Here is a 72,089-nt window from a genome sequence, read left to right on the forward strand (position 1 = left end):
GGCCAGTGCCTGCGGGCAAAGTATGGCTCCTCCGGCCCATATCCAAGCCGGGGAGCGGGTTACCGGTGGGAACCCATCGCAACCATCATCACTGTGGGTGCAGGAAAAAGGGACCGTCACCGTCACCTACTGGGGAAAGCAAGTGCAGCCGTCCGTGGGAACCGTCTTTCCAGCCGTGTGTTTTACCGAGAACTGTGTCATCGTCTCAGGCTGAGTGAGTACCACAGTGCCGCAAGGCACGGAGCTGCCCCCGCGTCCCTGTGTCGCGGGCGGAGGAGGGAATGCCGCGCTCTCCCTACTGCTGCTCGGGTCCGGCTGGCACCGTGGCTGCTGCTGCCGCTGCTCGGTGGCTCGAGCGATGGGCCGGATCCCGGGGACTCGAGCGGCGCTCCTCGCCCGTGAGTGAAAAGGGGATTGGGTGTTGGGATAGTTTATTGTCCGTGACGCCACCCACGGTTGTGGTGATTTGTTGACACCACCGCTGCTCTGTATGGGAATCCCGGGAGTGGTGGTATGGAGCAGCCAGATGTTAATCCTCCCCTCCGTGGGTAGGGGGTTGGTTGTCCCGGGGTCCAATGATGAGGTGGGTGATGCAGGGTTAGGTGGGGTGCAGGTGTGACGCCCTGGGCAAGCCAGGGGTCACAGGTCACACCACCACCACACCCTACACCCCAGTTAGGAACATCTAAGCTAACCCAAAATCCTTGTTGCCTTCCTCCAGGGGCTGATGTTCACACCAGGGGGTGGGCCAGGCGGTTGGCTCCGCCCACCGAGGAGTTCACAGCCCTGGAGGCGGGAAGAACCAGGCAGTTGAGAAGAGTAGAGACAGAGTTTGGAAGTAGAAGTCTAGCTGAGGGCTAGAAGAACAGAGTTCAAGCTAGGGAGTGGAGGAGTAAACAGTCAAGTCTAGTGAGGGAAGTGAAAGTATAAGGAGGAAGACAGTGAAGTGGTAGAGGAGTGAAGCTGAAGTCAAGTAAAGTGAAAGAAGCAGTAGTAAAGCCTGAAGTTGGTCCGTGGCAGTGTGCCTGGACAGTGTCAGCAAGGTCAGCAGACGGCGGTGACAGTCTGGAGTGGGACTGCTCGGAGGTTGCTGGAAGGACTGCGGACGGGTAGTGGCCCGGCGGTCTGGAGCAGTATACAAAGGACAGTCAGCACCAGGGCAGGGGCCTCTCGGATCCCGGCAAGGCTAGGAGTCGCCATAATTTGCCAAATCCGTCAGTGAAGGGGACGTCTGTCTCCTAACAATCAAGTCCCGATTGAAGGCAACAGTCCAACCATTGAGGAGAGACACCGCCACCGCCAAGGCACCAGTTTCTCAGGGCCAGCGCCTGCGGGCAAAGTAGGGCTCCTCCGGCCCATATCCAAGCCGGGGAGCGGGTTACCGGTGGGAACCCATCGCAACCAATATCAACAGAGGTGCAAGACAGAGGGACCGTCACCGTCACCTACTGGGGAAAGCAAGTGCAGCCGTCCGTGGGAACAGTCTTCCCAGCCGTGTGTTTTACCGAGAACTGTGTCATCGTCTCAGGCTGAGTGAGTACCACAGTGCCGCAAGGCACAGCGCTGCCCCCGCATCCCTGCGCCCACCAAGCCCTGCATCACCCACTTCATCACTGGGCCCCGGGATCACCAACCCCTACCCACGGAGGGGCAACATAACAACTGGCTGCTCCATACCATCCTGCCAGGGATCCCCATACAGAGCAGCGGTGGTGTTAATAAATCACCACAACCGTGGGTGGCGTCACGGACAATAAACTCAACCCAACAATCCCAAAACCAATCCCCTTTTCACTCACGGGCGAGGAGCGCCGCTCGAGTCCCCGGGATCCGGCCCATCGCTCGAGCCACCGAGCAGCGGCAGCAGCCACAGTGCCAGCCGGACCCGAGCAGCAGTAGGGAGAGCGCGGCGTCCCCTCCTCCGCCCGCGACACAGGGACGCGGGGGCAGCTCCGTGCCTTGCGGCACTGTGGTACTCACTCAGCCTGAGACGATGACACAGTTCTCGGTAAAACACACGGCTGGAAAGACTGTTCCCACGGACGGCTGCACTTGCTTTCCCCAGTAGGTGACGGTGACGGTCCCTTTTTCCTGCACCTACAGTGATGATGTTTGCGATGGGTTCCCACCGGTAACCCGCTCTCCGGCTTGGATATGGGCCGGAGGAGCCCTACTTTGCCCGCAGGCGCTGGCCCTGAGAAACTGGTGCCCTGGCGGTGGCGGTGTCTCTCTATTACGGTTGGACTGTTGCCTTCAATCGGGACTTGGTTGTTAAGAGACAGACGTCCCCTTCACTGACGGATTTGGCAAATTATGGCGACTCCTAGCCTTGCCGGGATCTGAAAGGCCCCTGCCCTGGTGCTGACTGTTCTTCGTATACTGCTCCGGTACCACCGGGTCACCACCCGTCCGCGGTCCTTCCAGCAACCTCCGAGCAGTCCCCCTGCAGACTATCACCGCCGTCTGCTGACCTTGCTGTCACTATACGGGGCACGCACCCAGACTAACTTCAGGCTTTACTACTCTCACTTTTTCTGTCACTTCAGCTTTTCTCCTTAGCTCCACTACTACTTCCTTCTACTTCACTCCCTTCTTAACTTGACTCCTCTAGCTCTCAGCTAGACTTCAACTTCCACTCCTTCCACTTCCTCCTCCAAACTCTAACTGCCTGGTTCTCCCGCCTCCAGGGCTGTGAACTCCTCGGTGGGCGGAGCCAGCCGCCTGGCCCACCCCCTGGTGTGAACATCAGCCCCTGGAGGAAGGCAACAAGGATTTTGGTAGCCTAGGTGTTCCTAACTGGGGTGTAGGGTGTGGTGGTGTTGTGAACTGTGACCCCTGGCTTGCCCAGGGCGTCACAGATGCGCTGGTAACTATGCTACCATGGTTACCAGCGTATCCCGTCCCCCGCTCGCACGGGAGCCCACACCAGCATACGGCGGCAACCCCAGCAATGCGAGTGTATGTGTCGGCTGGGTTGGCGGCGTACGCTGATGTGGGCTCCCGGGGGTACAGTACTCACCTGGGAGTCGTGGCTCCGTGTCGGTCGGTTCGGGGAATGCGTGCGGGGGGCGGGGCCAGAGCGAGCGTGCATTGCGTGAGGGGGGCGGGGCGTGGGCGAGTTGCCAATGCCTGCAGGGTGCCGGGGCGAGAGGCCAATCCGTGTGGGGGCGGAGCCTAGGCGAGCGGCAGGCCAATCCGTGTGGGGGCGGAGCCCGGGCGAGCGGCCAATCCGTGCGGGGGGCTGGGCCATGGCGAGCCCAGCGGCCAATCAGCTTTGTGTCACCGTAAGGACACAATTTTGGAGCAAGACAGACAGACAGACAGACAGAAAAAGGCAATTATATATATAGATAGATTGATAGAACAGATAAAATAGAGGGATATAAAGAAATAAAATAAGAAACACCATATAAAATAGACAGAACAGATAGAATAGCTGAGTTGATATATAGATAGCTAGCTTTTCCAGCTGTTTTGCAGCATTTTTACTTTTTTAATTTAAAAAAAAAATAAAAAATGATGTGGGGTCCCCCCCCAATTCCCTCAATTTTCATATCCTGCATAGGAACAGCAGCAGCTGCATGCTGTATCCCTCGGCTGTCTGCTGTACCTTGGCTGGTTATTAAAAATCCCACATCCCATACTTATTGTTTAAATTTTTTGATTTCCAAAAAAAAAAAAATTACTTGGGGTCCCCCTATTTTACAAAAAACAGCCAAGGTACAGCTGACAAGAAAGCCTGCGGAGACACCATCACATGTTTCTCAACGCTGGCAGAAAAGTAGCCAGGTCTTTCACCGGGAAGGAACAACCACGGGAAGGGCAGTCTCCAGTCAAAGAGACCACCTATGCCAAACATAGTATTCATCCACAGACAGCTGTTTCGAGGTATTTGCCCCTCATCAATGTGGAGTAGGAAACTGGCTAATGGGAGCAATGCCTAGTAGAAGACTACATAAGCAAGGATGGTTGACCTTAGGGAGATCAACATCCAACACCATGGTGTCTCCGCGGTGCTGGATGTTGATCTCCCTAAGGTCAACCATCCTTGCTTAAGGTACAGCTGACAACTGGGGGCTGATAATATTAGGGTGGAAACGTCCATGGTTATTTGGCCCTTTCCAGCCTAACAATAGCAGCCCGCAGCCGCCCAGAAGTGGCGCATCCATTAGATGTGCCAATTCTGGTGCTGTACCTGGCTGTTACCATTGCCCTGGTGCGGTGGCAAACGGGGTAATATTTGTGGGGTTGATGCCAGCTCCAGCTGACATCAAGCCCTGGTATTAGTAATGGGTGGCGTCTTAGACCGCCATTACTAATCCAGTAGTTGAAAGGAGAATAAAAAAGTTTATTTGAACAAAAAACACCCAGACTCCAGCCCTTATTCACTAGTTTATTTGTGGTTTTTTTTTTTTTTTTTAATACAAAAAGTCCGTTATAATGCATTGTGAGGTCCCCTGACGTTCCCCAAAAAGGAACCTGAAAAGACAAAGAGAAAATGATTAAAAAAATAAAGACAAGAGACACCCTCTTTTCCAATTTATTTCCCTGTCAAAGCCCCATACGTTGCTTTTTTATTGTTTTTTTTCCATGAGTTTTCTGCAAATTAAAATCTGCTTTTTACAGAACCAGCAAAGGCTGAGATTCCAGAAATCTCCTGCACACATTTGCTTTTTTTTTCCTGACTGATATGGAAAACTGTTGCATTTTTCAAAGAAACAGCGTGTCAATTATTTTAGCAATTTTTTTTTTTTAGTTTTTTTTTCATCAAATTTTGCTGCATATTTTACTGGGTTTTTGCTTTTGTGGTGAATGAAACTATCTTTATCTAAACACGTACTATAAACAAATGACACACCAAAAACACAGAAAAAAAACGCAGCAAAAAAAGCAAACCAAAAACACAGTTAAAAAAACCCAGAAAAAAAACCGAACCAAAAACACAGCAAAAAAGAGCAAAACAAAAAAATGGCTAAAAAAACGCAGCAAAAAAAGCAAAACAAGCAGCGAAAAAAAGCAAAACAAAAACGGCTAAAAAATGCAGCAAGAAAACCACACCTAAAAAAACAACAAAAAAAGCAAAACAAAAAAGCAGCAAAAAAAAAGGCAAAACAAAAAAATGGCTAAACAAATGCAGCAAAAAAAGTAAAAAAAGGAAGCACAGCTAAAATACGCAGCAAAAATAGCAAAACAAAAACACAGCTAAAAAAAAGCAACAAAAAAGCAAAACAGAAAACAGCAAAAAAAATGCAAAACAAAAAGAGGCTAAAAAAATGCAGCAAAAAAAGTGAAATAAAAGCCCAGCTAAAAAAAGCAGCAAAAATAGGAAAGCAAACAAAAGCAAAAAAAAACAGCTAAAAAGATGCAGAAAAAAAGGAAAACAAAAACACAGCTAAAAAAAAGCAGCAAAAAAAGCAAAACAAAAAGCAGCAAAAAAAAAAAAAAAAGCAAAAAAATGGCTAAAAAAATGCAGCAAAAAAAGTGAAACAAAAGCACAGCTAAAAAAGCAGCAAAAATAGCACAGCAAACAAAGGCAAAAAAAAAAAAAACAGCTAAAAAGACCCAGCAAAAAAGCAAAACAAAAACACAGCTAAAAAACGCAACAAAAAAAACAAAACAAAAATGCAGCTAAAAACAGCAAAACAAAGCGCAGCAAGAAAAAATGCAAAGCAAAAACACAGCTAAAAAAAGCAACAAAAAAGCAAAACAAAAACAGCTAAAAAAAATACAGCAGTAAAAGCAAACCAAAAACACAGCAAAAAAAGCCTGCTACAAATTCACAGCAAAAAAATGCAGCAAAACTAGTTTTTTGGAAGCAGCTTTTTTTTTACTGCCAAGAGAGCAAGTTATGTTGCAGAAAAAAAAAGCAACATGTGAACACAGCCAAAGAGTTGCCATGTTGCTTCTTTAAAAAATGCAGCAGTTTTCCATTTTAGTTAGAGGGGCGAAAAGCAAATGTATGCATAAGTCCAGGAAAGGCTTGTGGCCATTTTTGCTAGAATTCACATGAATGAAGTCACAAAAAATCATGGGAAGTCAACATTTTCCAGCAAATTTGTAATAAATTATTTTTGTCCCCTCCCTTTGTTTGAGTAATGCAGCAACTAAAGAGTTAATGGCTGCAGATCTTCCATCGCCTCACGCGGACGGCTGTGCTGAGGCGTATCCTTTTTTTTCCCGGTGCTTATCACTGATGACTTGGTTCCAACACCTTAATTGTAGGGGGGGATCTTGGGAAGGGGCTAATGTGACTTTACCGTACTGCCCCCTAGTGGTGGGAATATGTGCTGCAGTCATTTATATGATAGTTGTTTTCTTTCATGCCTGACATGGTAGAAAAAAAAGCGAAATATAAAATATCACTGTGACTAAATCTTCATCATAACATTTTTCTTCGGGAATTTTTTCTACAGAAAATCAGATTATTTATAATAACATCTATGAAAACAAAGGTCAAAAGAGACAATTTTGCAGATGAAAACCTCATGCTATGTTACCAAGATGAGTATTTGATGAGTTTTTAATGTTGCTGATTTTCTGCACCAATTAGCTTACTAAGTTACTTGGGTTTTGTATTTATGTTTTTGAGATCATTTTGTTATATGCGTTTTTATCCTGTTTTTTCATTGCGCTGTTAAAACAATTAAAAAGGCTTTGTGTAACTATATTGCAAAACTCATAGCGTTTTTATTTTTTGGACACTTTTATTGATACCAGTGCGGGGTACATACGACATTGTAATATTTTTTATGGCATGTTTTTTTATGGATATGTAGTGACCACATGGGGTACAAGTAGGCACAAGCAACACACTTCAGACAGAGCCTTCCTGGGCACAGCCTGGGACAAGACCCAGCACTGATAACTGGAGTTGTTTCTCTTTCTTCGTGGTCCCGTGGCTTGGAACAGGAGTCTCATCTCAGGTTTCGGATAGCAACCGAGGGACACTTCACTAACAGACTTTCACGGGCACCGGCGGTGACCGCTGATGGATCTGGGATCGTCTGGAGCAAAACATGGCAGAGACCAGTACTCTGGGGCTGCGCCTGAACAACCTCTAAGTAAAAAGACTTGGAACCGCAGCCCCTGTCTCTGCCTCTCCTTTAACCAGCACCGAGGCGCCAATCGGGGCTACCACCACCCCCGTCCTCCATCATCCTCCCCGGGGTAATCCCGCTCCACCTGTGGGAAGCGACACCATCCCAGCTGCACCCCAACCAAGCTGCACACCAACATCTGCCCTGGTGAGAGACCCTGCAGTTGCAGCCGCATACCTGGCCGCGTACCACAGGTGGCGTCACGATCATCCTAATAGACTTTCCTAACCGTCACCCCCATCCTCCACCTCCGACTACCACGCTCATTTTCCATTCCTGCCTCCCGTCCGCCACCATTTTTCCCTTCCTGTACAACTCAGGGCAGCAGAACTGGGCCAAGCCACCCCGTGATGAAGCAGAGGATCTGCATCCCCGGCCCGGCTACGAGTAGGGTAAAACTGTCGCGGGCGGAGGAGGGGACGCTGCACTCTCCCACTGCTCGGGTCCGGCTGCCACTGCGGCCGCTGCTGCTCGGTGGCTCGAGCAATGGGCCGGATCCCGGGGACTCGAGCGGCGCTCCTCGCCCGTGAGTGAAAAGGGGGATTGGTTTTGGGGATTTATTGTCCGTGACGCCACCCACGGTTGTGGTGATTGTGTGGACACCACCGCTGCTCTGTATGGGGATCCCGGGAGCGGTGACAGGGAGCAGCAGAGTTGTTAGTTCTCCCCTCCGTGGGTAGGGGTTGATTGTCCCGGGGCCCAGTGATGGGGTGGAGGATGAGGGATGGCAGGCTAGGTCCGGGGCCTGGTGAGGTGCAGGGTCGCGGGGGCAGCGCTGTGCCTCACGGCACGGTGGTACTCACTCAGCCTGAGACGGTGACACAGTTCTCGGTAAAACACACGGCTGGAAAGACGGTTCCCACGGACGGCTGCTGTTGCTTTTCCCCGGTAGTTAACGGTGACTGTCTCTTTCTCTGCACCTTGTGAAATGTTGGTAGCGATGGGTTCCCACCGGTTACCCACTCCCCGACTTGGATATGGGCCGGAGGAGCCCCTCTTTGCCCGCAGGCGCTGGCCCTGAGAAACTGGTGCCTTGGCGGTGGCGGTGTCTCTCTCCTACGGTTCGACCGTTGCGTTCAATCGGGACTTAGTTGTTTGGAGACCCGGAGGTTCCCTTCACTGACGGATTTGGCAAATTTACGGCGACTCCTAGCCTTGCCGGGATCCGAAAGGCCCCTGCCAATGGTGCTGGCTTCTCCTTGTGTACCGGTCCGGTACCGCCGGGTCACCACCCGTCCACGGTCCTCACGGCAACTCCGATAGGCCACTCCTGCAGACGGTCACCGCCGTCTGCTAACCTTGCTGTCTCTGTCCGGGGCACACACCCGGACCAACTTCAGGCTCTTAAGCTGTCACTTTACTCTTTTCACTTGCTCCTCTACCACTCAACTCCTCTCACTTCCTCCTCCAAACTCTAACTCTCCTCTCACTTCCCTAGCTTCACTCTCACTGCCTGTGTTTTCCCTCCTCCAGGACTGTGAACTCCTTGGTGGGTGGAGACCCAACCGCCTGGCTCCACCCCCTGGTGTGGACATCAGCCCCTGGGGAAGGCAACAAGGATTTCAGGTCTAGCTTAGGTGTACCTAACCGGGGTGTAGGGTGTGGTGATGTCATTACCTGTGACCACTGGCTTGTCCAGGGCGTCACAAAACCACCTACCTCATGGGGGCTACATCAGTCTCTGTCTCGCTCTCTGTCTCTCGCACTCTGTCTCTCTCTGTCTGTCTCTCTCTCTCTGTCTGTCACTGTTGTGTCCCATGAATGGGAACAACCTGTTGTATGTAATTTTTGCATTGCATATTTTTCCTCCTATCAAGAAATTCCTTTATTGTTACTAGGTAGATTAGACTGTATGAAGTTTGTTCCTATGTACCTCCCTTAGTTGGCTTCTGTATAGAATGCTCCTCCCTTCTCCTTCAGTTTAGTCTAGAGAAACCATTGCTGAAGAGACATGTCTGCAACCCTGTACAGATTATTCCTTTTCACCTGCATTTACTTTGTACTTAATACAAGATTCTAGAAGAAAACTACAGCGTTTCTCCTTGTCTTCCTACAAGTCATCGTTGTGCTGAGTTGAGCTATCTGTGGAAGCCGGTAGAGTGAGTAAACCATACAGTTATCTAAGGGACTGATAATTAGAGCGGTTGGATTCATTGCTACAAGGAAGAGTCAGAATAGTGAAAAGGATTAGCTGTGACCGGGATTAGTATACATATATAAGTAAATAACCTGTTTCCAGGAGTGCTATACTGCATACAATCCAGAGAAAGGATTACCCCCAAGGGGCTGATAACAAGCCACAGCATAAAACTTTATAGCAGCTTCAGACAGAAAGTGCCCTGTAAAGTATTATCCTGTTATCAGAACTGTGTGCAGCTATAAACCTAGAATCCCCCATAAGCTAATTGTAAATTGCAGCCAGAGACTCAGTAAATACATCCTGCAAAACACAGACTGCAGAGATTGCAACATTGTATTGTTTCCCTGACAACCAGTGCAGAGCAGCATTCACCCTTCCTGATGGAGGTAAAGAGAGCTCTCTCACTACCTGCTTTAAAGCAACAAGAGGAAGACATGGTCTCACACTCAAATTACAGTGAAAGATCTAAGCGGTTGACCAAACCAACATGGAAGGTTAAAGAGAACCTAGAAACAGACAGAAGTGAACTGTTTACCCACACAGCATTATTGTGGCAAAGAGTGCAAAAACAAGTGACTGTTTTATCTGCGCCCGGTGCTCATGAGCTACCACAAGAGGGAGCCCTGGAACAACTGTACTCAGCATACCAGTCCTACAAAGAGATTTGTAAAAAATATTCCTCTACCCTGCTGAGAGCAAATACGTCTGAGTCTGAAAAAGAACTACAGGACTTCCAACAGCTTAATGCTGAACGAGACCGCACCGTGCGCGACATTGTGAGCGAGACTGAAGCAAAAATTGCGCATATGTCAGGAGCGGCATCTTAGAAATCCAGGTCCATTAAGAGCTCAAGGCACTCACTCAAATCAGGCTCATCAAGGTACTCAACCCTCAGCGACCAGCTCATAAAGGCGCGCGCCGAAGCAGAAACAACGAAAGTACAAGCCATCTTCGCCCAGAGAGAAGCAGAGATGAAAGCAGAATCTGCACGCAGAGAAGCAGAGATGAAAGCAGAATCTGCACGCAAGGAAGCAGAAATTGAAGCCCTTCAGAAGGAATGTGAACATGTGGCGGCCATGGCAAGGCTAAAAGTCTTTGAGCAAGCTCTGGGTGGGAGCCAAGAAGGCAGCGCCAGTTTGTGTGATCTCGACACAGAAGACTCACTTAAGCGTACAAGAGATTACGTGCTGAGCCAAGCCGACGAACCGCCAACTACCATCAACATTCCCGTCAGTGCTAACACTTCTCCAGAGCCTCAAGACACTGATCCACCTACAGCTTCCAGCCTTCCAGGTCAGTCCAATGCACCTCAGACTTTTAAGCCTGAACCAGCTTCATATTCCAATGCACAGCCACACCCTGCGCATCAGCAACCTCCGTATGCCCATGTCTACATGCAACCTAACATGCCGGCAAGGCGCTACACTCCCAACAACTGTGTAGTTCCAGACCCGCATACAACAGAGACTGTACACACCAAACCGGCGGTCACTGGTCTAAACGCCTACGCCACTCCGTACTTTCCCATGTTCCCGAACCACGAAGCTACGAACCACGCAACCAGCATCACGCAGTCAGCAAATGTGCCCCAACTATCGGAAAGATCAGACATGTCAGACTTTGCGAGGTACATGATCCGCCGAGAACTCACCAACACCGGTCTCACAAAGTATGACGACCAGCCTGAAAACTACAGAGGGTGGAAGTGTGCCTTCAAAACCGCAACGCGTGACCTCGGCATTACAGCAGCTGAAGAGCTGGACTTGCTAATCAGGTGGCTAGGGCCATGGTCTACTGAGAGAATCAAGAGACTCAGATCCGTCTACATCAGCGACCCAACAACTGGTCTCGCAACCGCATGGGACAGGCTAGAGAAAGGCTTCGGCAGTCCTGAAGCAATTGAAGATGCATTGCTGAAACAACTATACGACCTTCCCAAAATATCTAGCAAGGATGCTTCAAAGTACCAGGAACTCAGCGACCTGCTGTCCGAGCTCCAGCTGGCCAAAACAGACACACACCTACCTGGCCTCAGCTACCTGGACACCGCTCGTGGGGTGAAACCCATAGTCGCCAAGCTACCTTACAACGTGCAGGAAAGGTGGACTACGGTAGGAACAAACTATAAAAAAGAGCACCGTCTCCTTCCCTCCATTCTCCTACTTCTGTGAGTTCATCAATGGCATCGCGGAACGTAAGGCAGACCCCAGCTTCACCTGTGGAGAACCAACCGGCTCCACTTCACCAGCTCCCGGATATGAGAGCCCTCATCAAAATGACAGAAAACGTAGGGGCCCAGTATCAGTCAAGAAGACCGACGTTCTACCACCTACACCATCAGCACCAGACAATGGCACTGAAGGCGGGAAGGCGGAAAATCCGAACCGCCAATGTCCTATTCACAAACTGCCACACCCCCTGAAGAAGTGCATTGGCTTCAGGAAGAAACCCCTTCAAGAACGAAAGGAACTCTTGAAAAGGTTTGGGGTATGTTTCAGGTGTTGTGCCTCTACAGAACACCTTGCCAAGGACTGTAATGTTACAATTAAGTGTATGGAGTGTGACAGCACAGATCACGTACAAGCGCTGCACCCATCTCAGCCTGATCCTGCACCTACAACTTCTCCTACCACAAGTCATGTCGGGGAGAGTACAGGCCAAGCTGCAAACCACCTCACAGTATCCTCCTCGTGCACCGCAGTCTGCGGAGAAGATCTCTGGGACAAGTCTTGCGCGAAAATATGCCTAGTAAGGGTATATCCCAAAGGTCACCCAGAAAGGGCCGTGAAGGTGTACAGCATCCTGGACGACCAGAGTAACAGGTCACTTGCCAGGTCTGAACTCTTCGACTTGTTCGGCTTAAAAGGAAATGCCTACCCTTATACACTAGGTACTTGCAGCGGCATCTCAGAAGCTTGCGGAAGAAGAGCCAGTGGTCTCGTGGTAACATCTCTTGAAAATACCGTAGAGATACCTCTACCAACACTCGTCGAGTGCAACCAGATACTGGCTAACCGGGAAGAGATTCCAACACCAGAGGAAGGAATCCCACCTCTTGATCATAGTGCAAAAATCCTGATTCTGATTGGAAGGGACATCCTCCGGCTACACAAAGTACGCCAACACATCAATGGGCCACACGATGCGCCATTCGCTCAGCGCTACGACCTAGGCTGGGTGATCATAGGAAACGTCTGCGTAGGCAAAGTGAAGAGTCCCGACGCGATCTCCTCCTACAAGACGCACATCCTCCCAAACGGTTGCGGCACTCACTTTCAACCATGACCGCATCACTACGGGGTGAAAGAGAGGCTGAGCGACACCAGGTGGCAACAGCAGCCGCCCGACTGCGCGGACGCATACTATCTCTGGGATGACGACTTCGGGTCAACAGTGTTTGAGTCTACAAATGAAGACAACAAGTTGGCACCGACGAGAGAAGACAAGGAATTCATAAAGATTATGGATAAAGAGTTCTCTCAAAATGACTCTAACAGTTGGGTAGCCCTATTACCCTTTCGGTCTCCAAGGCCAAGGTTGCCAAACAACTCCCAGCAAGCAACCGCAAGGTTCTCCTCTCTAAAACGCACTTTGGAAAGACAACCAGAGATGGAGAAATGCTTTGTCGAGATTACGCAAAATATCCTCAACAGAGATTATGCTGAACAGTGGCACCACATTCCCACCGAACGAAACCCAGCCGACCAAGGAACGAGACTCACTGCTACATCCAAACTCGGCGACAACATGTGGCTGACACCTCCAAGTATCTTATACGAGGAGACCTGCGATAACTACGCCGGCAACATGTACGAGCTGGTGGAACCAGAATCCGACAAGGAAATTAGACCGGTCGTCTCCGCTCACTACACTTCAGTGACATCAGAACAGAAGTTGAGACCTCATCGCTTCGAGTGCTTCTCAAGTTGGTCATCTGAGGTACGAGCCGTAGCTCGTCTTATTCTCATCGCTCACTGTTTCACCAACTACAAGTCTTCAACGTGCCACGGCTGGCACATGTGTGTGATTCGTCCAGTCACCGAACTCGTGCTACTTTTACCAAAGGAGGACGTTACATGAACTAACTTTGTCGTTGGGCACTGCCATGGCGGGGAGCGTACCTTTCCTTACCCCTGCTGTACGGAGACACAACTGTCCGTGTCCAATTGAACCTTGAACTTTTCCTTTGGATTAAAACTTTTCCGTTGGATTATTGGGTTGGAGGAAGAGTTGGCATGTTTGCGGCTTCCCCAATCTGAAGATGGGGTTGTTGAACTTGAATTCATGTTTAACATTTTTCTACTTTTTCATTTTTTACGCAAGGACAATGCGTCATCAACAAAGCATGGACTTGAATTCACTGCACTACGTTGCATTTTTTGTGTTGTCTCTTATCTCGTTACAGGTTTCGTGACATCGAGGGACAGGATCGACTCCTTACGTCGTAGAAGGACTTTGAAATCATGTGATTTCAGACGGGGAGTGTTGTGTCCCATGAATGGGAACAACCTGTTGTATGTAATTCTTGCATTGCATATTTTTCCTCCTATCAGGAAATTCCTTTATTGTTACTAGGTAGATTAGACTGTATGAAGTTTGCCCCTATGTACCTCCCTTAGTTGGCTTCTGTATAGAATGCTCCTCCCTTCTCCTTCAGTTTAGTCTAGAGAAACCATTGCTGAAGAGACATGTCTGCAACCCTGTACAGATTATTCCTTTTCACCTGCATTTACTTTGTACTTAATACAAGATTCTAGAAGAAAACTACAGCGTTTCTCCTTGTCTTCCTACAAGTCATCGTTGTGCTGAGTTGAGTTATCAGTGGAAGCCGGTAGAGTGAGTAAACCATACAGTTATCTAAGGGACTGATAATTAGAGCGGTTGGATTCATTGCTACAAGGAAGAGTCAGAATAGTCACTCTCCCTGTCTCTATCTGTCTCTCTCTCTGTCTGTCCCTCTCTCTGACTGTCTGTTTCTCTCTCTGTCTTTCTCTGTCTATCTCTGTCTCTCGCTCTCTCTTTCTCTGTCTGTCTCTGTCTCTGTCTGTCTCTCTCTGTCTATCTCTCTCTGTCTCTGACTGTCTCTGTTTCTCTCTCTGTCTGTCACAATACAGACATACAGCAGTACAATACAGGACATAAAAGAATCAGTACAGGTTAAGTAAAGCAACGTAGTCATCTCCAAAAGATTCAATTTTAATAGTTGCTCCTCGCATTGTTATGAAGAGAGATCAGATGAATTACAAAAAAATTGAGATTCGTTCCTCGTCATGAAAATTAACCTAATAAAAAAAAAATTCCACTCATTTTCAGCCCTGCCACAAAATGACCTGACAACACCAATTTTATTCTTCTCATTAGCTCAGAACAAGACAGCTGATATCACTCTGTTAATGTCACAGGGTATGATGGGATCACTAGCCACAGAGGAGCCTAAACTGGCCCTTAGTCTAGGGGAACTCTCACTGACCCGGATCCCAAAGATACGCCTGAAGGTGACGAAGTTTGGGCCTCCTTCCTTGCCCTAGCTCCGAAACACACCTGGTCTAGTAGCCCCCTCCCTCCAACCAGGAGACAGGAGTTATAAATCACACACAAATAAACAGATGGGGAAAAAAAAACCAAACTCAAACTCACAGCAATCACTCTCAGAGGTATAGACAATACATGATCAGGAGGAAACTAAGGGAAGGGAGGAAATAATCAGATAACAAGATTTCCACAACACACCAAACATCACACAGAAGTTCACCAGCAGGTGGATAACAACGTATAATGATCAGGATTGCATAAAGCTTTAATCGGCATGGGGAACAGACTCCACCAATTTAAAAAGGGTGGAGGTGACTGTGATAGGTCTCCTGCAACATGTGACTCAAGCAGTAATCCACAGGCTAGCAGAAATTAATTCCTGCAAACCCAATTACTAACAAGGGCACAGCTGGTCAAAATATGAGCCTGTTTGTGAAACTCAAAAGCAGCATTGTGTGCAGTGTCAGACACTGCAGTGTGAACAGCGTCAGAAATAGTCCGAACATTCGGTGATTTTTGAGCCAGACACCAAGTGACAGTTAAACTGATTGTAATATAAGAATAGACTGGTTGATTTAAAAGGGCTGGTGCTTGAAATATTTTTCTTCTTCTATTAATCAGAGTTACCTTAAGGCTATGTGCGCACTAGAAATGTGAATTTTCTCAAGAAAATTTCTTGAGAAACTTCTGGGAGTGGAAGATTTCCGCACCTGCGGAAAAATCCGCGGCAAAAACGCATGCGGATTTGCCGCGGATTTGCCGCGGATTTACCGCGGATTTACCGCAGGTTTGTCCCTGCAATAAATAATAAAGATAATCGATAGACAGATAATGGATAGAGGGAAAGATGGATAGATGAATAGATAGATAGATAGAGGGATAGATAGATAGATGAATAGATGAATAGATAGATAGATAGAGGGATAGATGGATAGATGGATAGATAGATAGATAGAGGGATAGATGGATAGATAGATAGATAGATGGATAGATAGATAGATAGATAGATAGATAGATAGATGGATAGATGGATAGATAGATAGATAGAGGGATAGATAGATGAGAAAAACCTATATAATGTCCCACCTCCCTGTATTTTCTAAGCTGGCACCCTTTAGTGACTTTCATGTGGCACTAAAGGGTGCTTAGCCTTGTATTTAGCCATAAAATAAATAAATAATTAAAAAAAAACGACGTGAGGTCCCCCCATATTTTGTAGCCAGCTTGGGTAAAGCAGACGGCTGCAGCCTGCAGACCACCGCTGGCAGCTTCACCTTGGCTGATAATCCAAAACAGTGGGCACCCCACGCTGTTATTTTAAATTATATAAATAATTAAAACAAAAAACGTGCGGTCCCCCCCATATTGGATCACCAGCCAAGGTAAAGCGGACAGCTGGGGTCTGATATTCTCAGATTAGGGAGGTCCACTGTTATTGGACACTCCCCAGCCTAAAAATAGCAGGCTGCAGCCGCCCCAGAAGTGGCGCATCCATTAGACGTGCCAATCCTGGCGCTTTGCCCCAGCTCATCCCGCGCCCTGGTGCGTTGGCAAACGGGGTAATATATGGGGTTGATGCCAGATGTGTAATGTCACCTGGCATCAAGCCCTGGGGTTGGTGAGGTCAGGCGTCTATCAGATACCCGACATCACCAACCCAGTCAGTAGTAATTAAAAAATAGACAACAAAAAAAGTTTTATTTGAAAAAACACTCCCCACATAGCCTCTTTAACCAATTTATTGAAAAGAACAATCAATCCACGTCCGGCGTAATCCAATAGGGGGGGGGGGGTCCCACGGCGATCCATACCATAGTCGCTGTCCCAGTCAATGAAGAACAGAATGTTCCCCATTGGCTGGGAGAGCAATGCAGTGACCTGAGCTAACATCAATAGGTCAGCTCAGGTCACTGCAGGGGATGACGAGCGCTGCCATCAGGAGCATAGATGAGATCATTACCTTCTGTGATCATCTCCTGTACTGCTGACGGCAGCGCTGTCACTGACTGCGTTGTCAGAAGTATCGCGAGAGCCCGTGACGTCACCGCTAGTGACAGTCTCGGGCCGCTCGTGAGACGGGCATAGACAGCGCTGACGTCAGGAGGCAGGAGATCGTCACAGCAGGTAATGATCTCACCTCCTGACAGCAGCGATCGTCATCCCCGCGGCTGCCAGCACTGCAGGGTGTCAGTGTCTGCCTGTGTCAGTGTCTGCCTGCGCTGCAGCGTGACAGGCTGCTGACACTGCGGGCAGACACTGACACCCTGCAGTGCAGTGTCAGTGTCTGCCTGTGTCAGTGTCTGCCTGCGCTGCAGGGTGACAAGCTGCTGACACTGCGGGCAGACACTGACACCCTGCAGTGCAGTGTCAGTGTCTGCCTGTGTCAGTGTCTGCCTGCGCTGCAGGGTGACAAGCTGCTGACACTGCGGGCAGACACTGACACCCTGCAGTGCAGTGTCAGTGTCTGCCTGTGTCAGTGTCTGCCTGCGCTGCAGGGTGACAAGCTGCTGACACTGCGGGCAGACACTGACACCCTGCAGTGCAGTATCAGTGTCTGCCTGTGTCAGTGTCTGCCTGCGCTGCAGCGTGACAGGCTGCTGACACTGCGGGCAGACACTGACACCCTGCAGTGCAGGCAGCCGCGAGGCCGGAGCAGGACACAGACTGGCACCTGGAGGTCGCACGGAAGTGCTTCTGTGCGGCGTCCAGGGAGTGTGACGTCTGTGTTTACTCTGCTTCGCTTCCTCTTCCTGGCATAATGACATCGCTTCCTGCAAAACCGCAGGCAGCGATGATCATTCCCGCAGGTAATTCGCGGCTATTCCGGGGGTATACCGCACATCATTGCTACCTGCGGAATACCCCCGGAATACCGCAGGTACCTGCGGAAATTAATGGACATGCACATTTTCTCAAGAAAGTTTCTCGAGAAAATTTTCTCAAGAAATTTTGTTGAGAAAAATCCGCACAGTGCGCACAGCTATTTTTTTTTCTCATTGAATTTCATGGGAAATGTCTGCACAAAGATTGCAGACATTTCTCAAGAAATTTCCGGGGCAAATCCGCGGGTAAATCCGCAGGTAAAAAGCTCTAGTGCGCACATAGCCTAAAGGATACAGATGCAGCCATCATTGCTTTGCATCATGGGATCTTTACAGGCAAGGGCATTGCTACTTGTAAGATTGCCTTTAAATCAACCACTTATCAGATCTTCAAGAACTCCAAAGAAAGAGGTTCAAATGCTCTGATGAATGCTTCAGGGTGCCAAAAATAAGTCCAGCAAGTTCCAGGAAAAACGTCTAAATAAGATTCAGCTATGGGATGGGTTCAACAGCAGTGCAGAGCTTGCTCAGGAATGGCAGCAGGCAGATGTCAGTGCATCTACATACACAGTGAGGCAAATTTTTTGGAGGTTTCCTGGTGTCAGAAAGGGCCACTTGTCTACAACAAAAATATCAAGAATGCACTGATATTTTGCAGGAATTACAGGGATTGGACTGCAAAGGACGGGGGTAAAGTCATTTTCTCTATTAAGCGTTCGTAGCGCCCCTGAGACCCTCAGGGCACTACAGGGAACTGCATCCTCTTGGGGAAGCAGGACTTCCCCCATGGGACCAGTGCCTTTTCCATCAAAACACAATCTAAATCCTAGTTCTCCTCTCCACTCAGTGCATAGAGGGTTAACCATGTAAGGGCATGTTCGCCATGGGCACGAGTCCCTGTGTGGCGCCCCTGACCTGGTCAGGCACCACTGAGTACTGCACTCAGGCTGAGTGAGTACAAAACAGGTAATCCCAGAGGTTGACTAGGGTGTGGACACACAGACACGAAGTAACCAGGAACACACACAGCTTAGAGGGGACCCCTGGGCAGTCCCAGGGAGGGGACGTGGCCCTCGCATCCCAGCTAGTGGTGGGTGTGGGACTGGAGACAGAGAGTTGTGCAGAGGCAGCCGAAGAAGCAGGAGGTGTAGAGCCGCGTTTGGAGGGCAGAGCAGAGGAGCAGGGCACTGCCAGACACTGCACCGTTCGTGGCTGCTGGCGTGGGAGAAAAGGCTACTCAGCAGTGCCGCCCGAAAACCACCTAGTGCAGAGGTGGCTGAGTACGGGGACTGCCAGTAGACCCAGCCCGCACGGGGAAACAGGTCCCCAGGGCAGGGGCCCATTCAGTTGGCCTGCGAAACCTGCTGGTGAGGGCCCTAGGTTTGCTTCACCAACCTACACAGAGTCTGTAGCTACAGCAGCAACGAAGGAAGACAGAGCCTGGAGCCGTCTGTACCTTGGTCCACGCTGCCCGCAAATGAGCCAGAAAGGGGAAAACGGCAGAAGCGACTTCCCTGGGAGATTCCAGTAATACTACATGTAGGAGTCACCTCAAAACAAGAAGGGCTAGGAAGGCGAGTCAGCAGTCACCGCTACATGAGCCGGAGGGATACCTGGTTCCTCCTGGTTCATCAAAGCATCGCCCGGGTTAACTCACCCCTGCCATATCAAAATGAGTAAAAACCCTGAAAGACTTTGCTGCTTGTGTGAGTTCTTCTGCGACCTGTGGTACTACACTCTTACACCGGGCCCTGGGGCCAGCCTCACTCTTGGGAGGCCACAACATCTAACTGCACATACCATCAGCCCCAGGTGTTCCCCAAACTGCAGTGGCGGTCGCCCTGACCGCAATACCGAGAGTGGCGTCATGAATCCCATTGAAGTTAACCTACCTGTGACCAGAAGATTCCCAAGCCTGTGGAGACCCTGCGGCGTCCTGCATCAGAAGGTAATGCAGGCCTCCACATCTCCGTATAGCCAGTCTAGTGGGAGCGGTCAGTCAAGTCAGTCAGTAGTCAGAGAGAGAGAGTCGGGAGCACACAGGAGAGGTGTGCGGACATGCCTGAGCTGGGTCCCTGTAATCGTGACCCCCGGGGCACAGGAGAGAGGTCACCAGGATGGGTACCGAGATACCACTGGGACCGGAGTGTGACGCCCTGGGCACGCCAGGGGTCACAGGTCATGACACCACCACACCCTACACCCCAGATAGGAACACCAAAGCTAACCAAAAATCCTTGTTGCCTTCCTCCAGGGGCTGATGTCCACACCAGGGGGTGGGCCAGGCGGTTGGCTCCGCCCACCGAGGAGTTCACAGCCCTGGAGGCGGGAAACCAGGCAGTTCAAGCTAGGGGAGTGAAGTAGAAGGAAGTGGTAAAGGAGGACAGTGAGAGTGTGACAGAAGAAGTGACAGTTAGAAAGCCTGAAGTTGGTCCGGGTGTGTACCCCGGACTGAGACAGCAAGGTCAGCAGACGGCGGTGACTGTCTGCAGGAGAGGCTGCTTGGAAGTTGCCGAAAGGACCGTGGACGGGTGGTGGCCCGGCGGTACCGGAGCGGTATACGAAGAGCAGTCAGCGCCATTGGCAGGGGCCTTTCGGATCCCGGCAAGGCTAGGAGTCGCCGTGAATTTGCCAAATCCGTCAGTGAAGGGGACCTCTGGGTCTCCCAACAACCAAGTCCCGACTGAAGGCAACAGTCCAACCGTTAGAGAGAGACACCGCCACAGCCAGGGCACCAGTTTCTCAGGGCCAGCACCTGCGGGCAAAGTAGGGCTCCTCCGGCCCATAACCAAGTCGGGGAGTGGGTTACCGGTGGGAACCCATCGCTACCATCATCATCTCAGGTGCAGGAAAAGGGACCGTCACTGTCAACTACTGGGGAAAAGCAAGTGCAGCCGTCCGTGGGAACCGTCTTTCCAACCGTGTGTTTTACTGAGAACTGTGTCACCGTCTCAGGCTGAGTGAGAACCACAGTGCCGTGAGGCACAGTGCTGCCCCCGCGTCCCTGCACCCCGTCAAGCCCTGCACCGGCCCCACCATCCCTCATCATCCACCTCATCACTGGGCCCCGGGACAACCACCCCCTACCCACGGAGGGGAGAACTAACAACTTTGCTGCTCCCTGTCACCGCTCCCGGGATCCCCATACAGAGCAGTGGTGGTGTCCATACAATCACCACAACCGTGGGTGGCGTCACGGACAATAAACTATCCCAAAAACCAATCCCCTTTCACTCACGGGGGAGGAGCGCCGCTCGAGTCCCCGGGATCCGGCTCATCGCTCGAGCCACCGAGCAGCAGCAGGCCGCAGCAGCCGGACCCGAGTAGTGGGAGAGCGCGGCGTCCCCTCCTCCGCCCGCGACAGGAGCACGCACGGGGCACAGGGCCCTAGGTCAAGCACAACTTTTAGACTGTTTGGCAAATACCTGCCCAGTGAGGACACCTTCACGGACTTCACTGAACCAAATAATCCGAGGGCATCAGCAGTAAACTAGGATCGGGGTTCGGACACTTACCTCCCCACAGGGTCTGCACTGCCCTCTGTACGGAGGAGACTGTACCCCACAAGGGACAGTTGGGGTCCCCAAACGCTCCACGCTACGAGGACTCAATCTACAGAGAGTGGTGGGGACAGAGCAACATGGGTCACTACATTGACACTGGTCCTCCAGCAACCCCTGGGACCACAGTGAGTAGAGACTGTTAAAGACAACCTGGTGTGGTCTCCATTAGTGCCCCGCATCATCTCCCAGGCACAGCCCTACCTGCGGAGGGCCTACCTTCGCAGCTGCCACTACCCCCAGCCCTGAGAGTACCCACATTGAGCACGGGACCGGGCAACGGCCACCAGAGTGACATTCCCATTTGTAACCGCCCGGGACCGAGTACCCCCTTCTCTGGGCGCTACACATTTGTCAGACTATTTGGTACATCTGGAAGAATGATTTTCCAGAGAAGAAAAGGTTACCAACTCTAGTTGAATGACAATGTCTAGTAGTCGTCCTAGGTCAATTATATATCTACCACCTGCTCTGTCCCTAACACTGCAGCTCTGCATCTTCTGTGTGTAGGCACAAGCACAGCAACACCTCAGAGAGCATAGAGCGCTGTCAGCGAGGACACAATGATTAGTATTTCAATATTTAGCTTTTCACTTAATAATTATTAAGTACAAAGCGAAATATGGAATTTATTGGCAATCTTTAGATTGGCCACACGATGGCGCAATTCTACTGTTACCTGTAGTATTTGATCTTGAAGCTAAAAGTTTAAGAATTGCAGAAAATCAAATACAGACTTAATTTTTGCATTACAGGAGGCCCTTTTCACCATTATTAACAGTTTCATGGCTGGGGGTGTTTTGAACGTTAATCCTTAGGGACAAATTTAAAATGTCTTTTATTGAATTTCATTTTATTTCACTTCTTTTATTCATTTTTTTTAAAGATACATTTAAAGGGTAACTTTCATTTTAATTTTTATTTCATAAATGGATAGCACACATGAAAATAAGAAAATGTGTAATATATCTTATCGGACAAATCGGCTTCTTTCTCCGCCAGAACTGGTCAGAATGGAAAGACTTTCCCATTACTAAGATCGGAGATGGCAGTTGTTACTGATGAGATTGTATGAGGATGAAAGGAGGGAGGAGCTAGAGACAGGAGGAGCTAGAGGCAGGAGGAGCTAGAGGTAGAAGGAGGCGCTAGAGGCAGAAGGAGGAGCTAGAGACACAGGGAGGAACTAGAGGAAGAAGATAGAGGTAGAGGGAAGATCTAGAGGCAGACTTATTTTTTTTCCTCCTTATTTTTATGTAATAAATTAAGATTTTATTTTTGTTTTGGTCAAATGTTATCTCCAAAGAGCTTAGTCTTCTGCTGGACCATTGTACTGTTACAGTATGTCAGAGCCCAGGCTACCGGAGAAAACTCCGGCACGCTGATGGGCCAGTCAGACTTTACCTTGTGGAGTGACCAGTTGTAGGTTGTCAACCTCTACGGGAACAGTAATGGTGGCCACGTGTGGTTGAATACAACTCGTGCAGAATATACCCCAGGCTGGCAAATCATACGGAGAGCTCACCCCATAGTGTGATACCGTTCAGATAAATAAAAACTTAGGGCCAAATGAAAGGTGCTCAACAGGAGTCACAACAACTGTAAGAACGTCTAAGCTATAGGAATAAGATTGTTTCTTATTAGCTTTGTCTGCAAAGTCACAACAGACCACATACAATGTAATAGGTAAAAGATAAAAGAAAAATAGTTGAAACCAAAATCTGGGCCCCCGTGCAATGTATAATTAGTCTGAACAATGCATTTCTGTAATGCCCGTACTGGCTTCCCCACGCTGCCCTGCCCCCCTCCTCTGGCAGGGAGGCCGACACTCTCAACTTACTGGCCGCCCAGCGGCCACTGCTCTGTTCCAAGTCCCTGCTGCTGTTCCCCGGAGCCTGCGCATTCCACACAGGCCTCCTGGGAGTGTCCTTAGCCTCACAGGTGGACATTTTTCTTTTTCTTAAAGAGCCAGTATGCCCTACCCAGGAGTGCCTCTCAATCTATGGTTGAGATGCATCAGGTATTCAAGGCACCTTCTCCTTAAGGGAGGTACCTGGGCAACGAGTTCTATACATTGCTAGTTCTCAGGTCCCTCGTGCTGCCGCTGCTGTTACTATGCTGTGTGCTGTTACTGATTCCTGTCTGTGTTTCAGTGCATATTAAGTCCGCTGCTGCTTCCACAACTGTCCACACTGGCCACTCCTACTACATATGTCCATTGCCGCTACTGCAACTATCCACACCAGCCACTCCTACTATATCTGCTGCTACAGCCACAACTGTCCGTACTGGTTGCTCTTACGATATCAGCTGCTGCAACTATCCACACTGGCAGCTCCTAAGAGATCCGCTGCTGCTCCTGTAATTATCCACAGTGGCCGCTCCTACGAGATCCTCTGCTGCTGCAACTATCCACACTGGCCGCTCCTAAGAGATCCGGTGCTGCTGCTTCTACAACCGAAGACTGTTTGTGTCCATGGTACCAGCTGCTGAGGTACCGTTGATCCCTTTGGGTTGTCTTCTGTTGGCTACCTACCAGTGCGTGTGTCTGTTGCTTCCTCCGGTGGCTTTGGTGAACCATTCTAGTTTGCTCCTCCAATTCAGCGATCTGCACCTTCGGTCCAGTGGATCCACTAACCCCTGCCTTGCTGGGCGGACTTAATTGTAAGATAAAAACACCCTCTACTTAAGGGAAACAAAAGAAGAGGGTGTATTAACTTCGAAACGCGTTATTTCAGACTTATTATACCAGGTTATTTTTTTATTAAGTGCAAATGCCCGGATTTTGTGCTCAATGATAGTTTTGCAGAAAACTTTCCGTATGAGAAGAACCTTAACCGAGTCTCCTCATTTTGCTTAAAAAACACACAGAGGTTTTGCAAGATGTCTTCCAGTGCAAGTGTGTGAGTCACTGGCCTAGTTCTCAGCCGCTAGTGACGTGTACGCTTGAAGGTATACCTTCCCATTTACAGAACATGTGGCCTGAAAATGTTTATGTTTCTACAACTGATTCTTTATCCCAAAACCAGTGATTTATAATACTGGTGTCTTCTTATGTGACCATTGGGTGTCCTTGGACAGCAGGACCTTTGTACAAACTCCACCTCTGCATCCCACATAGATATGCCCATATAACCCATAAACCATAGGACAGTGACACTAGGGGCAAGTGATTGACCACAAAGTTATGTCCAAATCGGATTGTCTTCTGCTGGACTCTCAGAGTGTAGACCCCTTGGAGGAACAACTGAGAGGCAAGTCGGACCTTATCGGAGATACACTAGGTCAGTTCCAACATTTCCAGGACATTCTCATCGGAAGAGATAGAAGATGGTTTGGGGCATTTGGTGGGCGTTCACGGACACTGTGGGGTGTGGCTGGTGATTCTATAGGACGGAGTGTGCTAAAAAATCCATAACCCTGCTTCCCTCGTAATTTTTCATTATTGCTCTTATAAGGTTTTCGTTTCCTCCCTTTTTTCCAAGTTAGTTTTCATTTTATTATTATATTATTTTATTATACAAGTTACTGAAAAATGGTAAAAAAAAAAAAACTAGTAAAAAAAAAAATGAAGTTCCACCATTTTTTTTTTGTTCTTTTAGGGGTTTTGTTTTTCTGCATTGAATGTATTATAAAATTAACGAGAAATGATTCCCCAGGTCACTTTGATTACTGCAATGCCAAATATTGTAGTTTGGTGAAAATTATATTAGAAGCTTGTTTCAATCAGTGTCACCATTTTCCAAGAACTGTAATTTTTTTTTATTTTTCCATTGATGGGAATGTACTGATATGTCCATTGCAATTACCAGGTAATGGAGTATTCCCAGAATGTAAAGTTATCCACAATCTTTCGAACCACCAGTGATCACGACAAATGGCTTTGGGCCCCATCTCGAGGGGAGATGTCCCATAGACAATCAACAGAACAAAGGTCAAGCACATGCACCTCTGGTCCATTCAAGACAGAGATGGAGCCAGGTTTTGACCATGAAGTGTTATATTGCTCTGTAAGTGGTCATCTGGCAGCTCTAAAAATGGCTGCCACAGACAGGCTTAGTGCAAGGCCTTGCCTTTGTGGCGCCCCTGAGGCTTTAGTTGCCACAGGGTACTACACCTCACCTAAGGTGCAGTACTTATCCTGGGTCCAGAGGAGGTCGGTGCAGGTATCACATTCATTTCATTTAATACACACCGTAGCTTTCCCTCCCCACTGGGGACTGGGCTAGGGTCGGGTCTTAAGGTTGCTATCCAAACACTGGGGATTCCACCCACTAGCGACAGGGACCCAGGGGAGGAGCCACACACAGATAGAGATGAGTCGAGTTCCAGGAGGGGACAGGACAGGAGCTCATCACTGGTAGCTCGTGTAGGACAAAGGAGAAAACACGGTTGCTTATGGGAGAGCTTCATTGCTTCCTCGGAACCGGCGCAGTGCAGGGTGCAGAGCCCTAGGGTGGAGCATACTCTATGTTGGACCACCAGAATCTGCCAGAAAGGGGGATTCCACGTCCCTCTGGCCACCACAAGATCCTGGAGCACAGTGGCACATAGGGTCCGGAGTCATGATTACAGTCAGGCCCCACAGCAGATTTGCGCCACCTGCACATGGGACGGGAGCCATATTACAAGAACTGGGGTCTCCAAGTAGCTTTAGGCAATGGGGATCCAATATTAAAAGCACAAGGGGGAAGGGCCTACAGACAACTGCACCGGTACTGACCTCCGAAGGATCCGGAATCAGCTGGAGCCCATCACTGCAAAGACCGGCAGCCCCGTGCAACCCAAGAATAGTGAGTAAAGACCTTGAACCACAGTCATGGTGTCAGCCCATCATTGCCGACGCAAGCACCCCGCGCTTCGGCGCCAACGGCCAATACCACCACCATCATCCTCCCTGGGGCCTAACTTCAGCTGTGGAAAGCTGAACCATCCTAGCTGCAACACCATCAGCCCCAGAGGACAGCAACCGCAGCAGCAGCTCACACCCGTGTGTGTAATTCAGGTGTTGTTCTCCTGCCTGAGGTCTGTGTCTGTGTCTGCTCCGTACACAGGCCCAGACAGGGTCCCGACAGCTGGCACCAGGGGGGGCCACTACCCTCTCCCAGTCCACTTTAGGTCCCCACAAGCGGCTGGCCTATTCCTGAGGCCCTCACTACCACTACTCCTAGCCCCACACACGGGCTTCTTCCGGACTCCTCTCCTCCTGCAGACTGACTGAAACTAAACTCTGCTCTCTCCAAGCTCCTCTCTCCCCCCCTCCCGTTTTCCTGAGGAGGAGGCGAGTGGGGCCTGATTGGTTGGTGTGTATTGGTGTGGGAAACTCCCCAAGGGAGAGTGAGCTCTGCACCATAAAGATCATACATCTTTATGGTGCAGAGCTCACTCTCCCTTGGGGAGTTTCCCACACCAATACACAGACAGGGTGGCACACTTCCCCTTGGTAAAATACAGACTGTCTGCGGGCTGTCCAGCACCCTGCATTTATTAAACGGGAAAAAAGAAAAGTTAAACATTACAAACATGCATCTTCCCACATCGGGAGGTACGTTTGCTCAAACTGTAAAGTGTTAACTCTGCTGCTGACGCAGCCTCTTCCAGCAACTTTCCCTCAGTCCACAACAGGGCAGCACGGGTCCCCAATGCCACTTCACTCATGGTGACATTGTCCATAAAGACCCAGTTTTCCACTGCCTGCAGTGCGGGTACGGTTAACCAGGCTCTGTAAACGAGAACTGTCCTCACTCCTTTAACTGCCTGCCGTCCTCCACCAGGAGCTCCGACCCTTGATGGCACCCACTGGGGCTCCGACCCCAGCGACATTCAACAAGTCGGGCAAGGTCCTCCTCCTTCCACCCATGTGCTGGATGGCGTCTCCCAGGAACACGGGGACATTCAACAAAGGCAGGAGGTTTACTGCAGGAGCGGGTCCTTTAAAACATTTAAATTTTAGCTGTCAACTTGCGGGTAGCCGTCCATGTTCCGCTACCGCTGCTGCTGCCTCCACTCCCAGTACGGGGCACGGGTTCCGTGCTCTGCCTCCTGCTCAGGAGCCAGGCCCACTCGGATGCCCTCGGCGCCGGCTACAACCGGCCTTGCTAACTGCTGAGGGCCCCATCGCTCAGTGGCCTGCTCCTCCTCTCTGCAGGTGCACTCCCGCTGTTCCACAGCCAGGACGGGGTACCTAGGAGTGGCTGGCGCCGCATCTGGGGCAGGCTTCCGCTCGGGTGTCGCCTCTGCTGCGGTCGGGCGGACTGCCAGAGCCGACGTCATCTCTGTTACTGTTGCGGCCGGGCGGACTGCCGGGGATGACGTCATCGGGGCTGCGGTCTGGCTTGTCCAGGAACGGAATTAGGCAAAGTCCTGGTGCCCTGCCGTTACAGTCCTGGTTACATGTCGCAGACTCCACCTTCTTGCTGCTCCCCCTTGGTATTCGGGAGCAGTCCTTCTAGCAACTTTTTAAAGTCTTTCCTTCGCTTCCAGTCCTCCGGAGCTTCACTTCCGCCCGCATTCTCAGGGGGCGAAGCCTCTTTTTCGCGCCAGCGGCTCGGGGAAGAAGGCGCTGGGCGGGAGATTTTCGCGCCCAAAAATGGCGGCGAAGATGGCGACTTTCAAAAATTTTGCAGCGGAGCACCGCTGACTTCAAGGCGCACTTCCACCGGTAAGTGGACTGGTTCAATCCTGTTCGTGACGCCAATTTGTGTCGCCCAGGGATAAGGGGTACTCAGATCCGGGCCAAGGGGTCACTTTTGTAGGTGTAGGGTGGCGTGACTCGGTCTGTGATCCCAGGTTCCACAGCAAAAAGGGGATACAGGGGAATTGTCCGTGAGGCCACCCGTGGGTTGCGGTGATGAGATGGTGGCACCGCCGCTGCCTCTGGGGACCGTGCCCGGGACTGGTGGTGTGGGGCATCGAGGTGGAATCCCCTCCACGGGTAGGGGAGGTGTAGTCCCGGGACCCAATTGGGAGTTGTGGTGGTGGCAGGGATTGCAGGGAATAGTACACTCACAGTTCGGTTATCATGGTGCTGGATTGATGTGGAGGGTCAGGATCGGAGATGGAAGAAATACACAGAGTCTTTTGTAAATCAAATTGCTGGTAACTGGTGCCCATGGATGCTCTGATAACGGGTCCCACACCCGTGTGTGTAATTCAGGTGTTGTTCTCCTGCCTGCGGTCTGTGTCTGCCCCGTGCACAGGTCCGGACAGGGTCCCGACAGCTGGCACCGGGGGGGGGGGCACTACCCTCTCCCAGTCCACTTCGGGTCCCCACAAGCGGCTGGCCTATTCCTGAGGCCCTCACTACCACTACTCCTAGCCCCACACAGGGGCTGCTTCCGGACTCCTCTCCTCCTGCAGACTGACTGAAACTAAACTCTGCTCTCTCCAAGCTCCTCTCTCCCCCCCTCCCATTTTCCTGAGGAGGAGGCGAGTGGGGCCTGATTGGTTGGTGTGTATTGGTGTGGGAAACTCCCTAAGGCTAGCGCCACACATCCGTGCTGCCGGCACGTGTTTGTCATTTTTTACACGTACCGGCGGCACGGAGACACGTTAACCAATGCTACCCTATTGTAGCAGGCACACACACGTAAAACCACACGGAACGTGTGTCCGTGTGCGTTTGTACGTGTGTGCGTTTTTCAAAGCGCTGACATGTCAGTGATTTCTCTCGCAGCACGGGTGTCACACGGCCCGCACCCGTACCACACGGGTGTAGTGTGGATGCGGTCCCGTGTGACACGCGCCGGAGAAAACACACGTCAGTGAAAAAAAAACAAAACAGTAACTCACCTTCTCCAGCCCTCCTGTCTCTGCCGCTGCTGCCTCTTGCTGCCGAGCGCCGCTCATTATTCTCATTGAATATTCACTTCACTGCCTGGCAGCAGCAGCAGCGGGGAGACGGGAGGGCTGGAGACCGAGGATCAGCACCACGGACAGCAGCGCGGACATCAGGAAGGACCAGGTGAGTATGATAATTACCGGTTCTACGTGTGCTATCGCGGATAGCACACGTAGAACACACGTGTCACGCACGTACCAGAGACACATACTTACCTGCACGCAACACGCAGGGAAAATACGTGTCTCTCGGCACGTGCGTGAATTTCACGTGAGTGTGGCAGAAGCCTAAGGGAGAGTGAACTCTGCACCATAAAGATGTATGCAGACCTCTGTGACACCCTGGTTTTGCCAGGGCGGCACACTCCCACTTGGTAAAATACAGACCGTCCGCGGGCTGTCCAGCACCCTGCATTTATTAAACGGGAAAAAAGAAAATTTAAACATTACAAACATGCATCTTCCCACATCGGGAGGTACGTTTGCTCAAACTGTAAAGTGTTAACTCTGCTGCCGACGCAGTCTCCTCCATCAACTTTCCCTCAGTCCACAACAGGGCAGCACGGGTCCCCAATGCCACTTCACTCATGGTGACACTGTCCATAAAGACCCCGTCTTCCACTGCCTGCAGTGCGGATACGGTTAACCGGGCTCTGTAAACGAGAACTATCCTCACTCCTTTAACTCCCTGCCGTCCTCCACCAGGAGCTCCGACCCCTGATGGCGCCCACTGGGGTTCCGACTCCAGCGACGTTCAACAAGTTGGGCAAGGTCCTCCTCCTTCCACCCATGTGCTGGATGGCGTCTCCCGGTAACATGGGGACGTTCAACAAAGGCAGGAGGGTTACTGCAGGAGCGGGTCCTTTAAAACTTTAAAACATTTAACTTTTAACTGTCAACTTGCGGGTAGCCGTCCATGTTCCGCTACCGCTGCTGCTGCCGCCACTCCCAGTACGGGGCACGGGTTCCGTGCTCTGCCTCCTGCTCAGGAGCCAGGCCCACTTGGATGCCCTCGGCGCCGGCTACAACCAGCCCCGCTTACTGCCGAGGGCCCCAGCGCTCAGTGGCCTGCTCCTCCTCTCAGCAAGTGCACTCTCGCTGTTCCACAGCTGGGACGGGGTACCTGGGAGCGGCTGGCGCCGCATCTGGGGCAGGCTTCCGGTCGGGTGTCGCCTCTGCTGAGGACGGGCGGACTGCCGGAGGCGAGGTCATCTCTGTAGCTGTTGCGGCCGGGCAGACTGCCGAGGCCGGGGATGACGTCATCGGGGCTGCGGTCTGGCTTGTCCAGGAACGGAATTAGGCAAAGTCTTGGTGCCCTGCCGTTATAGTCCTGGTTACATGTCACAGACTCCGCCTTCTTGCTGCTAGCCCTTGTTACTCGGGAGCAGTCTTTCTAGCAACTTTTAAAGTCTTTCCTTCGCTTCCGGTCCTCTGGAGCTTCACTTCCGCCCGTGTTCTCAGGGGGCGAAGCCTCTTTTTCGCGCCAACTGCTCGGGGAAGAAGGCGCTGGGCGGGAGATTTTCGCACCCAAAAATGGCGGCGAAGATGGCGACTTTCAAAAATTTTGCAGCGGAGCACCACTGACTTGAAGGCGCACTTCCACCGGTAAGTGGACTGGTTCAATCCTGTTCGTGACGCCAATTTGTGTCGCCCAGGGATAAGGGGTACTCAGATTCGGACCAAGGGGTCACTTTTGTAGGTGTACGGTGGCGTGACCCGGTCTGTGATCCCAGGCTCCACAGCAAAAAGGGGATTATGTACAGGGGAATTGACGGGACGCCACCCGTGGGTTGTGGTGATGAGATGATGGCACCGCCGCTGCCTCTGGGGACCGTGCCCGGGACTGGTGGTCTGGGGCAGCGGGGTGGAATCCCCTCCACGGGTAGGGGAGGTGTAGTCCCGGGACCCAATTGGGAGTTGTGGTGGTGGCAGGGATTGCAGGGAATCGTACACTCACAGTTCGGTTATTGTCGCGGGCGGAGGAGGAGACGCCGCGCTCTCCCACTGCTCAGGTCTAGCCGCTGCTCTGTGGTGGCTCGAGCGGTGGGCCAGATCCCGGGGCCTCGGGCGGCGCTCCTCGCCCTTGAGTGAAAGGGGTTGATTGGTGGTGGGGATTTGGTTATTGTCCGTGACGCCACCCACGGTTGTGGTGATATGGTTGACACCACCGCTGCTCTGGACGGGGATCCCGGGAGCGGTGACAGGGAGCAGCTGAGTTGTTAGTTCTCCCCTCCGTGGGTAGGGGGTTGCTTGTCCCGGGGCCTGGTGATGGGGTAGGGATAGATGGTGGCAGGCGGGTTGTGGGGCCTGGCGAGGTGCAGGGACGCGGGGGCAGCGCTGTGCTGCACGGCACGGTGGTACTCACTCAGCCTGAGACGATAACACAGTTCACGGTAAAACACTCGGCTGGAAAGACGGGTCCCACGGACGGCTGCTGTTGCTTTTCCCCAGTAGGCTAACGGTGACTGTCCTCTCCCTGCACCTAGGTACTGCTGTTGGTTCCAATGGGTTCCCACCGGTAACCCGCTCCCCGGCTTGGATATGGGCCGGAGGAGCCCCTCTTTGCCCGCAGGCGCTGGCCCTGAGGAACTGATGCCTTGGCGGTGGCGGTGTCCCTCTCACTTGGTTGGACTGTTGCCTTTAATCGGGACTTAGTTGTTTGGAAACCCAGGAGGTCCCCTTCACTGACGGATTCAGCAAATTCACGGCGATTCCAAGCCTTGCCGGGGTCCGAAAGGCCCCTGCCAATGGTGCTGGCTTCTCCTTGTGTACCGGTCCGGTACCGCCGGGCCACCGCCCGTCCACGGTCCTTACGGCAACTCCGATGGGCCACTCCTGCAGACGGTCACCGCCGTCTGCCAACCTTGCTGTCTCGCCCGGGGCACACACCCGGACGCAGTCAGTCAGTTGCTCTTCTGCCACTTTGCTCCTCACACTCGCTCCTCACTCCTTCACTTCCCTAGCTTAACTCTTCTTCTCCTCAAACTCAACTGCCTGCCCTTCCCACCTCCAGGACTGTGAACTCCTCGGTGGGCGGGACCAACCGCCTAGCCCACCCCCTGGTGTGAACATCAGCCCCTGGAGGAAGGCAACAAGGGTTTTGTGTCTAGCTTAGATGTACCTAACCGGGGTGTAGGGTGTGGTGGTGTAATTACCTGTGACCCCTGACTTGTCCAGGGCGTCACATTCCCCCTTAGCAAAATGCAGACCGTCCGCGGGCTGCCCGTCCAACACCGGTTTTATTTTTCTTTTAACTGTAGAAAAATAGAAAAACGGTAACACACAATACAATTAAAATTAAGCAAAGGAAGAAAAAAGGAACGGCACTCACCGGTAATTGCTGTGAAGTGTTCAGATTTATTTCATGGTCAGAGGATACATGCTTCGGCGTTACAGGGAGGGAATGAGGATGGTTAGCACAAAAAGACTACGGCCGTTTCGCCCCTGTAGGTGGGGCTTCAACGGGTCTTACAGATTAGTGACCTCACTATGCAAGTTTATAAAAAAGCAGCAAGCTCCAATCATGTGTGCAGGTGAGTTAAATTTTTTTTTTTTTTTTATAAAAACAAGTAAGCCCAAAGTGGGCTAATATCACTAAATGAATCGCAATGACGGACACACTATTATAATTTCATATGATGATATAGTAAATTGTGCTTTTTCAACCCAAAAATACGACTAAGTCGTTTTTTTCATTAAAGCCTAGTGGGCCCATAGCATTATATTTGATAATGTACTCAGCTTCCTTTTGTAAAAGGACCTTATGAGTATCACCACCTCTAGGTGACGGTTCAACCAATTCTAATCCAGCAAACGTTAATACGTTGCAATTTGCTTCATGAACATTTTTCACATGTTGGATCATCTTGGTTGCGCCGACTCCTGTGGTTATGGAATTCCTATGTTCACGGAACCGCACAAAGAGTGGTCTGATCGTCTTCCCTATGTAGTATAATCCACAGGGACAGAAGACGATATAAATTACCATTTTGGTTCTACAAGTAATCAGATGTTTGGTCCTGTGCCAGGCATTGCCCACTTTTAGAGATTTACCAGTAAGATGGTACTGACAGAATGAACAATTACCACATTTATGGTTACCCAGAGGACCAAGGTTATGCAGCCAAGTTGAGGTTGGTGTGTAGCATTTTTTACTAGTATGTCTCCGATGTTTTTAGACCGTCTGTATGTAATTAGTGGTCTATTTTTAGCTGTATCTGCTAAATCTCTGTCTTTTTCTATTAGGTGCCAGTTTTTATTTATTATAGTCCTAATGATATTGTCCATTGGACTATACTTAAAATTAAAAATCAAACGTTTTTGTGAATTATTTTGCTGGTCTGAACTGGAACCTGTTTTTCTGGACAATTTTTTATTTTTTATTTTTTCTTTTGCTACTTTTTTATTAGCTCGTTCCTGCGCTGCAAATACCTCGGCTCTTGGGTAACCGCGTTCTAAAAACCTTTTCTGAAGATCCTGAATTTGTTCGTTTAATTTCTCAATATCATTTGTAACTCTGTAAACCCGCAGAAACTGGCTGTATGGGATGGATTTGAGGACATGTTTTGGGTGGGCACTTTTATGATGTAATAAATTATTCACTGCTATGGGTTTCCTAAAGATCTCACGTGTGATCTGCCCATCTTTTATCACTAATTTAACGTCTAGGAATTCTATCTCATTTTCTCCATATTGATGAGTGAATAACATATTAAATTTATTTGTTAAATTTAAATGTTGAACGAAAGCTTTTACCTCTGCCTCATCTCCATCCCACACAATCAGGACATCATCCACAAAACGTAAATACAGTTTTATATGTCTGATAAAAGGATTATTCAGGCCATATACTAGATCTTCTTCCACTGTGGCTAGATATAAATTTGCAAATGTGCAAGCCACCGGTGTCCCCATCGCCACCCCACTATGTTGTAAGAACCAATCATTACCGAATTTAAAAGCATTGTGTGTGAGAACAAACAACAATGCTTCTTCAATGAAATTAATTTGTTCTGGGGCTTCTCCTATTTTTCTGAGTCTATCTACAATAACCTCCACTCCTTGGCGTTGTGGTATTCTTGTATATAGACTCTCGATGTCTAAAGACACCCATTTGAACGAGGGCTGCCAAACAAAATTCTCTAAATGGTATAGTAGATCACTTGTATCTTTTATGAATGATGGAATACATGTCAATAGAGGATGAAGTAGCCAATCAAGGTACTTAGACAAAGGTTCAGTCAGGGAGCCAATTCCTGAGACGATTGGTCTCCCTGGAGGTGCAACAATCGATTTATGGATTTTAGGAACTGAGTACCAATGAGGTTTGGTAGGAAAGGAGGGTAGTAATTTTTCAGCTCTGTTTTTTGTCAGGAATCCCACACTGACTTGTCTATTCAGAAACCCCCTCAATTTTTCTTTAAATTTTACTGTGGGGTCTCCTTTTTGGACTCTATAAACCTCATTGTTACTGAGTTGGTTAGATGCTTCTTCTAAGTAGTATCGCGTGTCCAAAAGCACTATCGCACCCCCCTTGTCTGCTTTTCTTATAGTCACGTTCTTCCATGACTGTAGTTTTTTTAAAGCAAGTTTTTCTGCTCTTGATAGATTATCAGGAAAGGCGGGGTAGGACAGCGCTCGTATGTCACGCAAAACTACTTCTTGAAATAAGTCAACATTGTTGCCTGGTGAAACTGGTGGGAAAAACGTGGATTTCACTCCTCCTGTAAAAATTGAAAAATCTTCATGTGGCTCACTGGATGAAGAAACATCGGTACTAGACATATTTTCATCATTAATGCTCAGTAGCAACGTTGCCTCTGTCAAATTGATGTTATTTTCCATATTTCCAAAATTGAACCCAATGGGATCTGAGTTGCATTGTCTTTCTGACCAATCCGTTGTAGATACAGTTTTTTTCTTCTTTTTTTCATCAGATTTAATTGAAAAAAAAATTTTCAAGTGCAGTTTCCGACAGGCTTTGTACAAATCTACTTCAAAACCAACAATATCAAAGCTTTCTGGAACACAAAAGTTAAGGCCTTTTTTTAGCACCGAAATCATGTCTCCATCCAGGATTTGGTCAGTCAAGTTAAAGATTTTTTGTTCAGATGCTGTGTCTAAGCTCTCCAGGCTACTTTTTTCCTTTTCCCGGTGTTGATGCCGTCTGTGCTTCCCCCGGCCCCTTCTTGTCCGACGTCTAAAGGGTTAATTTGTGATGTTGCCCCAGAGTCTGCACTTAATCTTCTTTTTTGTGGTGGTGGTTCATCTTGGCCACTAGAATCTGAATCTGTAGTCCATGCCATTTTACCATATTTAGTTTTATTATTGGATCTAAAAGATTTTTTGTGGAACTTGTTTTTCTTAAAAAATGGTGATTCAGTATTTTTATTCCAGCTGAAGATGTTTCCTGTCTCGTAATCTGTTTTATCTCTCAAGAATTTTTCTTTTTTGCGTTCTTTTACTATAGTCTGGAAGGGGATTAGCTTCTTGTCTAAATTATTAAGGAACTTTTTCCATTGTTCTTTTGTGATCCTACTTTCTAATTCTGATCTTAATTTCATTAATGCTGCTGTAACATTCTCATGTTCCTGTTCATTTTTCTGTAGAACCAACTCCAAGAATCTTTTGGAACTATCAATTTGGACTTGTTCCCATAAACTTTTAAATTCAATATCTTCCTGATAAAAGGAAATCGCCTTCATGACTCTTAAACCTCTTGGCACACGGCCGCATTCCTTGTAAGATCGCAAAGACTGTGCTGACCAGAACAAAGAAATTTCTTTTTCTGCTAGGCTAGTTATTTTGTACTCTAGATTTTTAGTACTCATTATTTCTGTGTCGGCTTTTTCATTGCAATCCAAAAAATATGTGCTAGCATCCTCCCTCCCTGAAAAAATGCCTTGTTCAGCTGAACTAGCTTCCTCCATGAGTTCCAAGTCCATTCCTCTTATAGAAGTTCTCCTTATTGGTCAATATTCTGTTTGTGGTAATAGAGTCCAGGACAAAGTGTGCTCACCGCACAAAGGGGAAAGACCACACATATGCAGTAGTAGCAAGAAGGATTTGCGGGGCACTACTTTCACTGAGGACTGTCCACATCAAACAATCAGCAGCTAGTTGTGGAAAGCTTGGCTGCATAACCTTGGTCCTCTGGGTAACCATAAATGTGGTAATTGTTCATTCTGTCAGTACCATCTTACTGGTAAATCTCTAAAAGTGGGCAATGCCTGGCACAGGACCAAACATCTGATTACTTGTAGAACCAAAATGGTAATTTATATCGTCTTCTGTCCCTGTGGATTATACTACATAGGGAAGACGATCAGACCACTCTTTGTGCGGTTCCGTGAACATAGGAATTCCATAACCACAGGAGTCGGCGCAACCAAGATGATCCAACATGTGAAAAATTTTCATGAAGCAAATTGCAACGTATTAACGTTTGCTGGATTAGAATTGGTTGAACCGTCACCTAGAGGTGGTGATACTCATAAGGTCCTTTTACAAAAGGAAGCTGAGTACATTATCAAATATAATGCTATGGGCCCACTAGGCTTTAATGAAAAAAACGACTTAGTCGTATTTTTGGGTTGAAAAAGCACAATTTACTATATCATCATATGAAATTATAATAGTGTGTCCGTCATTGCGATTCATTTAGTGATATTAGCCCACTTTGGGCTTACTTGTTTTTATAAAAAAAAAAGAATATTGATCAATAAGGAGAACTTCTATAAGAGGAATGGACTTGGAACTCATGGAGGAAGCTAGTTCAGCTGAACAAGGCATTTTTTCAGGGAGGGAGGATGCTAGCACATATTTTTTGGATTGCAATGAAAAAGCCGACACAGAAATAATGAGTACTAAAAATCTAGAGTACAAAATAACTAGCCTAGCAGAAAAAGAAATTTCTTTGTTCTGGTCAGCACAGTCTTTGCGATCTTACAAGGAATGCGGCCGTGTGCCAAGAGGTTTAAGAGTCATGAAGGCGATTTCCTTTTATCAGGAAGATATTGAATTTAAACGTTTATGGGAACAAGTCCAAATTGATAGTTCCAAAAGATTCTTGGAGTTGGTTCTACAGAAAAATGAACAGGAACATGAGAATGTTACAGCAGCATTAATGAAATTAAGATCATAATTAGAAAGTAGGATCACAAAAGAACAATGGAAAAAGTTCCTTAATAATTTAGACAAGAAGCTAATCCCCTTCCAGACTATAGTAAAAGAACGCAAAAAAGAAAAATTCTTGAGAGATAAAACAGATTACGAGACAGGAAACATCTTCAGCTGGAATAAAAATACTGAATCACCATTTTTTAAGAAAAACAAGTTCCACAAAAAATCTTTCAGATCCAATAATAAAACTAAATATGGTAAAATGGCATGGACTACAGATTCAGATTCTAGTGGCCAAGATGAACCACCACCACAAAAAAGAAGATTAAGTGCAGACTCTGGGGCAACATCACAAATTAACCCTTCAGACGTCGGACAAGAAGGGGCCGGGGGAAGCACAGACGGCATCAACACCGGGAAAAGGAAAAAAGTAGCCTGGAGAGCTTAGACACAGCATCTGAACAAAAAATCTTTAACTTGACTGACCAAATCCTGGATGGAGACATGATTTCGGTGCTAAAAAAAGGCCTTAACTTTTGTGTTCCAGAAAGCTTTGATATTGTTGGTTTTGAAGTAGATTTGTACAAAGCCTGTCGGAAACTGCACTTGAAAATTTTTTTTTCAATTAAATCTGATGAAAAAAAGAAGAAAAAAACTGTATCTACAACGGATTGGTCAGAAAGACAATGCAACTCAGATCCCATCGGGTTCAATTTTGGAAATATGGAAAATAACATCAATTTGACAGAGGCAACGTTGCTACTGAGCATTAATGATGAAAATATGTCTAGTACCGATGTTTCTTCATCCAGTGAGCCACATGAAGATTTTTCAATTTTTACAGGAGGAGTGAAATCCACGTTTTTCCCACCAGTTTCACCAGGCAACAATGTTGACTTATTTCAAGAAGTAGTTTTGCGTGACATACGAGTGCTGTCCTACCCCGCCTTTCCTGATAATCTATCAAGAGCAGAAAAACTTGCTTTAAAAAAACTACAGTCATGGAAGAACGTGACTATAAGAAAAGCAGACAAGGGGGGTGCGATAGTGCTTTTGGACACGCGATACTACTTAGAAGAAGCATCTAACCAACTCAGTAACAATGAGGTTTATAGAGTCCAAAAAGGAGACCGCACAGTAAAATTTAAAGAAAAATTGAGGGGGTTTCTGAATAGACAAGTCAGTGTGGGATTCCTGACAAAAAACAGAGCTGAAAAATTACTACCCTCCTTTCCTACCAAACCTCATTGGTACTCAGTTCCTAAAATCCATAAATCGATTGTTGCACCTCCAGGGAGACCAATCGTCTCAGGAATTGGCTCCCTGACTGAACCTTTGTCTAAGTACCTTGATTGGCTACTTCATCCTCTATTGACATGTATTCCATCATTCATAAAAGATACAAGTGATCTACTATACCATTTAGAGAATTTTGTTTGGCAGCCCTCGTTCAAATGGGTGTCTTTAGACATCGAGAGTCTATATACAAGAATACCACAACGCCAAGGAGTGGAGGTTATTGTAGATAGACTCAGAAAAATAGGTGAAGCCCCAGAACAAATTAATTTCATTGAAGAAGCATTGTTGTTTGTTCTCACACACAATGCTTTTAAATTCGGTAATGATTGGTTCTTACAACATAGTGGGGTGGCGATGGGGACACCGGTGGCTTGCACATTTGCAAATTTATATCTAGCCACAGTGGAAGAAGATCTAGTATATGGCCTGAATAATCCTTTTATCAGACATATAAAACTGTATTTACGTTTTGTGGATGATGTCCTGATTGTGTGGGATGGAGATGAGGCAGAGGTAAAAGCTTTCGTTCAACATTTAAATTTAACAAATAAATTTAATATGTTATTCACTCATCAATATGGAGAAAATGAGATAGAATTCCTAGACGTTAAATTAGTGATAAAAGATGGGCAGATCACACGTGAGATCTTTAGGAAACCCATAGCAGTGAATAATTTATTACATCATAAAAGTGCCCACCCAAAACATGTCCTCAAATCCATCCCATACAGCCAGTTTCTGCGGGTTTACAGAGTTACAAATGATATTGAGAAATTAAACGAACAAATTCAGGATCTTCAGAAAAGGTTTTTAGAACGCGGTTACCCAAGAGCCGAGGTATTTGCAGCGCAGGAACGAGCTAATAAAAAAGTAGCAAAAGAAAAAATAAAAAATTGTCCAGAAAAACAGGTTCCAGTTCAGACCAGCAAAATAATTCACAAAAACGTTTGATTTTTAATTTTAAGTATAGTCCAATGGACAATATCATTAGGACTATAATAAATAAAAACTGGCACCTAATAGAAAAAGACAGAGATTTAGCAGATACAGCTAAAAATAGACCACTAATTACATACAGACGGTCTAAAAACATCGGAGACATACTAGTAAAAAATGCTACACACCAACCTCAACTTGGCTGCATAACCTTGGTCCTCTGGGTAACCATAAATGTGGTAATTGTTCATTCTGTCAGTACCATCTTACTGGTAAATCTCTAAAAGTGGGCAATGCCTGGCACAGGACCAAACATCTGATTACTTGTAGAACCAAAATGGTAATTTATATCGTCTTCTGTCCCTGTGGATTATACTACATAGGGAAGACGATCAGACCACTCTTTGTGCGGTTCCGTGAACATAGGAATTCCATAACCACAGGAGTCGGCGCAACCAAGATGATCCAACATGTGAAAAATGTTCATGAAGCAAATTGCAACGTATTAACGTTTGCTGGATTAGAATTGGTTGAACCGTCACCTAGAGGTGGTGATACTCATAAGGTCCTTTTACAAAAGGAAGCTGAGTACATTATCAAATATAATGCTATGGGCCCACTAGGCTTTAATGAAAAAAATGACTTAGTCGTATTTTTGGGTTGAAAAAGCACAATTTACTATATCATCATATGAAATTATAATAGTGTGTCCGTCATTGCGATTCATTTAGTGATATTAGCCCACTTTGGGCTTACTTGTTTTTATAAAAAAAAAAAAAAAATTTTTAACTCACCTGCACACATGATTGGAGCTTGCTGCTTTTTTATAAACTTGCATAGTGAGGTCACTAATCTGTAAGACCCGTTGAAGCCCCACCTACAGGGGCGAAACGGCCGTAGTCTTTTTGTGCTAACCATCCTCATTCCCTCCCTGTAACGCCGAAGCATGTATCCTCTGACCATGAAATAAATCTGAACACTTCACAGCAATTACCGGTGAGTGCCGTTCCTTTTTTCTTCCTTTGCTTAATGTTCTATGCTCTGATGCTTTTGGAACAAGCACCCCGCAGCTGTATTCAGTATAGTCCGACCTGGAAGTCTCCTCTCGTCGCAGCAGAGATCAATAGCACCGTGTGTGCTTTCCACAACTAGCTGCTGATTGTTTGATGTGGACAGTCCTCAGTGAAAGTAGTGCCCCGCAAATCCTTCTTGCTACTACTGAATACAATTAAAATAACATCTTCCCACATCGGGAGGTACTCTTACTTAAATGGTTTCAACGGTTTCAAACGGTTACGGCTTCCGCTCTCTCCCACCCAAGCAACCTGGCCCTGATGCTGCCCCTAGCAAACAGGCAGCACCCCTTGACCCCAGTCCTGCACAAGCTGCCCGAGCGGGTTCTGTCCTTTCAGGGGACAACACGTCCATGGGGAACCCCTGAAACCCCCAGAGGATTGCCACCGGTTCCGGTGGTGGCTGGGCCCCAGCCTGCTCCACTGCGGGCCCTTCCTCCTATCTGCCTCTCCAGAGGCGGCAACGGTGGAAGCTGTAACAACAACCTTATTTACATGCCACTAATGTTTGTGGTTGCCCTGCAAGTTCTCGGGCTTGTCCATAAGAAGTTCCTTATGCAAAACTGTAGACGGTCCCCACGGGGACAACGGTGCCGGCAACGGCCGGTTTCAATCAACTGTAGACAATCAGGTGAATCTTCGGTTTTATTTACTTATCATTCATTTTTCTTAAACTCGCAACACTTTTCAACTCTGCAATACAGTCAGACTCTTCCCCCCTCCCTTTTAAAGAACAGTTTCCCTGTACCTAAGTGGGGGTCTACCTAGGTTGGGACGGGTGGACCTCCGGGGTCCGGTGTCAGTGGTGACAGGCAGCGGGGGAGAGGGGACAATCAGTTCCCCTTCCCTGCCATCATGTGGGGCAGGCGAAGGCATAGGGGAGCTGGGCACAGGTTCATCCCTGGGCACTGGCACTGGCTCACGGTTGACCACCTCCATCACTTCTTCATCCACGGGTTGTGGGAACAGTATCACTGGAAGGATCACCGCACCGTTCTGTGTAGGCCAGTCCGCTGCGAAGTCACCCATCGCAGTGTGAATTACCTCTTTTGCCCTCTCTGCCGGTTTAGGAATTGGAACTTCAGCCGTTGCCCTCAATGCTGGTGGGCACCTTTTCAGATGGTCCCGGGAAACCATGGCCAACGTGCCCCCTTGGTCTTGACTGATCTGGTAGGCCTTCCCATCTTCCCATCCTGTGGGCTGTATAACATATGGAGTTGGTTCCCATTGGTCATCCAGCTTGTGGGTCCTCCTCTTCCGCTTCAACACTACATCTCCGGGCAGGAAAGGACCAGCAGACGCCTTCTGGTTGAAGCGTCGCTCCTGTTGTTCCCGACTCTGACTCAAGTTCTTCTCAACATACAGTATTCCTGAATCTGTCGGTACTGCACCCTCCGCCGGGTGTCCCATTCAGCTGTCGAAGGGAGTGCTTCTGGAGCTTCCAACCCCATTTCCAAGTCCACCGGCAGTCGGCCGGGGTGAGCCCTCATCAGGTATGCTGGGGTGCACTTCGTTGAGCTGGAAGGGATATTGTTGTACATATTGACCAAGTCGGTTAGCTTCTCCGGCCACAGGTTCCGCTCTTCTAGCGGCAACGTCTTGAGGAGGCCAAGGACCAAGTGGTTCATCTTCTCACACATGCCGTTGGTTTGGGCATGGTAAGGCATGGTCCGGATCTTCTTGCAGCCGCACAGCTGATAAAACTCATGGAACACCTCTGCTTCAAAGGCCGGGCCTTGGTCAGTGAGTACCTTCTCAGGGTATCCATGTGGTCGACAGAAATAAGCCTGGAACGCTCTAGCGGCGGTACGGCCAGTTAGATCTTTGACTGGAACAACCACCATGAACCTTGAATAGTGATCTACTATGGTGAGAGCGTAGGTGTACCCACTTCGGCTGGGGGTGAGCTTTACATGGTCCAGGGCGACCAGCTCCAGCGGTTGATGTGTAACGATCGGGTGCAGGGGCGCCTTCTGGCTGGCCTCGTCTTTCCTTCTCAGTGTGCACGGGCCGCACTCTCGGCACCAGGCCTCTACAGACTCTCGCATCCCGCTCCAATAGAACCGCTCTCTCAACAGCATTTCCAGTTTCTTCCATCCGAAGTGTCCGGCATCATCATGGTATGCCTGTAGAACGGTGGGCACGTTAGCTTGGGGAATCACCAACTGGCGGATCTTCTCATGAGTCTTTGGGTTAATCAGCTCATGGTACAACTTCCCTTGGTGTAGATATAGCCGGGTCCGTTCTTTCAACAGGCGTTGGGCTTCAGCTGGGGCGGCAGGGTCTATGCCAGTAGCGCTTTGCTCCACTAGGATCTTGACTAGGCGGACAGCGGGTGCCTGGTTTTGAGCTTCCTGCCACTCCTGACTGGGCAGCGGGTCCAGGTTCGCCCTTTGCTGGTGGACATGCACCTTCTCAGTTGGTGGCTGGTGAAATGCAGGCAGCTCGATCTCTTCGAGGTCGTAATCCTCGCACCCTTCTTCCGACAAGTGGGGCATCCGAGAGAGTGCATCAGCATTAACGTTGGCACGACCGGCCCTGTATTTGATGGTGAAGTTGTAGTTGGCTAGCCTGGCTACCCACCGCTGTTCTAACGCGCCCAACTTGGCCGTGTCTAGGTGGGTCAACGGATTGTTATCCGTGAAAGCGGTGAATTTTGCGGCGGCCAGGTAATGGCGGAACCGCTCGGTGATAGCCCACACCAGCGCCAGGAGCTCAAGCTTGAAAGAGCTGTAATTCTCGGGGTTCCTTTCCGTCGATCGGAGCCTTCGGCTAGCGTAGGCAATCACTTTTTCCTTCCCGGCTTGGATCTGGGATAAGACTGCCCCCAAGCCCACATTGCTGGCATCGGTGTGGAGGATGAACGGGTGGCTGTAATCAGGATATGCTAGGATCTCTTCCCCGGTCAGGGCCGCTTTCAGCTGGCGGAAGGATTCCTCATGCCTCTCTTCCCACACCAGCGGGGCTCCGAGGGGTCTACCATTTTTGGTCTGTCCCACGAGGAGGTCTTGCATGGGGGCAGCCATCTTCGTGTACCCCTTGATGAAGCGGCGGTAGTACCCCACCAGACCCAGAAACTGCCTTATTTCCCTCACTGTGGTTGGTCTCGGCCAGTCTTGGATGGCAGTGATCTTTTCGGGGTCGGGGGCGACACCTTCTGCACCCACCACATGCCCCAGGTACTGCACTCTGGGTTTCAACAGATGACACTTGGAGGGCTTCAACTTCATCCCGTATTTGGCCAGGTGCTCCAGGTGGGCTTCATATGTCTGGGAGTACACAATCACATCATCCAGGTATAATAGGACGGTCTCGAAATTCAGATGCCCCAGGCAGCATTCCATCAGCCGTTGGAAGGTTCCAGGGGCGTTGCACAGCCCAAATGGCATACTATTAAATTCACAGAGCCCCATCGGGGTGGTAAAGGCAGTTTTCTCCCGGTCCTCGGGTGCCACGGCCACTTGCCAGTACCCGCTGGTGAGATTGAGGGTAGAGAAGTAGTTCGCGGTTCTCAGTGCGGCCAAGGACTCTTCAATACGGGGCAGTGGGTAAGCATCTTTATGCGTTATCTGGTTAATCTTCTGGTAATCCACACACATCCGCATGGTGCCGTCTTTCTTCTTAACCAGTACCAACGGGGCAGCCCAGGGACTACAGCTGTCCCTGATAACCCCTGCCTCCTTCATGTTCCTCAACATATTTTTGGCACATTGGTAGTGTGCAGGGGGAATAGGCCTGTAACTCTCCTTGATAGGGGGGTGTTCGCCGGTGGGGATATGGTGTTGGACCCCTTTAATCTGCCCAAAGTCTAAGGGATGTTTGCTAAAAACTTGCTCATACTCCCGTACCACCCGGTATACCCCTTCTTTGTGATGTGTAGGGGTATCGTCAGTGCCTACATGTAACTGTCGGTGCCATTCGTCTAACTCCCCTTGGGGTGGGTGAGTGCTGGCAGTCGGTGGTGAGATTGGGGGAACTGTCTCGCGGATGGCGTGGGGATCCAGAGTGAGCAACTTGGCAAGTGTAGCATACCGGGGAAGCCTGACTTCTTCCTCCCCACAGTTCAGCACCCTCACAGGCACTCTCCCCTTCTTTACATCTACCACCCCTCGGGCGGCCATTACTGTGGGCCAGTGCTCGGAGGGCATGGGCTCTATCATGGAGGGTAGTCACGTCCCTGGGGCCCTACTGCTGCCCTACACCAAATCATCATCTCGCTCCTGGGAGGCACAATCAACGGGGCAACATCCATCACTCTCACCCCACCAATCTCTCCTCCTGTCGAGTTCACATGTTGGCGGTACATCAAAGCTCGAATCTCACGCTGCACAGCTCTCTGTCGGCTCCCTCCTGCCGTGGCGGCCAGCTGCTGCAGTAGGGTCAAAACATCACTCATACAGTGCTCCATCACATTGGTTCCTAGCACTATCTTCGAGTTATGATCACTGGGTTCATTCATTATCACAATCATACCCTGGTGTTGCAGTTCAGCTTGCCCCACGGTCATGGCTACTTGTTTGTATCCCACCTGGGTCAACGGGAGTCCATCAGCAGCAATCAGTGTTATACTAGTATCTGGGGGAGCCAGCTCGTCTGTCCCCCAATACCGTTGATACAATGTGTATGGTATGGTGGTTACCTGTGATCCAGTGTCAAGAAAGCCATCACCGGTATGCCGTCCACAGCCACGGGGATGATGGGCCGGGCCCTGATGTACCGGTCCCGCCAGTCTGGAGGGCCACGGGTTTCTACTCCTGAGGATTGGCCCGTGGCCCCAGGGGTTGCTCGTTTAACGGGCACTGTCGGAAGTAATGGCCGGGTTTGCTGCACTTGTAACAGATCGGGGGTCTGTTCCGCGAATCATTAGCCCTTCTCCGCTGCATCCAGGGAACATCCTCGGGGCTGTCGGCGAGCTGCATCTTCGCCGGGGCCTGGGATCTGGTTGGAGGTTAGAGTGCGGCGAGGATCTTAGCGAGGTCCCCATCCATGCGGCGAACCTGAGCAGCAAGCTCTTCCATCATTCCGCTTGGGGTGGCAGGCACTGGGGGTGCTGAGGGGGTAGGGGCCACCACAATGGGAGCAGTCTCCACTGGCCATGGGGCTGGCTCAGGAGCTTCGAGTGCAGGGGGTTGCAAAGCTTTGATGGCTGTTCTTTCAATACAGCAAAGTCCACATCAGGGTGTTCCAGGGCCCACAGCCGAAGCTGTTTGCGGTCCTCGGAAGACCTCATCCCCTACACGAACTGCTCACTTAACATTTTGTTACTGTCCACACTGTTGATAGTGTCCACCCGCTTCAGTGTGCGGAGTGCGGTTTGCAGGCGCAAGGCATAGTCTCGAATGCTATCTGCAGGCCGTTGCCGGCATTGGTAGAACTGCATCCGCAACTCCTCCCCGGTACGGGTCTCAAACGCGGTCTGCAGCTTCTCAAAGATGGTGGCTACAGAGGACCGGTCCCCCTCGGCCCAGGTCTCCGCCTCCTGCTCAGCCGCGCCGGTTAGCTGCCCTAGCACTAGCGCTGCACGTTGCTTATCGGTCAGGGGGTACAATTCCAGTAGCAGACTAAGCTTCTTCCGGAAAACCTGCAAGGCATCAGTTTTCCCATCGTACTGCGGTAGCCAGGCAGCTCCGGGCACATAGGGCAAAGAGAACGGCATCACCTGAGCGAGAGCTGGGGCCGCGGCGCCCCCCGCCAACGCGGCCGTGACCTGGGCAGGCCCATTCCCATTTACGGGTGCTCCTGCAGCTGCGTCCGCCGCTCCTCCAGCGGCTTCGTCGGGCGCAGACATCTTGCTTCCGTCCCCCTTAGCCTCTTTCCGGCTCCTCCTCTATCGGGGCGGGGTTTTGGCCTTCGCGCCTCACTACTCAAGGAGACGCTCGAGCGGGAACTTTCCGCGCCAAAGATGGCGGCTTCTGAAATTTTTCGGCCGGACACCTCCGGCGGTAACAAGGCGCACCTCTACCAAACGGCAGAGTGGTAGGATCCTGTTCGTGACGCCAAGTTGTCGCGGGTGGAGGAGGGGTCGCCGCGCTCTCTCACTGCTCGGGTCTGGCCGCTGCTCTGTGGTGGCTCGAGCGGTGGGCCAGATCCCGGGGCCTCGGGCGGCGCTCCTCGCCCGTGAGTGAAAGGGGTTGATTGGTGGTGGGGATTTGGTTATTGTCCGTGACGCCACCCGCGGTTGTGGTGATATGGTTGACACCACCGCTGCTCTGGACGGGGATCCCGGGAGCGGTGACAGGGAGCAGCTGAGTTGTTAGTTCTCCCCTCCGTGGGTAGGGGGTTGCTTGTCCCGGGGCCCGGTGATGGGGTAGGGATAGATGGTGGCAGGCGGGTTGCGGGGCCTGGCGAGGTGCAGGGACGCGGGGGCAGCGCTGTGCCGCACGGCACGGTGGTACTCACTCAGCCTGAGACGATGACACAGTTCACGGTAAAACACTCGGCTGGAAAGACGGGTCCCACGGACGGCTGCTGTTGCTTTTCCCTGGTAGGTTAACGGTGACTGTCCTCTCCCTGCACCTAGGTACTGCTGTTGGTTCCAATGGGTTCCCACCGGTAACCCGCTCCCCGGCTTGGATATGGGCCGGAGGAGCCCCTCTTTGCCCGCAGGCGCTGGCCCTGAGGAACTGATGCCTTGGCGGTGGCGGTGTCCCTCTCACTCGGTTGGACTGTTGCCTTTAATCGGGACTTAGTTGTTTGGAAACCAAGGAGGTCCCCTTCACTGACGGATTCGGCAAATTCATGGCGACTCCAAGCCTTGCCGGGGTCCGAAAGGCCCCTGCCAATGGTGCTGGCTTCTCCTTTGTACCGGTCTGGTACCGCCGGGCCACCGCCCATCCACGGTCCTTACGGCAACTCCGATAGGCCACTCCTGCAGACGGTCACCGCCGTCTGCCAACCTTGCTGTCTCGCCCGGGGCACACACCCGGACGCAGTCAGTCAGTTGCTCTTCTGCCACTTTGCTCCTCACACTCGCTCCTCACTCCTTCACTTCCCTAGCTTAACTCTTCTTCTCCTCAAACTCAACTGCCTGCCCTTCCCGCCTCCAGGACTGTGAACTCCTCGGTGGGCGGGACCAACTGCCTAGCCCACCCCCTGGTGTGAACATCAGCCCCTGGAGGAAGGCAACAAGGGTTTTGTGTCTAGCTTAGATGTACCTAACCGGGGTGTAGGGTGTGGTGGTGTAATTACCTGTGACCCCTGACTTGTCCAGAGCGTCACATTATCATGGTGCTGGATGGAGCTGGATTGATGTGGAGGGTCAGGATCGGAGATGGAAGAAATACACAGAGTCTTTTGTAAACCAAATTGCTGGTAACTGGTGCCCGCAGATGCTGTGAGGACAGGTCCCACACCCGTGTGTGTAATTCAGGTGTTGTTCTCCTGCCTACGGTCTGTGTCTGCCCCGTGCACAGGTCCGGACAGGGTCCCGACAGCTGGCACCAGGGGGGGCCAATACCCTCTCCCAGTCCACTTCAGGTCCCCACAAGTGGCTGGCCTATTCCTGAGGCCCTCACTACCACTACTCCTAGCCCCACACAGGGGCTGCTTCCGGACTCCTCTCCTCCTGCAGACTGACTGAAACTAAACTCTGCTCTCTCCAAGCTCCTCTCTCCCCCCTTCCGTTTTCCTGAGGAGGGGGCGAGTGGTGCCTGATTGGTTGGTGTGTATTGGTGTGGCAAACTCCCCAACTCCCCATAAAGATGTATGCAGACCTCTGTGACACGCTGGTTTTGCCAGGGTGGCACACTATCTTCACCTAATAATCAGATTTCAGCTGCTACCTGTAAGTCTGTGAAGAGGGGGAACGAAACTGGAAGGAGAGATAGGCAAAGAAATAGAAAAAACTGCTGGGACTTCCAGTGACTTGAAAATAAAAAGGAGAAAAGATAAAATTTTACAGCCATATTATGGACAAATGCCACGTGTCCCACACTTCTGTTTATTTTCCTCCTTTAACCAGTCCCACAGAGAGTTTCACAAACTTTGCCGACTGTCATGGTGTCCTTGGGTTCTGTTCAAATTACAGGTTCTGACACTCAGCCTGATAACTCTTCTGACATCTGTAGTCAGCATCGAGTTTTATATGAGACCCCGGGGCGTGATACTCGGCACACTGCAGTCCAGGAAGAGTTGATCAAGGAGGGAGAGCTTAGCTTAGAGCAGGCATATAGGCAGAGTTTAATTGCTATTGCAGTACTTTATATATTGTACATTTGCACCCTTTAGTGCCTGTTATGTAGTGCTAAAGGGAATTTTTAGCCTTGTTTTACATAATATATAAATAATTTAAAAACAATTACCTGGGGTCCCCTCTATTTGTGATAATTAGCCAAGGTAAAGCAGACAGCTGGGGGCTAATATTATCTGGCTGGGAAGGTCAATGGCTATTGGACTCTTCTCAGACTAAAAATATCAGCCTGCAGCTTCCCCAGAAGTGGAGTATCACATTAGATGCACCAATTCTGGCACTTTGCCAGGCTCTGCCCAATTGCACTAGTGCAGTGGCAATAGGGTTAATTTTTGGGGGGGGTTGATATCAGCAGTGCAGTGTCAGCTGTCATCAACCCCAGTTGTTTGTAATGGAGAGGCATCAATCAGACACCCCCAATACTAACCCAGTAATCCAAAAAAAACAAAACACACACAGGAAAAAATTGACACCGGCAAGATCTGGCGACATTTGTTGTCGCTACCCGGCTCCTGTAAATTTTACTGCTATTCACAGTTGCCAGAGCTGCATTCAGGGACTGTGTACTATAATGGAACTTTGTGGGAGCATTATCTTCATCATCTTTATGCAAATATACTATTTCTTCCTGTGTTTGCAGATTTTGGGGAGATTATTGGGTTAGTAATAAGGGTGGCTCTCCTTTACTAACCCCTGGGCTTGATGCCAACTCATATTACACAGCTGACATTAATCCCATGGACCAGTACATCGACTGTTACTGTGGCGCCCCAGGACCTGGTCGCCACAACAGCATTGCCCTCCCAAAGGGTTAATGCTGAGCCTGGAGGTAATTGGGAGATCTATTGGCCAGTAAGTGTAACACCAACCGCAGTTCTCCCTCCGGCCAGCAGGGGGAGCTCTGAACCTGGAACTTCAGGGAGCATTCCTTAAGTCTGGCTGGAAGGAGGAAGTGGTAGTTAGTCTGTAGGGAGCAGCAGAAGTGAACAGACACAGAGTGAGCTGTCCTGTGAATCTGGGGCCTAGAGCTGGAGCAGTTTGGCCCAGAGAAGCAGGAGTAGCTGAGAGGCAGCAGAGAGACTCGGACATCGGAGTCTGTGGTTGCCAGGGTATAAAATCCGTCCCTGGTAGCCGAATCCGAAGGGCAGGAGAGCTGCAAGCCCCTGGCCCAGACACATCCAAGGTACAGCTGCAGCATCAGGGCCCGGTGTGGACCCCAGCGGAGAAGCACCAGAGAGTGGGCCTGCGCAGCCACCTACAGAGGGAAGGGACGTGCCATTGGTCCCAGCAGCGAAGAGGGCCATTGCTGGATTCAGAGAAGCAGGGTCCTATCATCACCAAGAAAGGTACAGGAGTAGGCCTCATACTCAGCTGGCCAGAAAGATCACCCCAAGTACTTCCAGGCCGACCGGATCCCCATCACCACCTGTAACGGTCTCCCAGGACTGGACTGTTCCCAGAGTAAAAGAGGAAAAGGTAAAGAGACTGTTGTTTGTGCCTGGTTCTTTCCCCGCCTGTCGGCCCTGCACCGTGTTAGTCACACAGCACCATAGACTTTCACAAGCACCAACTGTGCCCCGGGCATTGCTCCACCTGTGGGGAGCAGTACTACCATAGCTGCTATATCATCATCCCGGAGGCCTCACACAGCAGCGGCGGCTTAATAGCCGCATGCCACAGGTGGCGTCACGAACACAACCATTAACAAGTAGCCACATATTCAACTGACACCCACCAGGGCCACGGAGCCGGGCCCAGCCACCACTGACTACCACCGGACTAGTCCGGCCCGGCACCGGGTGTCCCATAGCCCTGGGGTGGGCGAGTCAATTTTGGCGTCACGAACAGGATTTCGTGCCCGGTCCCACCGGGTACTGTGCGCCTGCCGGAATTGTGCTTAAAAGACTGTGTACTGGCTGCAGACCACCGCCGCCATTAGCCTCGCCGAGCGCAGGAAGAAGGGGGGCGTGCCTGACAAAGAGCGCGAAGGGAGCGCGCCATCAGAGCAGAGCGCTGTTAACCCCGCGCGACCCGGAAGAAAATTTGAAAAGTGAATGGAGCCTGGTAAGGTTCACTAAGGGGGAGGAAGATGTCCGACTCAGAGGGAGGGCAGGTGGCTGCCATAGCCCGAGACGCCGCAGCACCAGCAGAAGCAATCCCAGTCGCCGTCGCCCCGGCCCCCACTGTAGCGCCGGTAATGCCGATCACCATGCCATACATACCGGGAGCAGAATGGCTGCCGCAATACTCCGGGGAGTCCCATACCTTGAGTGACTTCAGAGAAAGCCTGCACAGCTTATTCCGGGTGTATCCGCTGACTGAGAGCCAGAAGGTGGGCATATTAATGGGACAGCTAGCCGGCGCAGCCCAGCGTGAAGCGAAGTCATGGCCTGATACAGATAAAGGGACAGCAGCCCAGATACTGGCCAAGCTAAAGAGTACGTTTGACACTCGCACCGCAGCAGAGATAAAGATGAGATTCTTTGGGTGCAAGCAGCGGGCCACAGACAGCATAAGGGACTATGCCTTAAACTTGCAGGAGGCCCTGAAAGCAGTTAAACAGGTGGACCCAGAGAGTGTACGTGAAGAAGACAAACTCCTAACTGAGCAGTTCATAGAGGGGCTCCTGTCAGATGCCCACAGGACCCAGCTGCGTATCCTGGTCCTGCAGAACCCTGCTCTGGACTTTGCCAAGTTTAAGGACCAGGCCATCAGGGTACTGAGAGAATCTACACCGAATGACCCAGTACCCCTCCGGCCTCTTGCTATCACGTACCCCGGGCCGGTGCCTGCAACGCGAGCCACTGCAGGGGCTGAGGCGCAGTCCCTGGATAAGGATCCCACTGCAGAGCTCAGACAGCAGGTCCAGGAGCTGACCAAGACTGTGGCTGCCCTTGCCAAGACCGTGCAGTCTCTACAAATGACCCCCTCGCCTGCAAAAATCGAGTTGGCCTCCAGCCCAGAAGACGTCCCATGGATGCGACAGAGGAGGATTCCGCCGACCCGAGGCAGAGACACAGACCGGTATGATTCAACAGGGCAACCGATCTGCCGCCACTGCAACCAGGCGGGCCACATTGCACGACGCTGTCCTTTAAACGGGCCGAGCCTGGGGCCAGGAGCCAACCCCCAGGTGTGAGGAAGCCCGGCTCAAACCCCAGTCGCAGCAAGTATGTGGGAGGACGCCCGGTCCTTCCCATTGTGCTGGATGGGATCCCTTTGAATGCCCTCCTGGATACGGGGTCCCAGGTAACAACCATCCCCCACAAACTGTACAAAAGATATTGGGCTGATTCAGACATTGACCATGGCCAAGATGATGATTTAACGATTGTGGCCAGTAATGGTCAGCCCTTACCTCAAATTGGGTACAAAGAAGTAACCATTAAAGTGGGGCGGGTGGAATTGCCATGTCAGGGGATGATAATTGTAGATATAGATCGCAAAGAATCTGACCCACTGCTAACCCTTGGTACAAATGTGATAGAAAATTGTATTGCCGAAGTGATAATTTTGTTGCAACAGGCGTCTGAAACTGCCAGCTCCGGGCAGCAGCGTGTCCTACAGAGGGAGATCAGAGCCCTGATGAGGAGGCAGCAAGTAGAGCTAGCCGGAGGAGAAATTGGCAGTGTGAGGGTAAGTGACCCCCTCCCCATTGTAATACCCCCAAGAAGTGAAATGTTGATATGGTGTCGGGCAGCAATAGGCCTCAAGGGTCAGGATTACCATGCCTTGGTAGAACCAGTGTATTCAGACAGTAGGCCTGGAGTCCTGATAGCCAGAGGGGTAGCGGACGTCCGCAAGGGGAGAGTGCCCGTCCGTGTCCTGAATTGTGGGGAGGAGGAGGCCAAATTGCCCCGGTACGCCACTGTAGCAAAACTGTACACTGTCAGTAACAATACCATTAAAGCAGTGGAACCCTTGATCCCGGCCGACCAGGCGGAAGACAATGGCTCCAAGGGGCAGCCGGAAGACTGGTGCCAAAAATTACATGTAGGCACCGACTCCACCCCCTCGCACCAAAAGCATGGGGTTTACCGGGTGGTACAGGAGTACGAGCGGGTCTTCAGCAAACACCCCCTAGATTTTGGGCAGGTGAAAGGGGTTAAACATCAAATCCCCACGGGTGATCATCATCCCATTAAAGAGAGATACCGCCCTGTACCCCCCGCACAGTATCAGTGTGCCAAGGAAATGTTACGGGAAATGAAGGAGGCTGGGGTTATCAGAGATAGTTGTAGCCCCTGGGCAGCTCCACTAGTGCTCGTAAAGAAAAAAGATGGTACAATGAGAATGTGTGTAGATTACAGGCAAATTAACCGCATTACACATAAAGATGCTTATCCACTGCCCAGAATAGAGGAGTCACTAACAGCCTTAAAGTCAGCTAACTATTTCTCCACCTTGGATCTCACCAGTGGGTATTGGCAGGTTCCCGTGGCAGAGGCGGACAAGGAGAAGACTGCATTCACGACACCAATGGGCCTCTGTGAGTTCAATTGTATGCCATTCGGGCTCTGCAACGCCCCAGGGACATTCCAAAGGTTGATGGAGTGCTGCTTGGGCCACCACAACTTTGAAACCGTGCTGTTGTACCTGGATGACGTAATAGTCTACTCCAAGACTTATGAGGACCACCTGAAGCACTTAGCAGAAGTGTTTGAATCCTTGTCGAAATATGGCCTGAAGATCAAGCCGTCCAAATGTCACCTCTTGAAGCCAAAGGTACAGTACCTGGGTCATGTGGTCAGTGCAGAAGGTGTGGCACCTGATCCGGAGAAAGTCACTGTAATCAAGGACTGGCCAAGACCCACCACAGTGAAGGAGGTGCGGCAGTTCCTTGGACTGGTGGGCTACTACCGAAGGTTCATTGATGGTTTCACCAAGATAGCAGCGCCCCTTCAAGACCTCCTGGTGGGCCAGCCAAAGCAGGCTAAGAAGCAGAGCCCTCCATTTGAATGGAGCAGCCAACTGGAAACATCCTTTGTCCAGCTGAAAGGGGCTCTCACGGGAGAAGAAATTCTGGCCTACCCTGACTACAGCCAACCGTTTGTACTGTATACAGACGCCAGCAACGTGGGACTGGGAGCAGTTCTGTCCCAGGTACAGGGAGGCAGAGAGAGGGTGATAGCGTACGCCAGTAGGAAGCTTCGGCCCACAGAAAGGAATCCAGAAAACTACAGTTCCTTCAAGCTGGAGTTCCTCGCTATTGTTTGGGCAGTGACTGAACGCTTCAAGCACTATCTGGCATCGGCCAAGTTCACCATCTTCACGGACAACAATCCGTTGACACACCTGGCAACAGCCAAGTTAGGTGCGATGGAACAGCGATGGATGGCCCGGCTGTCTAACTTTGACTTTACCATCAAGTATCGGGCTGGCAAGAAGAATAACAATGCTGATGCGCTGTCCAGAATGCCTCACTTGCCCGAGTCTGGAGAAGACATGGATGAACTCGAAGAGATAGAGTTACCGGCTTTCCATCACCAAGGTGTGTCCCAGTGTGAGCATGCTGTGGGAGTGAAGCGCTCAAGCCAGCACGGGGTCTCGGTCAACCCCTTACTCCACCATAATTGGGAAGAAACACAGAACGGTGACCCGGCCGTGCGATTGGTCAAAGAGAAGCTAGCGCAAGCTGAGACCCATCTTGGCCCAGACGCTCCAGAGGAAGCCCAGCAGCTGTGGAAGGAGAGGGGACGACTGTTCACCTACCAAGGCAAGCTCTGCAAGAGATATGTCAACTATCGAACAAATGAACTTGTCTGGCAGATAGTGGTTCCGCAGAGAGATGCTCCAATGGTCCTAGCAGCGTATCATGATAACGCAGGACACTTCGGGTGGAAGAAGTTGGAGGCCCTACTCCGTGATCGGTTCTATTGGGTGCACATGAGAAAGATGATCGAGAAGTGGTGCCGAGACTGTGGCCCGTGTAACCTGAGGCGGAAAGACGATGCCAGCCAAAGGTCTCCCTTGCAGCCAATTGTCACAAAGCAGCCCCTGGAGTTGGTGGCCCTGGACCACGTGAAGTTAACACCAAGCCGGTCGGGCTATGTGTACGCCCTCACCATTGTGGACCATTACTCCCGTTTCCTGGTAGTAGTGCCTGTGAAGGACCAGACAGCCAGGACAGCAGCTCGAGCGTTCCAGGCATCCTTTTGCCGACCTCACGGCTATCCGGAAAGGGTACTGACGGATCAGGGTCCTGCATTCGAGGCTGAAGTGTTCCAAGAGTTCTGTAACATGTACGGTTGTAAGAAAATCCGAACCACACCGTACCACCCCCAAACCAATGGACTGTGCGAGAAAATGAACCATGTGGTTATTGATATGCTGAAGACCCTACCGCTGGAGGAAAGGAACCAATGGCCAGAAAAGTTGCCAGATCTGGTAGACCTGTACAACCACATCCCAGTGAATTCGACCAACTGCAGTCCCGCTTACCTGATGCGAGCCAGACCAGGCAAGTTGCCTGTAGACTTTGAGATGGGGACTGTGTCGCCTGAGGCGGTGCAAGAAATAGAGGATTGGGATACAGAACGGCAGCAGCGGTACCGTAAGGTCCAGGAGTGCGTAGAGAGGAGCCTGTCTCAAGCAAGAACGAGACAAGAACAGCATTACAATCAAACAGCCCCAGCAACTCCCTTAGCACCTGGAGAACAAGTCCTCAAGAAGAAGCGGAAGGCGCATAAATTGGATGATCAGTGGGAAAACGAGCCCTACACCATTATCCCCTCCAACTTTGACAATAGTAAGGTATGCCTCATAAGCAAAGATGAAGGCAAGACCTATCAAGCAATTTCCCGAGACCGCCTGAAAGCGTGCCCTGAACGGTGCAGAATCCAAAGAGAAATGGAAGGAGTACAAGGAAGTCCCCAAAGTCAAGAGAAAGAAGGGGAGATGATTCAAACCATCCTTGGAAAGTTCCCCAAAACTTGGACCCGAATAAACAATGCCATAGTGGTACCAGTTTTGACGTTTCCGCAGTTGGTCGAGCCAGAAACGGAAAAGGTTCCGGATCCACCTAAAGAATCGTCCGCTCCAGCACGAGAGGACACGCCAGCAGTGGAACAGGAGGATCAACCCCCTGTCAGTGGTGAACCTGTCATACCCTTGGCGACTCTTAGATCACAAAGGCAACCATCACGCTTACCTATGGGGGTTAGGCCCACCTGTAGTGCTGAGATAGAAGATGCACCACGTAGTCAGGGGCAAACACCAGAGCTACGTAGGTCCCAGCGCAGCACTCGGGGACAACCCCCTCTAAGGTATAGGGAGTCAACTGTATAAGGGAAAGAGTACTTATTAGAGTGTAAATAGTTATGCAAAATGTCTGTCATGTTGTGTACAAAATGTTTTCTTTTTCTTTGATTGCGAAAATGGACAATTGGGCCACTGGACTATGGGTGGCCAACACCTAAATTGTTCATAGTTAGCACCAGTGTGCTCAAACACCCCTGAAGAAAAACCCGTCCGGCGTGCATAGAGTGGGGTCATCAATGCTCTGACGCACGCCCAGAGCCTACGTTGGGGGTTTGAACGCGGCGGGTCCCCCATGGAGCAGTGTAATGGACACCCGGCAGGGAGCCACACTGGACTCTTATAGTAATGTTTAAGGTTGTAACGTTAAAGTAATTGCGCCTCCCATAATGGGATGAAATGTTCTAACATGTCATGTTTGTTTCTACAGTCCGGGAGTACTGAATTTAACTAAGGGGGAGTGTGGCGCCCCAGGACCTGGTCGCCACAACAGCATTGCCCTCCCAAAGGGTTAATGCTGAGCCTGGAGGTAATTGGGAGATCTATTGGCCAGTAAGTGTAACACCAACCGCAGTTCTCCCTCCGGCCAGCAGGGGGAGCTCTGAACCTGGAACTTCAGGGAGCATTCCTTAAGTCTGGCTGGAAGGAGGAAGTGGTAGTTAGTCTGTAGGGAGCAGCAGAAGTGAACAGACACAGAGTGAGCTGTCCTGTGAATCTGGGGCCTAGAGCTGGAGCAGTTTGGCCCAGAGAAGCAGGAGTAGCTGAGAGGCAGCAGAGAGACTCGGACATCGGAGTCTGTGGTTGCCAGGGTATAAAATCCGTCCCTGGTAGCCGAATCCGAAGGGCAGGAGAGCTGCAAGCCCCTGGCCCAGACACATCCAAGGTACAGCTGCAGCATCAGGGCCCGGTGTGGACCCCAGCGGAGAAGCACCAGAGAGTGGGCCTGCGCAGCCACCTACAGAGGGAAGGGACGTGCCATTGGTCCCAGCAGCGAAGAGGGCCATTGCTGGATTCAGAGAAGCAGGGTCCTATCATCACCAAGAAAGGTACAGGAGTAGGCCTCATACTCAGCTGGCCAGAAAGATCACCCCAAGTACTTCCAGGCCGACCGGATCCCCATCACCACCTGTAACGGTCTCCCAGGACTGGACTGTTCCCAGAGTAAAAGAGGAAAAGGTAAAGAGACTGTTGTTTGTGCCTGGTTCTTTCCCCGCCTGTCGGCCCTGCACCGTGTTAGTCACACAGCACCATAGACTTTCACAAGCACCAACTGTGCCCCGGGCATTGCTCCACCTGTGGGGAGCAGTACTACCATAGCTGCTATATCATCATCCCGGAGGCCTCACACAGCAGCGGCGGCTTAATAGCCGCATGCCACAGGTGGCGTCACGAACACAACCATTAACAAGTAGCCACATATTCAACTGACACCCACCAGGGCCACGGAGCCGGGCCCAGCCACCACTGACTACCACCGGACTAGTCCGGCCCGGCACCGGGTGTCCCATAGCCCTGGGGTGGGCGAGTCATTACTCCAACAGGGCAATCAGAAAGAGCCTGTGAAAGTGCCAGAATCGGCGCATCTAATGTGATGCAGCAATTCTGGGGTGGCTGCAGGCTGGTATTTTTAGGCTGGGAAGAGCCAAATAACCATGGACCTTCCCAGCCTCATCATACCATCCCCCTGGTGTCTGCTTTACCTTGGCTGGTTATCAAAAATATGGGAACCTGATGTCATTCAGCAGGAACCTGGGAGTCAAATGCATCTAGGCATCTTCTCCATGCTGTTCCCATTCCATTTGAGCACTGTTTCCATCTATTTCTGTGATTTTCCTGAGTCCTCCAGACCTCATGTTAGGGTCTTGTGGAAAAAATGCTCGAGTTCTCCATTTACTTCTATTAATACTTGGTATTTCAGTCAGCCCATCTGAGTGTCCGACTTGCTTGATTCAAGTACCAAGCACTGGAGCATTTTAGTTCCCGGTCATGACTATTCCTAAAGAATCTTATCCCTTTGCTCATGGTAAATGGCCTCCAGGTCACTAGTGTTGTTGGTTTTGCAGCATGAGGTTCGTTCTCAGAATGTTTTTCATAGGCTGAGACACTGAGTCAGGGAATGTCATGGGCCCTCCATATGAATTACAGGCTATTTTTTTTTTATAAATAGGTGACTGTGTATTGTCTTTATTTCTTTCATTCTCTCTTTTTATGTCATTCAGGTTCGCTTTTGTGGACTTTTGTGGACTACTTCAGATTCTTTGGATTACGTCGGAACTTTGAGGATTTATTTTTAATTGGTGACTGAGGTCTGGTATTGGGGGAGTGTTTTATTAAATAAAATATTTTTTGTGCTTTTTTTTTTTACATCTACTAGGTTAGAAATGGGGATGTCTGATACACACCAACACATTACTAACACCAGGATTTGATGCCAGCTGTCAATTCACAGCTGGCATAAACCCCATAACCACAACCCCGATTGCCTCTGCACAAAACAATTGGGAAGAGTCGGGTTGAGCTCCAGAAGTGGCGCATCTAATGGATCTAATGGATGGTAAGGCAGATGTGGCGCCCCTGACCTGGTCAGGCACCACTGAGTACTGCACCCATGCTGGGGACAGTACAATACAGGTAATCCAGAAGGCTGACCGGGGTGTGGAACACAGGCGCATAGTAATCAGCTCTCACACATGTACCCATGAGAGGACCCCTGGGGATCCCAGGAGGGGGAAAAGCCTTGACCTTCACTGGAATAGTGGAGGGGGCCAAAAGCCTCCATCTCCTCTCAAGGGGTGTGGTAAGAGAGTCTGGTTGCTAGGTGGCGTAGGCAAGAACAGGAGAGGAGGGGCAGTGAGTCAGTTAGAGCAGAACTCCATAGGGCTCAGTGAGGAGCAGACCTGTGGGGCTGTTGCTGTCTAACAGCGCCCGCGCAGTGGCTACTGACGGGGGAGAACGGTCAACTAGGAGTGCTACCCGAAATCCATCTTCAGCTAAAGAGAGAGCACGGAGTGGGAAGTAAGGAGACTGCTAGAGAGTACCAGGCCCAACCGGGCGGCAGATCCCGAAGCGGAGATAGATCCAGCTTTCTTTTGCTAAACCTGCCGGTGTGGGGCTCTCAAAGCCGACGCCACAACACCACAAAAAGCCGCAGCCACGTAGCCACAGTTAGGGCCCATAGCTCACAGGAGGCAAGAAGCTGGAGTGATCTGGCCCAGGCGACAAGCACACGGCGAACGAAGGGGAGAGAGGCTGCAGCATCTTCCCTGGGTGACCCCCATAGGGACTCAAAGTCGGGGTCACCCCAAACCACCAAGGGCTAAGGAAGGCGAGTTGGTAGTCACCCTCATAAAGTCAGCCTGAAGGATACCCGGTTCCCACCTGGTTCATCTCAGCTACGCCCGGGCTACTCACCCTGCCATCAAATGTGAGTAAAGCCCTTGAAAGACAGTTCTGCCTGTGTGAGTCATTCTGCGACTTGTAGTACTACGCATCTACACTGGACCCTGGGGCATGCCTCACTCTCAGGAGGCTACTACATCTGACTGCACATATCATCAGCCCCAGGCACCCCTAACCTGCAGTGGCGGTCCCCACTGACCGCAATACTGAGAGTGGCGTCACGATCAAACAGAAGATTTCCTACCAGTGACGGAGATCCAGCCGAGTGGAGTCCCTGAAGGTAATGCACCGACACAACACCTGTGGGGCTTCACATCTGGCGTCACGAACAGGATAAGGACTAGACCTGTTCAGACAGGTGACCATGTGCCTGGGCGGTCCGCTTGAAAAATTGGAAGCGCCGCCATATTGCCACCATGAAAAGCGCGCTGAAAAACAACAGCAGCCCACGCTGGAAGAAGTTACCGCCCACGAAGAGGTGTGGCTACCCAGAGATCCCCTGCAGAGTTCTGACCTTGCCAGCTATGAGAGTGGAGGCGTCCAGAGACGTCGGGACAGAAAGGGAGCCAGAAGCCTGCTGCTGGGAGAGGAGCTGCTGAAAGAGGCAGAGCAGAAACTGAACAGCTTGCTATCAGAGGCAACGGCGAGTCCACAGCTGGAGAGTCGTGCAGAAGAGGGCGCAGAAGAAATGGCGTCTGACCGCAGAAATCCAGAACCGGGCTCCGCTGCCTGGTGGTATCGGGAGCTGGCCCAGTTCTGCGACCGACTGGAGACCCGGGTCGTGGAGCAGATCCGGGAAGAACGAATGGAAATGCTGGAGATGACCGCGGCGGTTCGGGCCTATGAAAGGAGAGCCGCGCGCCGAGTGCCAGACAGGACGGCGATGACGCAGACCCCGATGCTGCCACCGGTGGGTGAGTCGAGTGATGCCCCGGCCAGCGCAAGTGCCCCGACCCCTGCTGCCACGCCCGCGGTCCCCGAAGAGGCGTCCGGTGCGGCGACGCTGAAGCAGGCCGCAGCCACGCCAGGTGCGGCCTTCCAAGCCCCAGCGGCCGCAGCGATGCCCTGCTCGGCCCACCGAGACCCGGTCCCTGCAGCAACGCCCAGTCCGGCCCGCAAAGAACCGGCTGCCACCGCGACCCTCATCCGCGCCGCAGGCGTAACGCTGACCCAGGCCGCCGCCCTGCTAGGCCCGGCCCGCCGAGACCCCACCGCCGCAGCAACGCTCGTCCGCGCCGCAAGTGAGGTGCTGAACCAGGCCGCAGCCACGCCAGGCGCGGCCCGCCAAGCCCCGGCCGCCGCAGCGATGCCCTGCTCGGCCCACCAAGACCCGGTCCCTGCAGCGACGCCCAGCCCAGCCTGCACAGATCCCATCGCAGCTGCGACGCCGATCCAGGCCGCCGCCATACAGGGCGCGGCCCGCCAAGACCAGGCCGCCGCCAAACAGGGCGCGGCCCGCCAAGACCAGGCCGCCGCCATGCCGGGCGCGGCCCGCCAAGACCAGGCCGCCGCCATGCCGGGCGCGGCCCGCCAAGACCAGGCCGCCGCCATACAGGGCGCGGCCCGCAAAGAGATTGCATCACCATTTACCCCGGCCTGCAAGGCCAGAGCAGACACCGCTCCCCAGTCCAAAGAGGTCCCTGCTAGGAAGTCCCTGATAGGAGAGGACCCCGCATACTGGCAGCTGAAGGCTGACATGGAGGCCAAGTTTCCACAATGGTTGGTGGACCGGTACATGCTCCCTCCGCACACCCCCAAGAGGATTCCAGCAATCCCTGCAGCAACCACGCCAAAGAGTCCCCTGCCTGAGCCTGCCGAAGAAAGCCCATCCCCAGCACTGCCACCAAAGGAGTGCCAAGAAGAACTAAGGGGGAGAGGAGGCCAGGAAGCTGAGGAGCTGACTCCGGAGCCACCGGCAGTGGAGCAATACTCAGAGCCGGAGATGTTACCCTATTCCCGTTGGGATGAGGAGGACTTGACACCGTCTGCTGATGAAGACCAGCCCAGAAACCTCACCTGGGGCCCTGCAGGCATTGAGGTAACAGCCCAGCAGAACCCAGCCCGCAAGACCAGGCGTCGCAACAGAACAACGCTGTCCCCTGCACCACAGTCTCCAGAGCAGAGAGAAGTCACAGCCAGAGACCTACAGGAGAAAAGGTTCCTGAGAAGAGCCAAAGCCCAGGTCAGAGGACCCCTTTGCAGAGGAGTAGTGGAGGATTTCAATTTGAGAAGTGGATATGGATTCATTGTAGCACCTGGTGTGAAGGAAGGGATATTTGTCAACCGAAGAGATGTGAGCGCTCACCTGCCTAGAGGACACCCTGGCAGAAACCTAAAGATGGGGGATTCAGTACAGTTTACCATGCATCAAGGCGAAAGAGGACTGTACGCGCTTGACGTAGCACTATGTACCAGCAAACCTTACAGCCACCCCATGCTACAGGAAAGAGAAACAGATACAGGAAAGGAAACAGATGAAGATAGAGAAAGCAGAGACAAGGAACCTGCAGATGAGACAACAACAGATGAAGAAAGAGGCCAAGAAAGCAACAGGTGCCGCAGCCCTACAGGCCCAAGCCCTGAAATGGAGGAGTAAAGTAAAGAAAGAAGTTACCAGTTAAAGTTTTGAAAAAGTTTGTTTTGCAACGTTTACGTTTAAGCATGTGCCCACAAAAACTATTGTGAGAAAACCATAAACCTTAAGGCTATGAACTGGCTATAGCCACAAACTCTCGCAGTGTAAATAGTTACACCAGAGGGCACCACCACCACCAGAGTCAGCCTGTTTAGGGGCTTGGCTCGTCTGCAACCAGGAGGAGCCCGTCCGTATATAGGGCCTTGGCTCACCTGCAACCAGAGAGCATGCCTGTTTATGGGGCCTGGCTCTCCACCACAAAGAGGGTACCTGGTCAGCACCAACTGTGGAGGCCGCCTCTGCATCCTGCCAGAAGAGGCTGAAGGCGCGGATCCACCAGGCCAGGTATACCCTGAAACCACCAGCCCATGTAAGCCGCCTCTACATCCTGCCAGAAGTGGCTGAAGCCGCGGCCAACGTGAAAGGGTTTTGGGTGGGTTAACGGACTTGTGGGTGGAGGGTGGTGATGTATGGTACCTGGTGCTTTTAAAAATGTTTTACATGTTTTAATGTTTTATGCATTTTAAAATGTTGTCTTGCAGCCCGAGGACGTGCTGGTGATAACTAAGGGGGAATGTGGCGCCCCTGACCTGGTCAGGCACCACTGAGTACTGCACCCATGCTGGGGACAGTACAATACAGGTAATCCAGAAGGCTGACCGGGGTGTGGAACACAGGCGCATAGTAATCAGCTCTCACACATGTACCCATGAGAGGACCCCTGGGGATCCCAGGAGGGGGAAAAGCCTTGACCTTCACTGGAATAGTGGAGGGGGCCAAAAGCCTCCATCTCCTCTCAAGGGGTGTGGTAAGAGAGTCTGGTTGCTAGGTGGCGTAGGCAAGAACAGGAGAGGAGGGGCAGTGAGTCAGTTAGAGCAGAACTCCATAGGGCTCAGTGAGGAGCAGACCTGTGGGGCTGTTGCTGTCTAACAGCGCCCGCGCAGTGGCTACTGACGGGGGAGAACGGTCAACTAGGAGTGCTACCCGAAATCCATCTTCAGCTAAAGAGAGAGCACGGAGTGGGAAGTAAGGAGACTGCTAGAGAGTACCAGGCCCAACCGGGCGGCAGATCCCGAAGCGGAGATAGATCCAGCTTTCTTTTGCTAAACCTGCCGGTGTGGGGCTCTCAAAGCCCACGCCACAACACCACAAAAAGCCGCAGCCACGTAGCCACAGTTAGGGCCCATAGCTCACAGGAGGCAAGAAGCTGGAGTGATCTGGCCCAGGCGACAAGCACACGGCGAACGAAGGGGAGAGAGGCTGCAGCATCTTCCCTGGGTGACCCCCATAGGGACTCAAAGTCGGGGTCACCCCAAACCACCAAGGGCTAAGGAAGGCGAGTTGGTAGTCACCCTCATAAAGTCAGCCTGAAGGATACCCGGTTCCCACCTGGTTCATCTCAGCTACGCCCGGGCTACTCACCCTGCCATCAAATGTGAGTAAAGCCCTTGAAAGACAGTTCTGCCTGTGTGAGTCATTCTGCGACTTGTAGTACTACGCATCTACACTGGACCCTGGGGCATGCCTCACTCTCAGGAGGCTACTACATCTGACTGCACATATCATCAGCCCCAGGCACCCCTAACCTGCAGTGGCGGTCCCCACTGACCGCAATACTGAGAGTGGCGTCACGATCAAACAGAAGATTTCCTACCAGTGACGGAGATCCAGCCGAGTGGAGTCCCTGAAGGTAATGCACCGACACAACACCTGTGGGGCTTCACACAGACAGCAGAAGGTTGCAACCAGCAGCTGCTTCTTTACCTGTGCTGATTATGAAAAATAGGCGGGAGTCCACGTAATTGTTTTCCTTAGATAGATATTTATTCAAATAAATACTTAATTTATCTATCAATCTTATTATCTTATTGATTGGTTTATTGATCTAGCATTTATCTAACTTTGTACATCTTTTACACATAAAAAAAATATATAAAAAAATATTCACTTCAGTATCATCCATTTTTTTGCTGTACGTTTCACACGGGTGTCATACGGATGCCATTTTTGTGCTTTCCGTATTTGATCCATGCTGCAGGAAAAAATGGACTTGTTTCCGTGTGTATCACATGCAGGTGTTTTGCAGGGACACGTTCTGTGAAACAGATACCACATGTACCAAAGACACAGAGGTGCGAAAGAGGCTTAAACTTGTGATTTCTTGGTTTCTTAAACAATGTAATACTACCGTAAGTGTGGCGCTCCTGAGGCTCTAGTCGCCACAGGGTACTGCATCTCAAGGAAGGTGCGGTATTAATCTCAGGTAAGGAGGGGGTTAATCACCGGTGTTTCACTTTCACACACTACATACAGTTTACTTAGGAGGCTTTCCACAGAGTGGGTTGGCTCAGGGTAGGCAGGGGGGTGGCCATACAAACATGGACTTCCTGGTCCCTGTAGACAGCCACCTGGGAGGGCGGGTTCCACTTGGGGTAGAAATACGACAACACACGCACATCAAGAGCAGACCCGTCAGGACCATAGTTCTGGCAAGACATCTCTGGAGAACTTGGACTTTGTTGGGCCCTGGGGCTTGGAGCTGAGCCAGGGTACCTAACTGCAAAGGGGGACACCCTAGGAATAGGACTTTCACTCCTTCTCTCTCTTTACCATATTTGGGATTGACCGGAGCCCATCATGGACTGAATTGGGCAAGATCACGCCGTAACAACGCCTGACCCGACCCGAAAAGGCCCGGCAACGAGTAGGTTAACCACCTGCCACGTGGGGCGCTGCATAAGCAAGGCTTCATAGAAATAATACCATGACACAGAGTTCTTCAGAAGCATCGGGCTGCAGACTCCACATGATCGCCTTGATGGCCGCCATCTTGGAGGCCTTTTTAATACCACTTCCATACTTTAGCAGCAGAATTTAAGAGGTAAACTTATGTAATTGAAGCTCCATTGTAATATGTGCCAGCCATGATTAGTTATGCTGATTTTGTGAATTATGCTTCCATCTGTATACCTAAGTAAATAATTCAATGCCTTTGTGTTTTTTATATCCTTTTCAAGTTTGTGCATGACATCGATTTCTTCTCTTTACTTTTCAGACCACTTTCTTTCTAACATCCAATCAACAGTCAATAAATACCCCAGCCAGTCCGGACAGAGGAAGGGGGTGACCCCGCTCACCTGTACCCGAGATCAAATCCAGACCGTGCACGGAAGGAAAGAGGTAGGCAAACCTCAGCATCAGCATAAATAGAGTAGAAATCCAGCAATCTGGTCCAAAATGGGTTAAAATTAGATTCTTTCTTTATTTCATGTTCAAGTTAAAAAATTTTCCATCATGAATTAATAGGAATAAACGTGAGAGGACGCGTTTCGAACAAAGTTTGTTCTTAGTCTGTCTCAGACAGACTAAGAACAAACTTTGTTCGAAACGCGTCCTCACGTTTATTCCTATGAATTCATGATGGAAAATTTTTTAACTTGAACAAGAAATAAAGAAAGAATCTAATTTTAACCCATTTTGGACCAGATTGCTGGATTTCTACTCTATTTACCCCCAGCCAGTCCGGGTATTATATGCACCTCAGTCAACAAACTCCCTAGCCAGTCTAGGTATTTGACACACGTCAGTCAACAAACTCCCTAGCCAGCCCGAATATTTGATGCACTTGCTTTCCAAAGATGCTCTTTTATGAAGAATTCTATTCAGGGGCTTAAATAATGAGACTACAGGAGTCAATAAAAGTGGCATATTAATTGTTTGGAGCAACTTTCATGTTATTCATGTTTCAATGGTTTCTTGTAAACAGTAGAAATTTTATAAATTTCGCGAATAAAACAATGGGGGGAGGAATAATTTTGATTGTAAGTGTATATTGTTTAGAACCAGATGACATGAGAGTGGGAAGGATTCATAGAAATTTAATTTGGTGTCATTGTGGGTAAGAAATATGATCTCATAAGAATATACTTTGATGTGGTCACGTACCATCCTGGGTGTTACTTCTGTGGGTTTTTGACATATGCAGCGAGCTCAGGTAACAGGAAGTCTGTGCGGTTCTTACAGTTCCATCTAAATGCAAATGTCAACATATCCTTAGATGCTCCTCATGTTTGGGATAGTTTAATAATCTATTTGGTCCTTCCCATTTGTTGTGCTTCACACTTTTGCCCAATTCTCTTAGCGCCCTGCATCAATAATTCCTAAATACGTGCACATTACAGACGTTGGTGGAGAAGTGAGAAAGTTGCTTCACTGAAGCGATGAGCAAATCTGCTGAAATTAATTTTAGATTTGCTTGATTCAACTGTCGCGGGCGGGGAGGAGGGTGTCAGCACACCGCGCTCACCCCTTCTGCTCGGGTCCGGCAGTTGCTCCTGGTGGCTCGAGCTGCGGGCCGGATCCCGGGGTGTCTCGAGCGGCACTCCTCGCCCGTGAGTGAAAAGGGGGTTGTTTGTTGGGATTATAGTTCGTGACGCCACCCACGGTTGTGGTGATGGCACCACCGCTGCTCAGTGTGAGGGTCCCGGGGATGGTGATGGGAGCAGCCAGGTGTTGTGTTGCCCCTCCGTGGGTAGGGGTTGGTGATCCCGGGGCCCGGTGAAGAGATGTAAAGTGTAGGGCCTGGAGGGCGCAGGGACACGGGGGCAGCGCTGTGCCTTGCGGCACTATGGTACTCACTCAGCCTGACACGGACACAGTTTGTACGGTAAACCAACGGCTGGTAGGACGGTCCCACAGACGGCTGCACCTGCACTCCCGGTAGGTGACGGTGACTTCTCTCTTCCTTGCACCTGTGTGGTCTGGTGGTACCGGTGGATTCCCTCCGGTTACCCGCTCCCCGACTGCAATCTGGGCCGGAGGAGCTCTACACTTTGCCCGCAGGCGCTGGCCCTGGGGAAACTGGTGCCTTGGCGGTGGCGGTGTCTCCCCGTTAATGGTCGGGCTGTTGCCGTCAATCGGGACTTTGGTGTTGGGGGATCTGCGTCCCCGTCACTGACGGATTCGGCAAATTGGGCGACTCCTAGCCTTGCCGGGGTCCGAGAGGCCCCTGCCCTGGTGCTGACTGTCCTTCGGAACACTGCTCCAGACCACCGGGCACACAGCCAACGGGGTCCTTCCAGGAACTTCCGAACTGTCCCACTCCGGACAGTCACCGCCGTCGCTGACCTTGCTGTTCTAGCCCTACACACAGTTGGGCTCTCAGGCTTCTCCTTCTCTCTGCTCTGTCACCACTTCTTGCTTTCCTCCTTTTCCACTTTCCTTTCCTTCACTTTCACTTCTGGTTGTTTCCTCTAGCCCTTCACTGGACTTCACTCTTCCCCTGCCCGGGGCTAACTGCTGTTCACTCCTTCATGTCCCTGACTCGACTTGTTTACTCAAGCTCCTCCTGAGCTAAACTGCCTGGTTACTTCCTGCCTCCAGAGTTGTGAGCTCCTTGGTGGGCGGAGCCAACCGCCTGGCCCACCCCCTGGTGTGCATCAACAGACTCTTGGAGGAAGGCAACAAGGATTTCTGGTTAGCAGGTGTGCCTACCTGGAGTGTGGGGTGTAATGGTGTTGTTATCTGTGTCCCCTGGCTTGCCCAGGGCGACACATTCCCCCTTAGCAAAATGCAGACCGTCCGCGGGCTGCCGTCCTGCACCGGTTTTATTTTTCTGTAAAAGGGGATAACAAGGGTTAAACATAATATTAGCATAACATTTTTAATCAACTCTTCCCAAGACGGGAGGCACATTTTACTTTAAACGTTGCAACGGTGTACGGTCACGGTTTCCGCTCTCTCCCACCCAAGCAACCTGGCCCTGATGCTGCCCCTAAAACCCAGGCAGCACCCCTTGACCCACAGTCCAGCACAAGTCACCCGAGCGGGATCTGTCCTTGCCCTCCAGAGGGTGGCCACCGGTCCCTTTGGTGGCTGGGCCCTGGCCTGCTCTGCTCAGGGCCCTCCCTCCAACCTGCCTCTCCGGAGGCGGCCTGCGGAACCGGTAACGGTACCCAACATATTTACAAGCCACTAACGTTTGTGGTTGCCCTGCAGAGTTCACGGGCTTGTCCATGGATAGTTCCCATGCATTTTAAACGGTCCCCACGGGGACAACGGTGCCGGCTCCTGCCGGTGGCAAATCACTGCAGCAAATCAGGTAACAAACTCGGGTAATCATCTTTCATCATCTTTGCAGAACTTTTAAACTTTTTAAACAAGCAGGTGGTCCCAACGGGGACGGTGCTGCGGGCCTTTATTGCCCTACTCCGGTCCTGCTGCTGCTTCCTCCGAGGGAGGGGGTGCAGAGCTCACCTTGCTCTCCGGGCGGCCCTTCAGCTTTACGTCCAGGGCAAACCACCCCCTCTCTCCGCAGTGCCGAGTGTAACGCACCATGTCCCCTGGTATTAGGTTGCGGCCAGGATGCTCCTCGGGCAGATGGGCATGCACATCCCGCCGGGCTACAAACACCTCGGCCTCCAGGCCCGGTTCGTATATGAACCCGTAGCCCCGGCGGATATCGAAGCGCCGCACCTGCCCCTCGTAGAACGGGCCCCGGGCACGGAAGTTCGCTTGCCGCAGGTTCTCCTTTTCCCGGATGGCTCGGGCTACCAGCTCGGCTTTTCTTCGCTCCCTCTCCGCGATTTCCAGGCCCAGCTTGGTCGGCTCCCTGTCCCAGTATGGCTCCGGCGCACGGGTTGAGCCCCGCGGGACATCCAGTTCGTTACCCACTGTCAGAAAGGTGGGCGGCGTATCCCGCGGTGTCATGGCCTTGGGCGCTGCCTTGCAGCAACAACCCGGCGCCACCTCAGCCGAGGTGTGGGGGATGGGCACAGGGGCTTTCCGCAGTTGGGCCTTCGGCTCGGAGCGGGTCATCGGCTCCGGCTCGGGGAACTGCTCGGGGACTGTCTCTGGCACACTCTTCGGGGCCTTCCATGGCAATGCCTCCGGCTGGCTTCGGGCTCCGGCTACAGGTCGGTCCGCTGGGGCGGACGGGCTGGGTATCGCTACCGGTTGCGGTGGTAGCGGGCCTAGTGGCGGGGTCACGGCCTCCGGGACGGGTGGCGAAGGAGGCAACGGGGGGAGAGGGCTTGGACCGGGTCCCTCAGCCGCAGCGACCGGTCCCTCCGGGACATAGGGGCGTGGGTCACTCACCCTCCCTTCCTCCGCTTCCTCCTCGCGTCTCCGCACGGCTGCCACAACGTCCGCCATGTCGGTCTCCCACTCCTCCAGGAGGAGTTGCATATGGGCCTGCAGATGGTTACTCAGCGGGACGGTCCGGTCCCTCAACCACGTCGCCGTGCCGGGCGCGGGGGCTTCCTCGTTGCGAGCTGAATCTTGCATCTTGGTAACGAGGTTTTTCCAGGAACCCAATCAGTCTGCAGAGTCCTGGCGTCCCTGCTTGTATAGCCGCAGCTACATGCGGCCGGCCGCCATCGCGTCCCCCTTAGCTCTTTCCGGCCCCTCCTCTCTCGGGGCGGGGTTTTGGCCTTCGCGCTTCTACTGCTCGAGAAGACGCTCGAGCGGGAACTTTTCGCGCCAAAGATGGCGGCTTCTGAAATTTTTCTGCCGGATGTCTCCGGCGGTCACAAGGCGCACCTCTACCTGACGGCAGAGCGGTAAGATCCTGTTCGTGACGCCAAGTTGTCGCGGGCGGGGAGGAGGGTGTCAGCACACCGCGCTCACCCCTTCTGCTCGGGTCCGGCAGTTGCTCCTGGTGGCTCGAGCTGCGGGCCGGATCCCGGGGTGTCTCGAGCGGCACTCCTCGCCCGTGAGTGAAAAGGGGGTTGTTTGTTGGGATTATAGTTCGTGACGCCACCCACGGTTGTGGTGATGGCACCACCGCTGCTCAGTGTGAGGGTCCCGGGGATGGTGATGGGAGCAGCCAGGTGTTGTGTTGCCCCTCCGTGGGTAGGGGTTGGTGATCCCGGGGCCCGGTGAAGAGATGTAAAGTGTAGGGCCTGGAGGGCGCAGGGACGCGGGGGCAGCGCTGTGCCTTGCGGCACTATGGTACTCACTCAGCCTGACACGGACACAGTTTGTACGGTAAACCAACGGCTGGTAGGACGGTCCCACAGACGGCTGCACCTGCACTCCCGGTAGGTGACGGTGACTTCTCTCTTCCTTGCACCTGTGTGGTCTGGTGGTACCGGTGGATTCCCTCCGGTTACCCGCTCCCCGACTGCAATCTGGGCCGGAGGAGCTCTACACTTTGCCCGCAGGCGCTGGCCCTGGGGAAACTGGTGCCTTGGCGGTGGCGGTGTCTCCCCGTTAATGGTCGGGCTGTTGCCGTCAATCGGGACTTTGGTGTTGGGGGATCTGCGTCCCCGTCACTGACGGATTCGGCAAATTGGGCGACTCCTAGCCTTGCCGGGGTCCGAGAGGCCCCTGCCCTGGTGCTGACTGTCCTTCGGAACACTGCTCCAGACCACCGGGCACACAGCCAACGGGGTCCTTCCAGGAACTTCCGAACTGTCCCACTCCGGACAGTCACCGCCGTCGCTGACCTTGCTGTTCTAGCCCTACACACAGTTGGGCTCTCAGGCTTCTCCTTCTCTCTGCTCTGTCACCACTTCTTGCTTTCCTCCTTTTCCACTTTCCTTTCCTTCACTTTCACTTCTGGTTGTTTCCTCTAGCCCTTCACTGGACTTCACTCTTCCCCTGCCCGGGGCTAACTGCTGTTCACTCCTTCATGTCCCTGACTCGACTTGTTTACTCAAGCTCCTCCTGAGCTAAACTGCCTGGTTACTTCCTGCCTCCAGAGTTGTGAGCTCCTTGGTGGGCGGAGCCAACCGCCTGGCCCACCCCCTGGTGTGCATCAACAGACTCTTGGAGGAAGGCAACAAGGATTTCTGGTTAGCAGGTGTGCCTACCTGGAGTGTGGGGTGTAATGGTGTTGTTATCTGTGTCCCCTGGCTTGCCCAGGGCGACACACAACCATCAGATTTGTTTTGGTCTAAGTAAATTTCCTCCAAATCAAAAATGTGGCAACGTAAAAATGATGCGTTTTATAATTTGAGCTCTCTCCAGACCCAAAAGTATAATAAATGAAGAAAGAAGAGGTAAAAAAAACCCCAAAAATAACTGTTTTAGGTAGATCTTTGACGTGTCCTGCCACCATAGTTCCTCTCCCAAAACTTTACTTGCTCCATCTGGTTTTTATATTTCCTGGCATTGACTGGTCATTAATGTCAAGGATGTGCAAACCTCCTGTAGCACTGCCGTCCCTGCTCGCCTCCCGTAGGGACGTGCGGCACTCAACGCTGCGGCCATCTCTCCTAAGTGTCCCGGTGTCCATGTTCTCCCCACTCTCCTCCTCCCACAGAGACACGTATCACTGACCGCCACAGCCAGCCTCCACAAGTGTCCCAGCGTCTTCCTCCTCCACGTGTGCGCTTCCTGCTTCCCCCTCCTGGGGCCTGTGCATGCGGTGTAGGTCCTCCGGGAGAGTTCCTGGGGTGCACATGTGTGCCACTGATCCTTTCGTAAGGGGCCGGTGCGTCTCTCCCAGGAAGTGCCTCTCAGTGCCTCCAGTCTCAGCTACCCTGGTGGCTTACGCCACACCAGAGACTGTGCTTGTCTGCTCCGGTCATGCATCCAGCGTCAGCTACCCCAGTGGTTCACACTACACCAGAGACTGTGCCTATACACCCCAGCCATGCCTTCAGCCTCAGCTACCCCGGTGGCTCACACTACGCCAAAAACTGTGCATATCCACCATGGTCTTGCCTTGAGCCTCAGCTACCCTGGTGGCTTACTTCACACTAGAGACTGTGCCTGTCCACCCCAGGAGTGCCTCCAGCCTCAGCTACCTAGTGGTGCTTGCCATACCAGTGACTGCCTGTCCATCTCGTCCATGCCACCCTTGCCCCAGCCTGTCTGTTCCTGTGTCCACCGTTGCCCTAGGGGTCAGCTGTCACAGTCCTGGTCCCTGCCCTGGGAGTAGCACCTGGCTTCCGCCTTAGTCATGCCCCTACCATGAAAAAGGTAGGCTCAGGGTCACCCTGTGGTCCAGTGGGTCCACTTTAGCTCCCAAAACTTTTCGATTTGCCAGAACTTGTGGGAAATTTGTAGCCAATTCGATTGGTTGGCGGAGAATTGCAGTGTCTTTTGTACTTTCAGACATCACATGAAAGAAGAATCTATGACACTAACACAGAAGCAATTGCCAAAATGGCACCATGAATACATACATACAGTACAGTAAATACCATAATGATTAGATTGTCCAAAACCCAAGGTCCTCAACATATG

This window comes from Anomaloglossus baeobatrachus, chromosome 2 (genome assembly GCF_048569485.1).
Source record: "Anomaloglossus baeobatrachus isolate aAnoBae1 chromosome 2, aAnoBae1.hap1, whole genome shotgun sequence".
Taxonomy (NCBI): Eukaryota; Metazoa; Chordata; class Amphibia; order Anura; family Aromobatidae; genus Anomaloglossus; species Anomaloglossus baeobatrachus.